General features: G+C 35.5%; 1 protein-coding gene across 1 annotated transcript; it reads left to right on the forward strand.

Annotated features, from left to right (window-relative positions):
• Window positions 1-1,955: 1,955 nt before the first annotated feature.
• LOC129276076 (polyamine-transporting ATPase 13A3-like) lies at window positions 1,956-56,350 on the forward strand. Its single transcript, XM_064109716.1, has 30 exons — window positions 1,956-2,387; window positions 4,841-4,931; window positions 7,613-7,783; window positions 9,157-9,224; window positions 9,748-9,891; window positions 10,528-10,608; window positions 12,837-12,906; window positions 13,281-13,415; window positions 14,180-14,246; window positions 15,675-15,806; window positions 18,333-18,497; window positions 19,509-19,619; window positions 27,417-27,463; window positions 28,027-28,215; window positions 28,619-28,680; window positions 40,900-41,044; window positions 42,198-42,308; window positions 42,656-42,809; window positions 43,365-43,488; window positions 43,859-43,983; window positions 44,284-44,462; window positions 45,162-45,275; window positions 45,671-45,903; window positions 46,980-47,076; window positions 47,554-47,626; window positions 49,561-49,711; window positions 50,695-50,843; window positions 51,281-51,369; window positions 52,188-52,271; window positions 54,832-56,350. The coding sequence occupies exons 2-30, from the start codon at window positions 4,854-4,856 to the stop codon at window positions 54,985-54,987; spliced, it is 3,504 nt and encodes a 1,167-aa protein (XP_063965786.1). The 5' UTR covers window positions 1,956-2,387; window positions 4,841-4,853; the 3' UTR covers window positions 54,988-56,350.
• The last annotated feature ends 1,312 nt before the right edge of the window (window positions 56,351-57,662 follow it).

Genomic DNA, 57,662 nt, shown 5'->3' on the forward strand with positions numbered 1-57,662 from the left:
ACATTGCAAAGAGTAACAAAGCCTTTGCACGCTTGTCCGAGACAATCTATGAAATTGTATTTTTTGTGGCATTAAACATGCTATATTATTTTGTTAACATTTAGAATTCACTTTGCAACTAATATATCAACATTATACAATATATGAAGGTAAAATGGACACTTTACACTGGTACTTCATGACAATGAAAATATTGTGCAAAAACCTTTGGCCAGAAGTTTTTTTCTTTTGCTTTAAAGAAATGTAATACCAAGACATGAGAAGAAATCTTGATAAGAGTGCCTAAACTTAAGTATGTCTCGGCGCTAATTCCCACCCCTCCTTTCTCTAAGAACGACATTTTACCCCGTCAGTGGCCACATATTTTGTAGGGAACAAGCATTTAATAATTTCTTTACACTTGATGTTTGAAAAAAAAAATAAGCAAACACACAACCCCCACCAGAAATAAGCATTAATAGGCCTAATGGCAAAATAACGTGGTATAGTAACAATGGCGTACGCAGGGGTGGTTACAGGGGTTCAAACCCCCTTAATTTTTTTTGATACCCAAAAAGAATTCAACCCCTCTGAACAATTTTTGAAGTCCTTTTTTTATTCTTTTTTTGTCAATTTTTTATGGGAGGGGTAGGAAACGACCTTAAATTGTTGGAGAAGACCTTTTTTTGGTTGTCAACATTTTATCCTTTAAAAAAATCCTGCGCGTGCTACTGTAAAGTAATCATGCAGATACAAAAAGTATATGTGTTCCAGTGTGCTGATCCCCATCAATCGTTCCAATATTGATAAATTTCTTTTTTGAATCCGAGTGTGAATTTGCAATTCAAATGAAAAGTCGATCAAATAATTATATCTTTACTAATTCAAAGAACAATTTTTAGATCATTGTGGTCTAATCAAGGTTCAATCGAAATAAATAACTCTCTTGGAACTTTTTGTGAGAATTTGTGTGTCAGCAAATCACTTTTGACCCGTCTTTCATTAAATTCCAAGTCGACCTATTGAACGACGAAGAGCAAGGGGTCATTAGTTATTTGCTCGCTTTCAGTCTCGGAAATGAATAACAGTTGAAAACATATTTGGATATGTCAACGTGTGATTTGTTTGAGGCAGTTCAAACAAAGACCTGGGTCCCGTAACACAAAGGTTAGCGATCGATCGTACGCTTGATTTTAACGATTGATTGTACATTGTAGTCAATGGAATCAATCGTAGAAAAATGTTTTACAATCATTGCTAAGCTTTGTGTTATGAGCCCCTGTTCACCTCGGAAGTTTGCTAAATCAGTATAAGTCACCATATTCATCGTCAACTTTTATGGACATGCGCTGAGATTTTGTAAATAAGGCCCATCCAATCAGAAGTAATATACGAACAGGAAACCTAAATATTTCGTTTCATTTCATGATAGCGAAGCTTTTGTTTCATGATACATGAAAGAAGTAACTTACACACCCCCACACCCACCCCCACATCCCCTCACACACTCACACACACACACACACACCCTTCCTCACCCTCAAACACCCCACATGAAACTTGCCAAAGCAATTCAGTGCCAAAAAAGAGGTTCGAAGTTTAACAATGAATACATAAACTGCCTATCAGGTTGACCCTTAAGGTGATTGATGACATCTGGGTTTTCGACTTCGTGGACTGGAAAACATCCATAGGGATCGACCCGCATCATCAAAGGCCCATCATTTCTTTTAAACCGGAACGTCTGGTAAATTAGATTACAAATATGAAATGGTAAGGATCGTGTTGGTTGGTAGTTATCATCAAAGATTTCGGGGAAGTTCCATCGATTTATGAAAGACCCAAGATATGACCATTATTATTGTACCACTATTTTTTTTGTAAGCGAGCCCCTTTCAAATAAATAGGCTCGGTCGCTTTCGCCCCTCACTAACATTATTTTGTAACGCGGTATACAGCCCTCCCTGCTCTCACCTACACACGTACCCCTAGGCCAAATATTGCAGAGCGCTTTTTTTCGTCACCCCCTCAATCAGGGGACTCCCTATAATACCCTACTATTCTGTTTCGTCCAGCAAAGTTTACCAAGGAAAATGACAATGTGGTGCCACTAAGATCAAGGATAAGACCTACTGAACGGTTACACAGTACAGCGCTGTCTTCTTGATCAATATTGCACTTGAGCCGATGGTTAGAGCATAGCTCTATGGTTAGAGGGTGGCTGAAACTAATGTCTGGTCAGGTTATGGAACCACAAATCACATTTTCAGCCATTTTATGTGTCCCGTGAGAAGTGAGGAAGACTCCCAACGAATTTATTTTTGTGTTACCATCTCTAGAATATACGCTGAACTTCGGGAGTCGCAGATGAAATTGGAACATACTGGTGTGTGACTTCGGATGTTCAGGTAATATTTCCGTTTATTTTGTTGGTTTAATCCAAAACCTGTTGCTGTATTTTTTATGTGAATCATGTTAAAGATTACCCTGGTTCATTATCATGATGGTGACGGCTTAGCTGATGATGTCAATCATTAAATAACCACCACCACCACCATCATCATCATCATTCTCATCATCATCACCATCATCACCACCACTACCATCATCATCATCATGATCATCATAGTCATCATCATATTCATCACCATCATCACCACAACCATCATCATCATCATTATCACCATCATCATCACCATCATCATCACCATCATCATCATCATCATCAACATCATTTTCACCACCAGCACGTGAGTGAATTACTGGTTAACCGCAGTAAAATGTAACACGTTCAGTTATCGCTTTCCTGATTTATTGGCCTATTTTTGTTAAAGAGTGGATTATTTTAAGCTTACAAACCGAAGCCCAAGAGAACGATTGAGTGGGACTCCCGGCAAAGACAAGGCACGAGCAAATGTGGCAAATCTCACCTATCATGTCAGTTTTCTCTATACCCGCTTTCATTTTTGTTCTTCGCCTTACTACATTGAGTCGTTCTCGCTATGGACTACCTTACAAAGAACTCTATAGACACATATTTCATTATTCAATTGCAATATTGGTGTATATTATCGTTTTTATTGTAAAGAAATATACCAATGCAATGTATATTTATGCCACTAATGAATTTGATATCAATTATTTTTTGTACAGTCCTCTTTTTACCATTTCATGCCTAAAAAATACAATTTAGTCGTTCATAGAGTCATAATTATGCAATCTTATACGAACAGCTTTCTGAATAATAATAAACAATATATTGTAATTATATAGCGCTTAATACATGATGTTCTAAGCGCTTTACAAAACGATTAAGTGACATCCACTGATATAATTGAACATTTAACAAACAAGAAAGGAAATGTACTGTGTAAATTATTATCATATTACAAATTAGGTGAAAACAGCCGACTAAAGTTAAAAATACAAAAATAATGATCATAATAAAAGAAATGACTTTTATTAATTCAACAGCTGGAATACAATAAATTAAACACAATGAATTACCCTTGCATATATGTTCGAATGATAAAGCAGCTCAATTGCTACACATATACAAAAAAATAAAATAAAGGAATATTCGATTGATATTCACAAGAGTAAACATAAACTGAAAGGGAAAAATTGTATAGTTAAGTGAAAATACAATTATCACTGATGTGCGCAGATTATATTTCCGTATTTGAAGTTCCCGTTTTTATAGTTTTATCTATCCCATTTTCCCAATATATCATGTGTCATGCAATGCTATAATATCAGTGCATATAAGAAACATTCATTTTCATGACATGTATCTCGACATAATTTGCCAAATCACTTGATATTTTCTCGTCATGTGTTTACTCTAGTTACCTTTGTACTCAGATAGTTTGCAATTATTCTTGTGTTTCGAAATACTCGTGTTTGGAGTATCTGGGGGTAACCAAAGAGCAAAGTTTATTTCCAGTCAAAAGCAAAGCTTTTCTTCAAGGTTCGCGCTGTGGTCCTGATGTGATCCATTTGTGTATCATACATAAGAAAGATAATTAATAATTACCATTCCAAGAACCAATGTATTTCATTAAATGAAAATATCAAGGGTTTTCTTTTGAGATGTAATAAAAGGACCCAATATAAATAAATGCTGCATCATGAAATAAATATTTTCCATTTACAATTTGAAAAAATCTAACCTTAAGCATTTTATAGGGAGCAAATGCATGGATGTTAAATCACTGCATACTAGAAAAATAACCAGACAACGCCATCATAGTGTTAGTTACATTGCGGAAGACATCTTTATTTGTTAAATTCTTATTTGGATTTTAGCAAAGCAATTGTTAAAATGGAAATATAAAGAATGAAGTATATGACGATTTCAAATTGAATCATACCGAGACTGAATAGCAATATTTATGACCAGGTTCTGTGCAATTCTGTGATATCCTCATACCATTATATTTCCTGAATGGAAAATCATCAGGCACTCTGGTCACTCGTATTTTTTTAAATATCACTTTTATCACATGATTCTTTTTATATTATTATTTTTTTATTCTGGCTATCATCTTAACACTTGTATTTTGTAATAATTCATGTTATTCCATGTATAATCATTGAATAACTAAACTATTTTGAAATCATGTTTTGTATCATTTATCAATAAAGAAGTAAATAGAATATACAAACTTTATAGCTTCGATAGGCCTATACAGCATTCAAAGCCATGCAGCTGACAGCAAATAAAATTATTTCAATTATTGACTAGGATTTCCCCCATTCTCAGGTCCACTCTCTCCCTTCCTTGTTCCTAGCAACCAGCGCTAAATATTTCTATTGGTGATTCTCTCTGTTGTTTTTTTCTCCCAAAACGATTCCATAGTTTATGAAGCAAGATGACGTCACATACAAAGCTCTCGAGCGGGGATTTCCCTCATCATCTAATCGTTGAAGAAGAAAGAGGCGACAAAATTGTACGTATGCATGATCGACAATAAGTGCAGGCATGGCCCCGGAGGGAAATTAGATTCCTTTCATATTTGAAATATGATTATCATCAATACGAAATGATCATGTTTCTAATGCATGATGTAAAATATAGCAAACGAGCGTCGAAGTCAATATCTAAAGTTGAATTGCAATTATTTAACTGAAAAATAACTCATTCATTAAACTACAGTGCGTATCAAAAAAAGTTTACACTTAGAAAAAAATCCTGTAAAATGATACATTTGTAATATCCTGATAATTTTTCCACATTGTAACATTGGTACAGATCCAATTAAGCGAATGACGATATAACTGTCGAAAAATATTTCCGCTTGAGTGAACACCACTTGCTTTTGAAAAGTTAGTGAAAAATGATTTGCGCAGAACTTTGAAATAGTTATGCGAATAAAAGTAGACCTTAATCATGAAGAACACGTGGGATTTAGCTAGTAAAATTGATTTGAAGATATCTTATACCTTTTTTAACTTGTTTCCTTGCCCAAAACACTTCGAAGAGTGAATTGCACCCCACACACCGAGGCCATCGTGAAGACATTTGCTTTACACTGAGCTGTGATTTACATGAAATGGCTTAGGCTTGATTTTCATTTTGTCAATCGTTCTCAAGCTTGGAAAAAGTGTGGAGAAACAAATATTGAATAAAAAATGAAATGTAAACCCACTTTAAATGATAAAAACTTAGTGAAACAAATGCTGGAGATGTCTGATATAAACTTTTGTTCAGATTCAGTTATGTCCTCAGATCCAGCTGCCACAAAACGGGTAAAGGTTGTAATTACCAAGTGTTGAAATTTCAATTTGGGTGGCAAAATTGTTTAAAAATGCTTGAATGTATCCGTTTTATTTCAATTGACTAAAAGCGCGAGGGAAATGTATGAGAAATGTTTCGCAGGGTAAGTTTGATTTTGCCCTTTCCCCTGGACACAGCGTGAAAACGAGCATTTCTGCGCAAACAGATTTCTGCGAGCTTTACAAAAATGGACAGTGCTCACTCAATTGTAACATTCTGTCAAAACTTTTACTTCATTGGATAGATGAGACCCGAACCCAAGATTATATGTGAAAAAATTACCGACATGTTGTATATTTTTTTAATTACCAGAGCTTTTTCAAAGTGTAAACTTTTTTTTTATACGCACTGTATATTTTTAAACCGAAAATTAGTACAGATTTATCATCGTATGGAGCACAATGTCAACAAAACTATTTTTTAAGATTGCATATTCGCCTAAACTGCAAAATGAAGAGCTTGATGGCTTGGTTGGATTAAAAAAAAAAACTGACAACAGTCAGTGAAAAACCTAAGATTGCAGCAGATTTGGTGGGGTACGGGTGATGCTCCTTCCCTATTTTCCTTTTTGCTCCTTTCACTTTTGGTGAAAAATGAGCGCAGAGGAGGAAGGAGTATCTCATACCACCTCTACCAATCCACTTTTCCATTCAAGGTTAAGGTCATGACCTCGACCTAAATTCGCAAAGCATTATCAAGGGTGAGTCAACACCATGAGAACAAGTCAAATGGTCGTTCAGAGTAATACAATGTGCGAGTGCTCATGGTATTTGGCTGGTTATCAAAAAACCTAAGATAATTTGAAAACCATTCCCTTTCAATAAATTCGAAACTCCCTTTGAATACAAGTAAACAAATTGAGTTAGTTTTCAACAAAGCGCTTGAATTCGCCCCTTGTCGTGGAAAAATTGTAATACGCCTTATTTGCCTGGATGATATCAAGTTTGGAACGTGTAAAAGCTAGAGTGGGAGGAATAGAAAGGACACTAATGTTTATTTACTTCTTTAGTGTTTGGTGTTGTTAGCATACATTGCATTGATTAATAATAATAATAATAATAATATATAGTATTTATAAAGCGCCAAATCCACATTGATTATGTGCTCAAGGCGCTGACATATACTTGGTATATTATTACTACCCCGGCTGTAGCTGAGCGGCCATATAGGCGCTAAAGCATTCAAGGAATAAATCCTACCGGGTACCCATTCACCTCATCTGGGTCGAGTGCAGCACAATGTGGATAAATTTCTTGCCGAAGGAAATTACGCCATGGCTGTGATTCGAACCCACGACCCTCTGTTTCAAAGTCCGAAGACCAACCCACTGGGCTACGACGCTCCAGGTTGAAATACACCATCTCACAGTTTCGTACATGTTTAACCACATTTTATGTGTATTCATTAATCACTGATTGAATACACATGAATTAAGTGTGTATCTAAATCATTCAACCCCCCGCACCCCCACCAGGCATCCTCCCACACACACACACACACACACCCACCCTCACACACCCTCACGTACTCACAAATGCACAATTCCCGCACCGCACACACGCCCACAACCCTCCGTAACGAACAACATCATCCACACATCCACATAGAGGATTTTATCCCCCACACACTGACGCAATAGGACACCCCCCCACACACACGCACCAGTCCTCTGAACACGCATCCATCTCACTTTTTACGGATTTCCTCAGCAAGTTCGAGTTCACTCGTCAATCATATTTCGTATTTTATGACTTTTAAGGTGCGAAATATCAATACCACACTCTGAGCTGAATTCAAATGTTTAAATGGTAAACAAATATTGAAAATATACATGCCATTATTTATGTTTTGCAGGAGTGTTGGGGATACAGAAAGAGTACCGTTCGAACTATCGGAGTGTACTGTGCCGGAATCTTGACATGTGGGGCCCTTTTTCTGATTATCTTTTATTGGAAACCCGACTGGGGCCTGCGTCTAACGCACATCAAATGTCCACACGAGTGCGCAGACAGCATAATTGTAAAGGTAACCTCTCGACAATGTAAGGAGTTTTTAGTGTTTCTTTTTTCATTCTTTGTTGAAAATACAAAACCAATCGGTAAAAATAGGCAAAAAAGTAAATTTTAAATAATATGTTACAGGTAATATCGTTCTGTAAATACTGAAAGACCTTTGTTTTTTGTTCTTTTTTTTTCTCCCAAAAATGACTAATCAACAGCTAATTGTTACATAGACGTCAATATTAATATGAATGCTTTAAATGCGTTTTTCTAAAATTGGATCTGCACAAAAGTTAAATTCATATTAAACACAAAAAATGGATATCACTTATTTCATGCATATTAAATATATGGATAAACGATGTTTAATTTTACAATTTCATTTCAAAACGTGACTGTCACCGTGTTACTTTCCTGGAGAATTGAACACATCACGGATAGAAAAGTTTGTTTACAATGATACACAATTTTTATACTAGAAATGAAGTTTACAAATTAGATGATTAACCAATTTTTTTTTTTTATTGATTGGGTTGCAGATGAGATCTAACAAACACATGTTCCTCACTCCTGCATACTAGTATTTTCAAATTTGTCAAATATTAATAAAGATTATATTTCCCTGCTTTTCAACTGCCTAGAAAATATGAAGCTGACATTCATATTACCCATTTTGTAAAGTTGTTAATTAAGTTATTATCTATCATTGACCGCAGCCACCGGATCTCCTACCACTGTAACTTTAGACTTAATGTTCTGTAGTATTTGTCGCTGATATTTTATTAATCCCATTTATAAATATATATTTAGCCTATAGTTCTAGCTTAAGAATGACATCTTATTAAAAAAAATTCGGTCATGATGCTGTGATGTAGCAACAATTTTTCCGCGGGACCATGTGCAAACATTTTCAACCTCTACCCTTTTGCATACCCGAATTATGACATGCGATCACAAGTCAAACAAGTTAATTTTCCGAGTGTGTGGTGTACCGCATTGTCATAGTAACGGCGTATATTAACAATAAATCACTGAAACTCTTAATGCCATTTTATTGTCAAAATTAATGGTAAACCTAATGGGATTGGTCGATATGGTTTTTAAAAAGTACGGACCAACTGATAATAGACCATAATGACTCCCTTGTGTAGTTACAGTATATTATGTATTGGCGTTTTTAAAGCTTTGGATGAGAACAGGTTGATATCATGGAGCTGGTGATATTATAAGTTACCAAATATGTACCGTTAATGTCTTACACATTTCGGTGAATTTACCAAAATGTGCATTTAACAAAATACATTGTAACTTCGTAACGGCATATTTTGCTAAATTACCAAAATGTGTTGCAACAAAAACATCTCACCCTCTCTCTTTCCTCTTCTCACTCTGCCTCAGGATATCTATGCAAGGAACCATAAGTGCATCATTCTTACAGAACGTGTTAACACGGATCCAGACACAAAGTAAATTTCTCCTTTAAAATTTCTAGTTGAAAAGTCACAAAAATGAAATGATAAAAGTGTTTAGCACATCATTCCAACACAAACATGGGTGGAAAGAAAATAATTTGATCAGGGCTACTTAAAACAAACTGCCGTTCCAATTTTGCCAATTTCTGTCATTTTGGCGCAAAGCCACTTTTAATGCTGTAAACAAAAATTGTCAGTGCTTAAGCATGAATTGCGGATCATTATCATAAGATATTTGGATCATCTATCCACAGTATTACATAGAATTTATATATTACCAATAATTCAGTTTTTTTTTCACAACTTTATTTTTGGATACGCTCTTATAGGGACATAAAGCGAAAGTACTCAATATACTTTTTAAGTTCAAAATCGAGTCGTGTTTGATTTGTTTTTATCATGTTATATGTTAATGCGACCCTCTCCTAAATTGTCTTTGTATTAAAGTCATCATGTAAGTAGTGTGCTCTTGTCCTACTGAAATGATCAACATATTTTTTTATTCTTTTACTTCCAGAAATGGGCCTGCTTTGTCCTCATCCATGATAAACACGATATCACAGAAAGACATGAAGTTAGACAATGGTAACATGAGATACTTTAAATTTCAGAAAGCCATTTATATTTGGGATTCTGACGGCCAGCTCTATTTCAAACTCAGGTATATTAATTTTTCGTTGGAAATGGGGGACTAATTGAGGGTATATACTTGGTTACCCATAAAAGACAATACATGCACGTCAACTACAACGTTTTACCTCGTTTGACCGATGCATATTTTTATATAGGTTTAATCAAATTTAGATTGATTTGTCAAACGTAGGGAAATCATATACCCGTATGTATTATTTTGGAAATATCGTTAAATTTCAGAGCCGTTTAATGTTGAGGAATCTTAAAATTTCAACAGTTTGATCGATTATTCTACAAAAAAAAATTAATTGATGTTCAAGGATCTTAAGTAATAACGATGGAAAAGGGGAGACCATTTCTTTAGATAAGGTGTTATACGATAAACATTTTATGTGATGATATTGGATATTTTGAGGGTAAACCACTATTTTTTTTAGTTGAATTTAGATCAAAAGTCAGTTCTTGGATTAAACAAAATGCGAAAACATGCTTACGGACATTTTATTTCATAATTTTCCTTTGGAGGAAGATAATCGTTGCAGAACGTTCAACAAAAAATATTTTGTGCTTAATAATAACTTGTAAGATCTGAAAAATCATTAATGATATGAGGGTTTTTGATCTGGTAAAATCCCTTTTCTTTTATTGTCTTGCATTTTTACAGAGGCCTTGCACACAACGTACCATGTTCCGATTTTTATGACATTTATAGTAAAGGACTCGACAAAGAGGCTATTCAAGAAAGGTAGGAAAATCAATGTATTATGGATTAGGAAAGAAGAGAAGGCTGATTTGAATTGGAGAGAGGAAAGAAGACTGGCTTGAGCCTGCTCCTACACTACAACTCCACTAACCATGCTAACCGTCTCAAGCCCGAACCTCTCTCATCTCACCAACTCAATCTAGTCATCTCCCTAACTACCCGAACCTCTCTCATCTCACCAACTCAATCTAGTCATCTCCCCTACTACTCAAGCCTCTCATCTCACCGAATCATAGTCATCTCACCCAACTACTCAAGCCTCTCATCTCACCAACTCAATCTAGTCATCTCCCCCAACTACTCAAGCCTCCCATCTCACCAACTCATAGTCTTCTCCCCCAACTGCCCAAACCTCTCTCATCTCACCAACTCAATCTAGTCATCTTTCCCAACTACCTAAACATCTCACATCTCACCAACTCAATCTAGTCATCTCCCCAACTACTCAAGCCTCTCATCTCACCAACGCATAGTCATCTCCCCAACTACCTAAACCTCTCACATCTCACCAACTCAATCTAGTCATCTCCCCAACTACTCAAGCCTCTCATCTCACCAACGCATAGTCATCTCCCCAACAACCGAACCTCTCTCATCTCACCAACTCAATCTAGACATTTCCCCAACTACTCAATCCTCTCATCTCACCAACTCATAGTCATCTCCCGAACTACCCGAACCTCTCTCATCTCACCAACTCAATCTAGTCATCTCCCCAACTACCCAAACCTCTCATCTCACCAACTCAATCTAGTCATCTCCCCCAACTACCCAAGCCTCTCATCTCACCAACTCAATCTAGTCATCTCCCCGACTACCCAAACCTCTCTAATCTCACCAACTCAATCTAGTCATCTCCCCAACTACCCAAACCTCTCTCATCTCACCAACTCAATCTAGTCTTCTACCCAACTACTCAAGCCTCTCATCTCACCAACTCATAGTCATCTCTCCAACTACCCAAACCTCTCTCATCTCACCAACTCAATCTAGTCATCTCCCCAACTACCCAAACCTCTCTCATCTCACCAACTCATAGTCATCTCTCCAACTACCCGAACGTCTCTCATCTCACCAACTCAATCTAGTCATCTCCCCAACTACTCAAGCCTCTCATCTCACCAACTCATAGTCATCTCCCCAACTACCCAAACCTCTCTCATCTCACCAACTCAATCTAGTCATCTCCCCCAACTACTCAAGCCTCTCATCTCACCAACTCATAGTCATCACCCCAACTACCCAAACCTCTCTCATCTCACCAACTCAATCTAGTCATCTCCCCCAACTACTCAAGCCTCTCATCTCACCAACTCATAGTCTTCTCCCCCAACTACCCAAACCTCTCTCATCTCACCAACTCATAGTCATCTCTCCAACTACCCGAACGTCTCTCATCTCACCAACTCAATCTAGTCATCTCCCCAACTACTCAAGCCTCTCATCTCACCAACTCATAGTCATCTCCCCAACTACCCAAACCTCTTTCATCTCACCAACTCAATCTAGTCATCTCCCCCAACTACTCAAGCCTCTCATCTCACCAACTCATAGTCATCACCCCAACTACCCAAACCTCTCTCATCTCACCAACTCAATCTAGTCATCTCCCCCAACTACTCAAGCCTCTCATCTCACCAACTCATAGTCTTCTCCCCCAACTGCCCGAACCTCTCTCATCTCACCAACTCAATCTAGTCATTTCCCCTACTTCTCAAGCCTCTCATCTTACCTACTACTCAAGCTTCTCTACAATTTATGGTTTATTGTCCTTTTAAGGACTACATTCATTTATTCATTTTCGAATGATACTCTACTTTTAACTTCAACTTTCTCGCCTCTTCATGAGACTGCTGCCTCTATCCACTTTTCTTAGTTCCGTCTAGGGCTTACAACACGGTGTACCGAATTGTAAGTCATATCACAGTGAGCAGCTGAAATGTCTTTGTCGAAAACAGGTGACAATTCTGAGCTGTCGAGTCACGGACGACACTGCTGTTTTGAACCACCGAATTTCGATAAAGACCTCCTTTGACCATAGGGCTTTGGATTTTCTACTTTCTAAAAAGCGTCTGCATAGCGGTTGCTTAAAATCCATTATAACAACACTTTAACTTCTACTCTTACGATTTATAATAATGATACTAGTCATGCTATAAAAATACCACGTAACTTATTCATTCTTTATCACTTTTGATTTTATTCCTTAGGCAGCAATTGTACGGTCTCAATGAGATTCAAGTACGAGTTAGGCCAATACTAGTACTTCTTTTAAAAGAGGTAGGTAATATTCATGGATGGAGGCAGACCTCGAGACCATATAGTTCATGATTGTATAATCACAATGGAAGAACATGAGAGGCATGGCAGCAAATCATTTTGGTCCCCGTAACACGAACATTTGCGATCAATTGCTGTATTGTAAAGGCAATTGTGATTGGTAACTGACCTGGCTTTAATCAATTATAGAGGTAAAAATGAAATTTATTGACACCGTTGTTCAGAGATCAATGGGGGCTTCCAGATTATGCGATTGTCATATCGCTCTTCTATTTTTAAATAAATTATTTTTTTATTATATTATGTAGCATGTAAATCTATGAAATATCAATGTCTTGTAACTTTCTGTCGTCTTTTCAATCATTGTTGATTAGGTGATGAACCCTTTTTATATATTTCAACTGTTTGTGGTGATCTTTTGGTTTTCAATCAACTACATCTACTACACTCTTTGTATAGTGGTGATGTCTGCAGTGTCAATATCAGTCTCACTCTATACTACAAGAACAGTAAGTTTTGTTTACTCTTATGAATTATTGCACTTGCTCGTTATTAATGACTGGGCACCTGAACTTTCCATCGAAAATAACGACAAGATATTGCATTTTAGTTATGTATTATTTCGGTGTTAACCGGTGTACATAGAGGACCACACCAGTTATTTTTCACCGGTGTTGAATTGGTGGTGTTAGTTTTACACCTATAGGTGTCATTACAACACCTTTGGTTGTTACATTTACACGCTTTGGTGTTATTTTTAATCTCTAGGGTGTAATTGTAACACCTCGGGGTGTGGTCCTCTATTAACACCAACTGGTGTCAGTTTTAACACCGCAGTTTTTACAGTGTATGCATAATTATGTTTACGAGACATTCATGAAGTCGTATGAAAACAACCGAGGAATGAGTGAGGGCGCTGTAAACCAAGATTCTAAGGCCACCACAAAAATAAACTGAAAGAAAATCCCACTCCTTCCATCGATCACTATAATTTATTTCCTGACATATTATCATGTTTGTGAAATAAAAAAATAGTTGTTCTCAATAGTCAACGGTAATAACATTCTTTGATATTATCCGAGTATTTAACCATATATCAGGGAAAATTTATACTCCATATTTGCCGTCATGAACTGTCACCATTATATGTTAACAAATTATGAGAAACATCTTACTATTGCTAGTATAATGGATGGGAACATTTGCTTTACCTCTATAGATTTGGTTGAAGAGAGAGAATAGTGTTATTCTATTTTGTTTGTCTGTTTTTAAGGAGAGCACTAGACTAAGGACGATGGCAGACGTTCACGAAACTGTGGAAATCTTACGCCGAAACGGAGGTAAGTTTAATACACACTTACACCGCTTTAATAAGTGTCTAGGAACTCTCATATACGATTAGATATATCACCATATTGGACATTTTTCTTGTCTTCAATGCTAGTGTATGTAAGTATATTTGAAAAGCAGATCTTCTATTGGTGTATATTCACTGACAATTATACTCGTATCATTCCTAGGTTCCGTCTTGCAAAGAGTTTCGATAGACCTGGTCAACCACGACTATGGGAAGCCAGCAACGTCATCATAAATAGTATTGAAACTAAGTTTAGGGGCTTGCCTTCTATACAAACTTTTGCTTTTCTTGGCCATTTCTTGTTTCTTTTCCTTGATAAAATTAATGCAACAAATTGTAGTTTTGTTTAATTTATATTCAACATTTGTTACGAAATTTTATTGATTTGTCTGTATTATCGATCATATTGAATATGTATTGTTACTTTGATTATATTTTGAAAAAAATTGTTGAATGGAAATAAAATCTAAATCTAAATCATCTAGAATGCATATTTGTTCAATATATATATTTATATAAGATGGTTATATTCATGAATTAATCGTTTTGCTAAAAATTCGGTGCGATTCTTTTTGTTTACAAAAGACATTCTGTAGAAAAAAAGATATAACAGTGATATATTTCCATATAGTTGAAGTTGATATAATAAATCGTAACTCATTGTGAGACAGAGCCCAGGTATAGAAATATGATTTGATTAGATGAAGCATCGGCAATCTGAATTATTCTTTCATGAGCATCTAAAAGACAATGCTGGGTAAGGTACAATACAGTCCATATATGCTTTAGCACTTCATACATCGCATACATCGAGGCGTTGCTTTAAAAAAGATCGACGATATGAACATTATGGAACACAGTATTTATATTATTCAACAATCTTCTGAACATTCATTTGGTGCTATTTTCATTAAATTTCTCATTCATGATTCCTTTTCACAGTTTCTTCTATCATCATAAGATATCGTATTCACGATATTGGTCTCTACTTTTTGTATCAGAACATTTTAACTTATGATTACATGAATTCATGGAGGCTATTCTTAACCGTTATAACTACTTTGGTAAACATGAATAAATTAATTAATAATTGATGATTCAATATTAACGTCTTTAGCATAGGAAAATGGACACTCGTCAATTTTTCACAATTATTTATGTTATGAAGTACACCATTTTATTTTTTAGTGTGGGTTTTTTTTTATTGCAGCCAAAAGGCAGCGATGTACAAGAGTTATGACCACAAAAATAAAAGAAAACTTAAATTGATATGTTCATTAAGAAAATCACTCCCTAAAAAGTGCCCAATAAAGTATACATATTGAAATGAATAAATAAAAAAAATAGAAATAGTGCAGTTGAAATGGATCTAACGAGTGCTTGATACCACACACATCTTCATCTAAATTAGATCGTGAAACACTGACGAGTTTGGAGCTTGTACCTGGTGACGTCATCATAATTCCAACCAATGGCTGCAGTCTAACTTGTGACGCTGTTCTCCTAACCGGGAACTGCATTGTTAACGAGAGCATGCTTACAGGTTAGTGTGTGAAAAACCCACCTGAATATCAACTACTAGTATATCATGTATGTTGTCACCAAAAGATGGAATACAGGCATAGCCAAGTGTAATATTAGCCTATGGTATATCAAATACATAAAAACTCATAACTTTATAACTACATTGTGATTTTAGCCCTCCAATTGAATTTTTGAAATAGGTCCAACATAAATAATCAAACAAAACAAGACATAACACGAATTGTAATAAAAATGAAGGTCCAGCATACATATAACAACTCCAAGGTTTGTTATTAGCCATGCATCAACCATGTGAAATAATCGCATCTCTTTAAGTATACATACATTGTATGCGGGCATGCAAATATCCGATGAGCGGGGTAATAATATATAGGTAAAGCGCTTAGAGACGTCGTTCTGATGTGTTAAGCGCTATATAAATGCGGAATATTATTATTATTATGAAGTACATCCTTACAACAGAAACGTGGTCTTATGGAATCATTTTTTCCCATATCTTCTCAAAAAGAAAGATAAAATATATATGCAAAGCATGAATATAAAAAAGTGGAGCGACTCTGGCAGTCTCGCCTGCATTACGCGATTCAATACAGGGGCAGTGCTGACTTTCAAAACTACTACAAAATAACTATTCACAAAAAACACCATTCATATGATGATATAAACTGCGTTCAATAACCCTACATGACATTTGACCTTGATCATGGGACCTATGGCTTGTCTGGTAAAACTTGATTACCCCTATGTCCACATTTCATAAACTATATCCATAAACTAAAAAGTTATGGTAATTTGAAAAATACCCCCAACATGGCCAAAGTTCATTGACCTTAAATTACCTTTGAACTTAGTCATGTGACCTGAAACTCGCACTAGACGTTCAGTGATACTTGATTACTCTTATGTCCAAGTTGTTTTAAACTAGATTCATAAACTTTAAAGTTATGGTGGTAATTCTACAAATACCCCCAACTTGGCCAAAGTTCATCGACCCTAAATGACCTTTGACCTCGATTATGTGACCTGAAACTCATACAAGATGTTAATTATTACTTGATTAATCTTATGTATCAGTTTTATGAACTAGGTCCAAATGCTTTTTAAGTTATGATGTCATCTCCAAAAACTTAATCTTCGGTTTTAATGTTGACGCCGCTGCCGCCGCCCTCGGAAAAGCGGCGCCTACAATCTCTCTCAGCTATGCAGGCGAGACAAAAAATCGACTAAAACTCTCGGCTTACTATGTGATGAAAATAAGTTTTCTCAACTTGTTTGGAAGTTTATGTGGTACATTTATCTGTCCATTGAACTCGCTCGCAAAACCAAGGTATGAAATCAATCGAGAGAAACTTCATTGACGCATGTATTCTCTGAGGATATTGGCTTGCTTGTGTGGGGGACTCGATTAGATATCTGCGGTCTAGATCTTAATGCGTAGGGGACCTACCATAGACCGCTAAAACGTCAATATGTATTATTTTTGTTTGATTGAGCTCGTTTTGTTTGTATCTAAAAGGGAAATATCGCACGCAACTTTTGACCAAAGAAAAAGATTGAGAAATGGACTAAACACGCGCCAATCTCGTAACAACCCCTAATGAATAAAACAAAAGATGTATTAATACATTTGCTGCAATTTACTCTCAAAGGATGTCCGTATTATTTACTTCTGCTACACTGCCCTCTTCTTTCTATCTTTTGATGCGTCTCCATAATTGCTTTTTATTTCCTATTCGCCCTCTTTTTCTTATCTTATATTCAAGGTTAAAAAAATTGGGGGGGGGGGGGGGGTGACCTGCCTCAATATTTGCTCAATATTTACCTTTAGTACGATTACCTGTCAAAATTATATTCGTGCAATACGATTTCTTTCTTGCCGGTACCCATTTACACTTAGGTGGGAAGCGATATGATTCTCAATCCTGAATATTGCGATTCGCAGTCTGATCCACAATACCTCTGAAATTTCAATTTCAATTTATTCAATTTACACTCTCAATAAAAACATGAACAACATACATAAGGTACATAAGTAAAACATTGTGACAACATACAAAAAACATATTTATGAGAATGAGGGGCCAACAAAAAAGAGCAGATAGCCTTATTGAGCGTTGAACCAACAACTATAAGACAAAATCAATAAATATTACAAAAAAAAGATAACATAAATGAAAACATATATTAACACATACATTCAAAATATATAGCGTAGTTATACAAGCAAATTAAGAATACAAACTTAAAAGATGTAATTTATAATAACGTTTGAAAGAATTGAGGGTTCGGCATGTTTTAATAGAATGTGGTAAATTATTCCAAAGAATAGGTCCTTGAAAATAAATTGAGTTATGAGAAACTGAGGTACGTACTCGTGGTAAATGATAATTAAATAGACTGCGGGTATTGTGTTGATGAATCGAAAAATTAAGGCAAAATTTAGACATAATGGAATCAGGAATAAGTGATTTAGAACAAAGATACATAAATATTGCGATGTTATCTATGATCCTTCCTTTTCCAGGGGAGAGTGTTCCTGTCACAAAGACACCCTTACCAAATCCCCAGGGTGTAAAAATGGAATACTCCATGGACACACACAAAAGGCACACACTCTTTTGTGGAACTAGAGTTATCCAGGTTCGCACACACGGGGATGAGGTTGTGAAATGCGTAGTTACTCAAACAGGTGAGGTAAACGGGTAATAAGTTTATTTATAACTGTGTGTTCATGATCGAAAAGACAGTATGTATCGTCCAAATTTGCGATTTATTTATTAATTTTGTAGCTTTAAAAAAAATCAATAATTGATTATCAACATAAGACCATGAAACAGGAGAGAATGAACAGGTAACTCAACTTTTGCAGACTCAACTAGTTCTGAGGTATTATTATGGGGGTTATTAAATAAAATCATATATATATTTATATATATATATATTTATATATATATATATATATCATCTATACATGTGTGTGAGCCCGTATCAGTGAATCAAGTGAAGGGGCGTCCTTTGTGTATGTATGTGGAAGAGTTTTATTGATGAAGATATTGTTTAAGTGGGTGAGAGTAGGGGTGTGTGTGAAGGTGTGTGCCGGGGTTCGATTCCCGGCCGCGGCACCTATGCCCATGAGCAAGGCATTTAATCTACAATGCTATTTTATCCTGCTTTCAAATAAATGGAAATGCTATATGCATTATTGGTAACTGCGTGTGCAATTGTTAAAAAAAAGTGGGAGGTGCCGTGGCCGAGTGGTCTAAGGCTGGTCTAAGTATAGGGGTGCGTACGCGAGTGTGTGTGAAAAACGTTTGTGTTCGAGAAGGATAATTTATGTGTGCGGTAATTTATCACTTCCATTGACCATATTACAAAAATTATACTGATTGCATGTCGAAAATATCATGACTAAAATGCTGTCATAATATCTAAAACTTTCCTTTAAAAAAAATCCAAAGGAAAACATCCCTTCAGTTATGGTTTCCGACCGGACCGGATAACTATCTACCCCCCCCCAAAAAAAAAAATATATATACATATATATTTATATCAATATTTCACTTACATCTATCTTTAAAAAAATCTCAGCTTGTCTTTCATTTTGTCTTACTTTTGTTTAACAGTAAAAGAGACACACAATTTGGTATGCTAATTAAATTTCTTGAATATTTTCTTTTTCCTTTTTCATGATACATTGAAGGATTTTCAACTGCTAAGGGACAACTAGTGAAGTCTATTCTATACCCAAAGCCCACCGAAATCAAACTGTACAGGGATGCATTGCTCTTCGTAGGAATACTCACAATAATAGGTAATTATTATGTTACTTCATTTACGATCAGAGTTGGTCAAATGCGGCTCAGATAGTGACAAGTGCTAAGTCGTTCGTTCCATTCTTGCATATAGATGGGGATGGGGGCGTTGCTTAAAAAAGGAAAGAAAATGATGAAATATATTATTTTCTAAATCTAAATATATAACTTATTTCGCTCGCTAATGGGTATTCAGAAAGTTTGCCACATACATAATGTTCGGCGCCCTCAATTGGTTCAATTTCGTTACTGGTCTATTCCAGTGACCGTTGTGATTACACCCCCCCACCCAAAAAAAAAAAAAAAAAAAATTGTTACACGAAGACCTATTGTTATGGTCTCGGTCGCATTACATCAGGACAGTCAGGACCGTCTTATAGGCCCGTATTCTGAAGTCGGGTTTAACTTAAACTCAGGTTTAAAGTTGTGGTTTAAGTATGGATAGCCAATTGCTACATAAATCACTAATAGTTGAGATATCATATTTCAGCTCATTTGGCTCTCAAATCATTCATAATTGTCTAGGAAGTATAAATAGATGATTGTCTTCATCATCGATGAATCAGGAAAGAGCACAGTTAACATAAGAAACATACAACTTAATAAAAATTTTGACACGTTTGGATTCCCATAATTTTAGCACAGAGTTAGACCATGGTCTAAGTTAAAATTGACTTAAGAATATGGGCCATAGAGTATTGAAGCGATGGCGTCAGTTGCCATGGTGTCACGGCGGCCTGGTTCTAGACAAATAAACCCGCCGAATGACAGCGTGTGTTTCTCTTGGGAGAAAATGGCTGCTATGGGAAATTGATCGCTTGCAACCTCTTTTTCACATGAGCCCATGTACAGACAATCGTCAGCTGCGACTCTGTTTAGAACCAGCCCGCCATGACACCATGGCAACTGACGTCACACTTCGGTACTCTATACTTGTCACTTGAGAGATACAAACAATTCGTTTAGTATGGGGGTACTTGTATATATTGGGCATTCATTGGCAAAAATTAGATGTGTTTGGGGTAGATGGTGAGAGAAGTGTATGGCAACCTAAGGCAATATGACATAGATTTAAGATTTAAAGCTCTGTTTTTAAGCAAATGAACTAAAATTTCAAATGACTGGGTGCTAAAATGCGAAAGGAGAGAAAGAGAGAGAAGGGACGAGACGAGAGTAAGGGAGAGGGGGAGAGAGAGCATGTTATGAGGTTCGTATGGAGCCCCCGGGGGGGGGGGCACTCGACCAAAAAAGTAGTGGGTATGTGCCGTGGGCGAGACAAAAAACGGGGGCCTTGGAGCGGGCTTCGGAACGACAAATGTTTGTGAAAACGGGGGTCCTTAATTGGAACGGGTCGCCTGCGTGTGATTGCGTATTCATCCCTATGGAACGGGTATACGTGCATGCAGCTATAGCCCGGCGGCACGGGCGCCGGGTGCGCTAGCGCTTTTCACCAAAACTGCGGCTTATTGTACCAGATCAATACGGCCGGAACGGCGTAACGGAAAATATGCGAAGCTTTGGAGCGGATTTCTTTCTTCTTTTTTTCTCGATAAGAAGAAAATGCTATGCTTTGGAGCGGCTTTCTTTGTTCTTTTTCTCAATAAGACAAAAATGCTATGCCTTGGAACGGAAATTTGAGTGTAAAAATGGGGGTCCCCTCCGCGGCACATACACACTATGCATTATATACCAAGTGCCTCCCCCCCCCCTGGGGTATGGAGCTTTGATGTTGATTTAATTTGATTTGATGTTATTTGATGTTATTTTCATGACAGTATTTCTCCCAATGAGGTGAAATGTTGTCTGACAAAGCATCTAGGAGTGACAATTCAACAAGGAGGAAATATAACCTTAGAAAGGATTGTAAAAAGGACATTTCTGAACCTAGGCATACTGCAGCTAGGAATATGGCTACGAAACTGGACATTACTGACCACGCGTCAGATACCATCCCGAGTCGCACGGCGCCGGTCAACGGCCAATCTGATGTCCCGTCAGCTGGTCAGCCAAGCGAGAGGTCAACTACCATGACTACGGAGGACAATGATCTGAAATGTGCCATAAAACAGCAAATAACCGAGGCATTGCGGTGTAATGAGGTAATTAACACTTACACCGAAGCCATTTATGATGTTATTGAGCAACGTTTGGAGAGGAAAATTACTTCTAAATTGTATGAGGCGATTAACATGGATCTAGATCAGAAATGTAGTGAAATAAAGAAGCTTGAGAAAGAGGTGAGAACTCTGAAAACATCAGTAAAAGCAATGGAAAGTGCAAATGATGATGCTGAGCAATACAGTAGAAGGAATTGCCTTATACTACAGGGAGTAAATGAATCACCTAATGAAAACACAGATACGAAAGTTCTTGAAATCATAAATCAAAACTTGGGAATCAACATCGGCCCCGAGGCAACCGACAGATCACACCGGCGTCTGAGCGTCCATGACAACCAAGCGTCCCTGGATCATGAACAAAGACCTACATATACTGACGCTGTGCAACGAAGCAGTCCAAGAGCTATCATTATATTATAAAGTTCATCAGCTACAATGACCGCCAATCCGTTTATAAAGCTCGGACGAAGCCCAGGCACGCTCGAGGTATGAGGGTGTTCATACGGGAGTCATTGACCAACAAACGCGTTCAGTTATACCGGGAAACACTGCAACACTAAGTTAGTCTGGTCACAAGACGGAAAGATCTATGCTCTAACCAAGGAAAACAGACGTGTTCATATCAATTCTAAACACCATATTGAGAAACTGTAAGACTTGTGTGTTAATGGGAACGATATATCTAGAATTATCCCTCCATATGGTTATTGCATATCCAAGTATAATTTGCTGTAAAAACGTATATTACAACGAGAATGCACTTTTGTGTGTCAATTGCACTAAATGGTGTCATCTTACATGCTCCGGAGAGAATATGAATTTGTTTTAAGCGCACATGACTGGATTTGCCCTAAATGTTATTTTAATGAACTACCTGGTAACATTTTTGATGAAGATAAAAACACAGAACCATTGGATAATACATTGTTGAATAATCAAAGAGATGGAAATGATATCGATACAGAAATTGAATCATTTCGTTTTGAAAAGGGGATGAGAATTGCTCATTTGAACTGTATTTCATTAACTAAAAATCTAGATGAAATATCTGACATGGATATATTGACATTAAGTGAGACACACCTAAACGAGAATATATGTGATACTGATATTGGTTTGGATGGTTTCGACATCATAAGGAAAGATAGAAATCGCTCAGGTGGTGGGATAGCTATATACATAAAAAGTTCCATAAACTATTCAGTACGGAATGATATAACTGAATATGATCTGGAAATGATTGTACTGGAAATCAAACAGTTAAAGGTAAAACCATCCTTTGTAGTTGCGTGGTATAGACCCCCTAATTCTAATGTTGATAGATTTAATTTATTTGAAAATGTATTTCTCAAATTAGATAGTTTAAAGCACGATTATGTTATTCTCGGTGACATAAACTGTGACATGTTGGCAACTCGTTGTTCTTGTCAAACTAAACACCTACTCAAACAAATGGATACGATGGGATTGGCCCAAGTCATAAACTCACCGACAAGGGTTACCGCCACAACCTCTACGTTGGTAGATTTGATACTTACTAATAACAAAACTAAAATAAGAAATGTAAAAGGTATACCTATTTCACTGAGTGATCATTATATGATTTGTTGTATTTGGGGTAAACAATGACAACACAAAGATGACGCACATAAATATAAATTGTCGAGGAATATTGGAAAATTTAATATGACGCGTTACGATGAAGACATAAGATCAATTTCTTGGGAATCAGTTTATAACTCTATAATGTTAAAGATGCCTATTATTTGTTTGAAGATGCATTAAAATGTATAATTGATAAGCATGCCCCACTTAAACATACCCGAGTAAAGAAGATTGAATCACCGTGGATTAATGAAGATATAATTCAAACTATTCGTAAACGTAATGAAGTAAAAAATAAAGCAAAGCATACCAAATCAGATCATGATTGGGCATCGTATATATCGGCGATTGAGAAATGACGTCACAGCAAAGATCCGTAAAGCAAAGAAGGATTATATTTCTACCTCACTTACTAGTAGCAATGGTCAATCTACAAATGTATGGAAATCTTTGAAGTATGTTATGCCTCAGAAAAAAATAGATCTAAACTTGTGCATAGGGACTTAAATTTACTTTTTGTGATATGCGCTATAAAAGAATGGTTCATTATTATTGTGGAAATAAAAAACGATGGTATAAAACTTCATAACAAAACATCAATCTCGGAGGGTTTTAACCACTACTTCTCAAGCATAGGAAAATGCATACAAAATGAGATAACTCTAGATAATACTGGAAACGGTGATTTTGAGTCGAATAATGTATTTCCAAACAACGTAAGTCTTTCAGATTTTAAAATAGTTACTGAAGAAGAAATTAAAAAGGTAATTAATAATCTTGATTGTAAGAAGATGGGGGGACTTAATGACATACCAACATCACTAATCAAGCCAATTCTAGCCCACATAGTAAAACCGCTTTATTAAATCATAAATCTATCATTACGAACTGGTGAAATACCTCCCCAATTGAAGATTTCTCGGGTCACACCTATGTTCAAAGGTGGTGACAAAACTGAAATGGGAAACTATAGACCCATCTCTATACTGTCTGTATTCGCTATAAAAATCATCTATAGAGAAGATTGTATTCAGTCAAGTGTATGAATATTTGAATAAGCACTCTCTACTTTGTACACAGCAGTCGGGTTTTCGACCCAAACATTCGACAATGACAGCTTTACTCAATGTCACAGAAAGCGTTCTTGATAGTCTGGAAAAGGAAACCTTGTCGGGCTAGTCGCTTTAGATCTAACAAAAGCGTTTGACACAGTAGACCACCATATATTGTTGAACAAATTAAAAAGAAGGGCATTGATGGACATGTTCTGAAATGGTTCAAAGATTACCTTGTTGGACGTCGTCAATATACAGTTGTTAATGGTGTTAAATCATCCTTTGATGATATCGTTTGAGAATTCCCCAGGGGAGTAATATTGGCCCACTTCTCTTTGTTTTATACATAGGTGTCCCTTTATGCAGATGACACGTGTATATATATATATATATAGAAAATAAAAATGTGAACGTTCTTGTAAACAACCTTAATGATGATCGTATTGCAATTAACAAATAGTTAGCGAATAATAGATTGGCGTTGAATATAAAGAAATGTGAGTTTTTGTTGATTGGGGGTAGACATCGGATAACAAAAATAGAAGTACCCAATGTTTTATAGGACCTAATGTTATCAAAAGAGTCACTCAAATGAAATACTTAGGAATTTTTATTGACCAATACCTTGACTGGAGCAAACAAATAGAAACAAGACGTCAATAAAAATCTGTACCTACTCAAAAGAATCCGACCCGGGATCCGACCATTCATAACCAAACATACAGCACTGATATTTTATAAGAGTTTAATACAAAGCAAATTTGATTACTGTGATATAATTTGGGACAACTTAGGAAAAGTTTTTAGTGATAATTTACAAAGAATTTAAAATAGAACCCTCTGTTGTGTATTAGACGTGGATTGGATGTACCCATCCGAACATATATTTCAAGAATTAGAAATTAAAAGATTGTTAGAAAGAAGAAATGTACGCACCTTACAAACAATGTACAAGATAATGCATGATATGCTACCAGAGAGTATTCGTAAACAATTTATTTTAAGTGATTGTAACTACATGCTAAGATCATCGTCTCTAAAATCAAATTACCATTAGTTAAAAGCAATTATAAGAAAATAAGTTTACAGTACAGGGGCCAGAAGCTGGTGACGCACTACCTAATGACTTAAAAGTAACTAGTTTCAACATATTTAGATTGGACGCCAGAGTGATGTAACCTTGTTTGTTTTTCTTTGTAATATTGATGATATTTTAATTGTATATTTATTTCGTATTATGTATCTTAATTGTATATACATGTAATGTGATTCTAATATGTACGCACGGACGTTTAGAAGAACAGCCATTGGCTGAAGTTCATTTACCGTGTTGAAATAAAATAAATGAAATGAGAGAGAGAGAGAAGGGGGTGAGTCGTAGAATGGTGGAGAAAAAACACACACTTGTGTTTGAAACTTGTCGGTCGGGTCTTTTTATCTTTAGCTTGGTTTTGAAAGTACATTTGAGATATCGAAGGACTAGACACCGCAATCCATCAAGGCATCGATTTCTTACAGTCGTTCTTCTTACAGCTATGTTATTATGGGTTTTCCGGTAATCCCTGAAAAAAAATCAATTCAAATACACATAACTTTTCTCGATGACTTGGTTTAATGTACTGTTCTTCCTGTTTCATTTGCCGCATCGACGCTTTATTTCATTAAAGTTTCAGCCATTTAACAAAACTTTAATTGCCACCGAGGATATGGCTTCGCTGGGGAAAACGCCTCTCAAATTATCAATGCCCGTTTTATATGTTCTTGAAATTCCGTGCAATATGAAATTAAATCCTCTATTATCAAATCAATAATTTATCATGCATAAGTGTTTTGTCGAATTATTGATAATCATAATAGGTCCAGTGGTATTTATCAGCGTGAGATGAAATAATCGCTTAATACCCCTTGGAAAATGATTTTTCGACTATGTACTCATGGTTGTACAAGTTTGAAAGGTTCTGTTTTATTTTAGTTCACCAATTCCATTCGAGAAAAAGAGCTGTTATATTCAATAGACGAATTCATGTGGATAATTGGTTCATTCTTTGATTCGTAATCTGTTTTGCTTTAATCACTTTTTGTGAATTACATAAATTCTTTTTCGGGTTATCTTTTATTTAAATCTGGTATAAACCTGAAGCTATGATTCCCATTTAAAGATCCCTACATTGGAAAAAAACAGCGCACAGTAAGAACATATTATTTACTTGAAATGCCAAATTAACATAGTGACCGTATGAAATTAGAGCATTCTCACGCATAGCCTTGTTCAGACGCGTGTCCCTAGTCGAAGTAAAATTTTATTATGCATAAATTAGAATTCCAAAGATATTTATCTTGTCACGACCCAGATGTAGGTTATTGTGGTCGGAGAAAGGTTGGAAGGAAGGGTCGGAGGATGCCCAGTCGGTGTAAGGTCGGTGGAAAAGTCGGAGTTTAGTGCCCGTCTGAACAGAGTTACATGGTTCATATTGTGTCATGCTGTGTTCATACCAGTAGGAATCTCTAACAAGATATCGTATATCAATGTGGTAACAAATTAAATAGTAAACTATGAAACCGGTCTGTATACGTCTGGTAGACGTCAGGTAAACCATAAGAGCATCCAGGATGTTATTACTATCAATTCACAATAATTCTGTCTGATTAGAATTTACAAAAACTACCCCTTACATGGTGTCGCAATGATCATAATCCAGGATATGTATTATATTTCTAAAGCTTTAAAAGAGGCAAGAGTAATTCATAATGGTTGAGCAAATTAGTAAAGGGATGAATTTAGAACATACATTATTATGTAGGACGACGTAAAAATGTTTTGATGAAGGAAGACAAGGTAAAATAATTTCTTTTCTAAATGCAATATTGGGGTATTGATAGTTCCATCAATCAGTTTTTGTCTTAAACTATCATCTTTATATTCAGGTATTGTCTCGATATCAATTTTCTTATTTTTGAAAAAAAAAGATATCAAGAATATTTATTCTTGAATGATTGTTTTTCTTCAATTTCTAAGCTATCTTTGGATTTATCTACACGGCAATCGTCATGGCACTACAAGGGGTAAGATAGTTCAAGCTTAATTTGCAGTTTAATAAACAATTTAAAGTTATGTTCGTGAACCAAGGAGTTCTCATCCACACAGTGTCATTTCGTTTTTTTCCTAACAAACAATGGTGAACTGTGTTCAGGCGAATCAAATGCAGAAATACAAGTGATTTGAAGAACGGGATTCTATGGAGCTTCAAACAGAATAATGTTTCAAAACGCATACATGTAATGCTATTCGACCTTATGAACTTGAAATCCCCCCCCCAAAAAAAAAAAGTTTATTGCGTAATCACCTTCGAGCGGCGATTTAGACATTGAAATAAAAATAACGCTGTACTCATTTTTTTTTTGGGGGGGTGGTTGGTTATAAAACCACAAGATCTGCTGTAAATAAAGACGATTGAAATGGTATACAGAACAAGAAAAGACGGTCAATATTGAATTAAAAAACCGTGAACTAATTTTTTTTTTTAAAGAATAACTGACACGTCTCTGAAAAAATTGATGAAGCCGTCTAACATATCAGATATAATTTATTTTATGTAGGCGTAATATCTGCATTTCTTTTTTTAAAGGCAAGTGCTTCTAAAACAGCAATCCATGCTATTGACATAATCTCCATCGCTGTACCCCCAGCACTTCCCGCAGTACTGACCATTGGGATGGTGTTCGCGCAATTTCGGCTGAAGAAACAAGGCATTTACTGCATTAGCCCTCAACGAATTAACCTATGTGGGACTGTAGATGTCGTCTGCTTCGACAAGGTATGATTATGTATCAAATTGAGCTTAAAATTTATCAAAAGTGATCTTAATTTTTATATCGATTTCGACTGTTCCTCAACTACCATCGATCACACAATTGAGTTGTTTATGTAAACGACACATTATTGCAATAAGGACATCTCGATTTGAATGGTTGTGATAAAGTTGTTACTTTAATCTCGCTGATAAAGTACTACAATCTGTGTGGTAATGATCAATTATGTCTTACCTCCTTACTGCATTCCATTTATCCTTTCATTCTGTCCCTTTCCCCACTCTCTATGTATTCACTTTCCTTGGCTTAAGCTTTATCCCCTCCGTTAGCCGTCATCATGATCTGTTTCCATGTCAGCGCATAAGATCTTTTAAGATAAGCTCTCCTTCTCTTGTAACCCCTTTTCAGACGGGTACACTAACTGAGGATGGACTCGACTTGCTTGGAGTGCAGCCTGTCACAAAAAGAAGGTAATAAAGCTTCTTTTTTTTTTTTTTTGTAAGGAACTGTGACAATTAATTATAGCGCGTTCTCGGGAATTGTTTTACATTTTTTATTTATGGAAGCAATGTATGCGGCCATATTTTGGCTTGAAACTATCAGACAAGGTAGAAAATTACACTTTCATTTTTAAACTCTCAAAGCCATTATTAGCAGTAGTCAATAATTCGTTATGATACTCGGGTTGTTATTAACTCCCCTTTTCCGGTAATCGCATTTGACTTTTATTATTTTATTAGAACATATTTATCCAGGTACAAAAGATCAGCATAAAACTGTTTTTCATCATTGACCTGATGAAAACATAAAGAACAACATAAATCATCATATCATACATGAAAATAAAGTCAAAATCTAAGTCAAACAATACTTAGTAACATAAATAAACAAATATTGTTACTTAAATGATAATATGAATCAAACTAAAATATTTTAAGTTATCAAAAGGGAACAGTTACTAATTTTAATACTACTAATTGTAGAATTTATTCACTGATAAAAACACTGAACAATGAAATAATTATGGCATAGAAAATCAAGTGAAACAATGGCGATCAGTTATATATGTATGTCTAAAACTATAATATCAAAGGGTTAAGATCATTACAAATAATAGCAACGTGACAACAATGTTAAAGAGGAAAAATGGAATTGTATATTACAACAAATGAAATATAAGTAAGGGTTATTATTGACAAAATCATTGGATTACTAATACTATCTGGAAAGAACTTAAAAGTATAGGAATATCGGTAGTAACCATGGTAACATGAAAAGTAAGGAGAGGTGAAGAATAGAAATGCATTCATATGCTCATAGTGATTGTGACAGCCATTGTGAGTCGAAAATTTAAAAAATTGTATCATAGGAAATACATTTTTTTAAAGGATAATTTGAAAGAATTTAACTGCATTCTTAAGTGAATCTGGTAAATTGTTCCAGACCCGTGCGGCGGAGAACATAAAAGATTTCTTGAAGTATTCAATATTAGGTTTAATTACGTGTTTTAACATGTCTTTCACAAACCATTTAAATATTATTACATAAACGAGATGGGGCCATTTCATGAATACATTTATACATCCAGTTTGCTAAAAAATAGTCCCTTCTTTGTTCAATAGATGTCCATTTAATATCCTAAACAATCTGTTCCCCACTTTAATTTATAAAATCGAAATTACCAGTAACGTATCGGGCAGCTCGTTTGTGAAGTCTTTAAAGTTTTGAGAGAGCATTAGAACCAATTTTATTTCCCCAGACCGATATTGCATAGTCAAAACAGGGTTGTATATTGGATTTATATAATATATTCAATAGGTTTTCATTTAGGATATGTCGTAATTTACCAAGTGAAAAAATCTTATAAGCTAAACTTTTAGACAACATAGCAATATGTGAATTCCATTTCAGATTTTCGTCTATTTCGACCCCAAGATATTTAATAGTTTTAACTTGTTCTACTGGCTTATCATCAATGAATAAGTGAAGTTTATCGGTGGACCTATTTTTAAGCATCATGAATTTTGTCTTATCAACATTAATTGTAAGATGAATGGTGTCATACCACTCTTTTATTTTATCGAAGTTATTTTGCATATCAATATTTATTGTTATGTTTGGACCAATATTATATATGACAACATCATCCGCAAATATGTTACATGTGCCACTTACACTTTCAGATATATCACTAATCATTATTAGAAATAAAATAGGGCCCAGAACACTTCCCTGTGGGATACCAACGGTTACATTTTGGTAGGATGATAATAGACCATGGCAATATACGGTTTGTTTTCTGTTGCGAAGGTAACATTTAAACCATTCCAAAGGGATATTATAAATTCCATATTTCTCCATTTTAAAAAGAAGCCGATTATGGTCAATTGAATCAAAACATTTTGATATATCCAAAAAGTATGCTCCAACAACTTCATGTTCATTAAATGCTTCATACCCGTCGTCGACGACCCTGTGTAAACAAGAAACTGTAGAATGATTTGGTAAGAAAGCAAACTGATCGACGCTTAAAAGGTCATGATCAAGAAAATAATTAATGAGTTGTTTTTTAACAATTTTTTCAATTAATTTTGCAATATGACAGACAACTGATACTGGCCGATAATTTGTCTTGTCCAATTTAGACCCTTTCCCCTTATATATAGGAGTCGTTTTAGAAATCTTCTAATCGTCGGGGACTGACCCAAGAGAAAGACTGAGATTAAATAGTCTTAATAGACTTAATATTCGAAACTACATCAAAGAAGATGCAATGACAGAGACTATCTTATGTATAGATATACCGAATATATCACTATGTAAAAATATTAATATATTGAAATGACACATCCATCATAATTTTTGTGCGGTTGTTTCATAATGAAAGAAGGAAAGAATGTCAGGGAATTGTTTTATTGCTTTAATTAGATATATATTTATATCAGAGGTAGATTCATCTTTTACGGAGTTACTTTTTATGAGTAATTATTCCATATCAAAGTGACAAAATTCAAACTTTCAAAGTAGGTGCTCTTTTACATTAACCAATATTACATGGTAACTTGAGAATCGCCGAGCATAAAATGATTTGATGGATGTGCGTGAATGTATTGAACATGAAATGTGTCTTACGTGTGGCGAATGTTTACGGTTTGATTAGATTCCACGCAAAATGACATGAATCAAGAAAGTTCTCACTATGTTTACATTCTTAGAAAAAAAAATGAAAGAAGCAATGTTCGGAGAACCCACATGACAATTGTAAATAGTACACAAAACTTAAGTAATTCAAGCGTACAAGAGACAAGTTTTGCATTATTTTGTTACTGGTAATATTACGAGCAATAATGATTGAAGAAGAGAGAGAGAGAAAAAAAAAGTCTAGATATACATATATATGTATATATATATATATGTATGTATGTAATCACAAAAGGTTTAGTAAATGCCGTAGAAATAAATTCGTAGATTTTAAAAGGAGCATAGCTCTCAAAAATGAAAGGTAAAGTCACACTCTTCGTCAGTGCCCATGATGTGACAAAAAAGAGAATTCAAAATCCGTTTCTGAAACAGTCGTGAAAAACACGTCTGTTCATGGGCAAACGGATTGTGAAACTCACCTTTCAAAGAAATCAATGCGCTGAAGATGGAGGAGGCGCACTGTAAAAGACGCATCTAAAGACGCGTTACCATGACTGCAAGATGACAATGGCGAATCTCCGGCTCCAAAACAGGAAAATCTGAAAAGGGCCTCACCGCCAACAGTCGAAGTTTAGCAGTAAAAAATACCTGAGTAAAATAGAAATAGTCTGCTTCGGCATAAGGAATAAAATAATCACAAAATTTTTAGTACATGCCGTAGAAATAAAATCGTAGATTTTAAAAGGAGCATAGCTCTAAAAAATGAAAGGTAAAGTCACACTCTTCGTCAGTGCCCATGATGTGACAAAAAAGAGAATTCAAAATCCGTTTCTTAAACAGTCGTGAAAAACACGTCTGTTCATGGGCATGAACAGGCATGTATGTATGTATGTATTTTAAACAATTGTACGTTGCTGATATAGACCACAAATTTATTTTGCCAAAAGTGACAAAATTCAAACTTTCAAAGTAGGTGCTCTTTTACATTAACCAATAGCATGAATAGTACATGGTAACTTGAGAATCGCCGGGCATAAAATGATTTGATGGATGTGCGTGAATGTATTGAACATGAAATGTGTCTTACGTGTGGCGAATGTTTACGGTTTGATTAGATTTCACGCAAAATGACATGAATCAAGAGAGTTCTCACTATGTTCACATTCTTAGAAAAAAAATGAAAGAAGCGATGATTGGAGAACCCACATGACTATTGTAAATAGTACACAAAACTTAAGTAATTCAACCGTACAAGAGACAAGTTTTGCATTATTTTGTTACTGGTAATATTACGAGCAATAATGATTGAAGAAGAGAGAGAGAGAAAAAAAAGTCTAGATATGTATATATATATATATATATATATATATATATATATATATATATATATATATATATATATATATATATGAATATATATATCTATGTACGTATGTGTGTATGTATTTTAAACAATTCTACGTTGCTGATATAGACCACAAATTTATTTCGCCAAGCATTCGGTTTCAAGCCTTCTTTATGCATGTACTGTAAACAGATAAACAAAATAAAACATATAAATAGTACACAAGGAATAACAGATAAATATTTGTACAGTTATAATAGCACGGTCATATACTATACATAAACACATACACACACGCATACACACCCTCCCACACACACAAACACGTGCACCCTCACACACACACAACACACACCCACAAACCCATATATATATATATATATATATATATATATATACAGTGCGTCCCACAAAAAACGAAACCGAGGTTTATCGATGATTTATCATAACTTAATCGCAAATACAATAGACAAATTACCTACCATTTTAAAGCTTAGAATCTCCTCTTTCATCTGAAATAACACCCACAAACCCATATATATATATATATATATATATATATATATATATATATATATATATATATATATATATATATATACAGTGCGTCCCACAAAAAACGAAACCGAGGTTTATCGATGATTTATCATAACTTAATCGCAAATACAATAGACAAATTACCTACCATTTTAAAGCTTAGAATCTCCTCTTTCATCTGAAATAACTTAAATTATTTCTCATTCACGCATGAGCGAGCAAAAACAATTTGAAAAGGGGATACCAAAAAGTCACTTGGCGGGCCGTATCTGGGTTTTAAAAAGAAAACCACATACCTAAAAAGTTCAATATCTGCTCTTTAACTTGATACCTCAATTACAGAAAATGGTCAAGAAATAACAAAGTTCTGGTTATTTGAAATAAGGCTTGAATTTCAATAATTTCATAAAATGAAGAGGTTTTACAGGCTAGCGTTCAAACTCACTCGACACACCGTTTTGTTGACGATCAGCCATGCATTAAGTCTTTTGTTACCGTGCGATAGCTTCTGTGGGAAACCGGTGAAAACACGTTTATTTAATGAAATTATGGAAATACAAGCATTGTTTCGAGGGATCATAACTTTTTTACTACTTGACCATTTTCTGTGATTTAGGTATCAAAGAAAAGAGAAGATATTGAACTTTTTAGCCATGTGATTTTCTTTTTTAAATTCAGATACCCCCCGCCAAATGAGTTTTTGGCATCCTGTCTTCGAATTGTTTTTTCTCAATCATGCGTGAATGAGGAATAATCTAAGTAATACCAGATGAAAGAGGAGATTCTAAGCTTTACATTGGTAGGTAATTTGTCTATTGTATTTATGATTAGGTTATGATAAATCATCGCTAAATCTCGGTTTCGTTTTTTCTGGGACGCACTGTATATGTATATATATATATATATATATGGGTTTGTGGGTGCGTGTTATATATATATATATATATATATATATATATGGGATCAGGACAACTACCCCCCGGAAACTACCCCCGGACAATTACCCCCCGAGGGCAATTACCCCCCCGGACAATTACCCCCCGGACAACTACCCCCGGACAACAACCCCCCGGACAATTACCCCCCGGACAGTTACCCCCCCCGCCGGACGCGAAATTATTTTTCCCACCGAGTTCTGGACCGACATATGAATATTCATGTTTTGCGTCTTCGGATTGAGAGTACGCATGCGTGTGGACTTCACTCGACCAGTGCCGATCGTAAGCATTTACGTTGCTCAGAATAGCATCGTCAAATTACCGGTACCCTTCCATGGTTACATAGGCCTTATAGGCTTAGATCTATATATATACATCCAATTCTTAAACACTTATCAAACTAGCTGCCATTAATGGCAAGACATGTGCTAGGGTAGGGCTAGCTTAGTTTTGCGCATTAAGTTTACCTCAAATCTGGACCTGTCTAATGCCTAATACTAATAGGAATAGCCGACTAATGCCATGGTTAACTTCGAACTGGTTAATTCCGAACTTTACGTTTGATTAGGTTTGGACCAATATTAGCTTATTTACCATGGTTTAATATGTCTAGTTCGTATACAGAACCAGTCCTAGATCTAAAAAAAAATATCTTAGTTATAGTCTAGTCTCTAGATCTAGACTGTGATCTACGCGCTATCAACATGGAACCACAAGTGTACCAAAAGGGGGGGGGGGCAGACTGCCCCCCGAGGAGTCACAACTCATCCAGGGGACGTACCCCCCCCCCCTTGAGAAGCCAAATTAATAATTTCTAATGTCAAAATGCAACGAAAAAAGACGTATGTCCCCTCATTTGAACGTAAAGATCTTTTTTTTTTGCTTGTCAAATTTTTTTCAGCTACGAAATCCTTAATTTTGCGTGAAGACGGGGATCAAGATCACTGACGTTAATTTGTGCCTGACGTTAGAATACGTTCCATGCACGCACTGGTGTACCTAGGATTTTCCAAAAGGGGGCAAATTTTTTAGAGGATATTTCGTCCGCGAAAAAATGTGACAAGCCCCCCCCCCCCAAAAAAAAAAAAAGGGCCTTCACTTCACCCCAAATTATGGATTTCTTAGCTGAAAAAAAAATTGACAAGCAAAAAAAAAAAATCTTCACGTTCAAAAAAAGGGGATATACGTCTTTTTCATTGCATTTTTACATTACAAATTATTAATTTGGCTTCTCAAAGGGGGCACGTCCCCTGAATCAGTTGTGACTCGTCAGAGGGGCAGTCTGCCCCCCCCCCCTCCTTGGTACACTAGTGGTTCCATGCTGATACAGCGTATAGATCAGAGTCTTGATCTAGAGAATAAACTAGAACTAAGATAATTTTTTTTAGATCTAGGACTGGTTTTGTATACGGACTAGACATATCAAACCAGGGCAAATAAGCTAATTTGTCTAAACCTAATTTAACGTGAAGTTCGGAATTAACCAGTTCGAAGTTAACCATGGCATTAGTCGGCTATTCAGTGTTGTAGTCAAGGCTCAAACCTCCAAGGCCAAGGCTTTAATATTCAACGCCAAGGCTTCAATACCAAAGGTCAAGGCCAAGGCATGGAAACCCAAGGCCAAGGCCTGAAAACCTCAAGGCCAAGGCATTTCAAACTTACGATATACAGAACAATGAACTAACAATACTTAGGCGGCAGACATCACACATGATAAATGTATGTGAGCGAGGGGACTGAGCGAGAAAAAAATTAACCTTTGTACATTTAAAACAAAAATAATTTCATTATAGAGAAATATTAAAATAATGATATAGTTACCTGTGTACACATAATCTATAATTTGTCTATAGGCGATTTACATTGCAATAATTATATTACCACGGTCATCTGATCCTGGCATTCTCACCGTATGTTTTTCTCAACTCCTTGGGACAGGGGCAGCAGAAAATTATTATTGGGGGGGGGGGGTCAACGCCAAAAATGCACCCACTTATCAAAATGAGTTTTTTTGTGCAAACAGATGTATTTTCAAAATGAGATTATGAACTGCGTGAAGTAATTGTGTGTTTTGTAGAAATTAAGTTGAGCAAAGGCTTTCTAAAGTGATTTTTAATTATAAGATAGATATTTTGCTTTAGGTTTTACTTTTCAGTGAGAAAGCATAGCGAGCAAGCGGTTTTGAAAAAAAAATCAATTCTGAAGTTGTAAAAATTGATTTATGGTCAATTATGGGGCTATTGCCTTGCGCAATGTTGCCAGCGCGAATCACCAGCTCAAACTTCTTGACATGTCGTGTAATAAGACATGGAAATTATTTTATTCTGAACTGGTTTTGTAATCATGAAAAAGATGTGTATCTAATTAAAAAATTACTTTGCGCTCGCTTATTTTTTTATATACTGACCAGTAAAGGAAGCAGTTAATTAAGCAGTTAATTACTGCATTTTAAATAAGATACATAACTCACCAATAAAAATAGTGCGAGCGCAAAGCGCGAGCTCAAAAATTTGTGACATTCCAACCTGAAAACTTGACATTCTATGCATTTTTTTTTGTGAACGGGAAGAGAACGAGTACAATAATTGATGCGAGTGCAGGAAGCGTTCTATACATTCTATACATTTTTGTAACCATTAGCAGTACTGTGTACTAAACAATAATTGATGTAAGCACGATTCAAAATATGTGATTTTCGAACCTAAAATGTATTATGTTTTATTATTAAAGAGGGTATTTCTTTTTTAAAAAGGGCATATTTCATTTGGAAAAAAAAAAATCCTACAGGGATTTTTTTTGGGGGGAAGGGAGCAAGAAAGCACAGAGCGCAAGTTAAAATTTTCAAATGCTTAAACTGAAAATGAGTCATTTTTAGGACTCTTGTCAGTTTTCATATTTTTTTCTGCTTACAACCACTTTTATTAAACAGTTAATTAATCATTAATTATTAATACTTATTGATAATATTAATTATTTTTTGTTAATTATCATTTCTTGAAACCATATTGACACAAAAACAAATACGTTGTTTATTTTCTTGAGACTGTAGAGAAATGAAATTCAGTGTTGAACGATGTATGATTAAAAAGAAGTAAACATTTTTTCCCCCTTTGTTTTGTCAATCTGACCCAAAACAAATAATAAAATTTAGAAGAGAGATAGAGAGAAGAAGAAGTCCCACCACTAAGAATAAACTTAGACAAGGGGGAGGGGAGGGAAAGGAAAAAATGGAGTAAATGTGATATTATTTTTTAAACAATCTATTGCAAAATTAGCTTTTCTTATAGAAAGAAGGGGACAAATTTTGTTCACTCGCTCGCTTCAATCACTTTCTTCTTCTTTTTTTTACAGAAATTTTGCTCTATATGCCATGCTTGGCCCCTCAAAGTTTCTGGCTCATCATGCCATTGACATAACCCATTTGGATATGACAACATTGGAGACTGTGTTCAAGTTTACCAAATATTTTCAGAATATCATTAAGACTTAAAACATTCTTGTTGGCCAAAGAAAATATTACAAGGAAAATCCTAATGGAATAGAAATCAACCTTTTTATCGTTCTTTAGAGTTAGCTATGTTTAAAGTATGAAAATTGTTGTCAAAATTGCAGTCAGATGTAAAAATTATTCTTGTCATCAAAGCACTATTATCTTGATCATGACCATTATTATTTACTGTCATTATCATCATATGATTACAACACATTACCAACACATATTGATATTTTTCATAACTGATGTATTCTTTGTTTGAATTTCTTGATAATGGTGACAATTACAATTGATGACACTGCTATACACTTACTACTGCTTCTGCTACTGTTAATGGTAATTGGTAGTATTGACCATAAGTGTCACTAAATATATTAAAAAAACAATTGAAACATTTATAGTTACTTATTTAAAACAAATGAAAGTACAAAATACAAAATGCCTTGAAAAAGCCTTGAAAATGCCTTAAAATTTCAAGGCTCAAAATCCTCAAGGCCAAGGCTTTGAAAAAGTAGGCATTAAGGCGCCATAAGGCCAAGGCCGAGCATCAAGGCACTACAACACTGATTAGTACTAGGCATTAGACAGGTCCAGATTTGAGGTAAAGTTAATGCGCTAACCTAAGCTAGCCCTACCCTTGCACATGTCTTGCCATTAATGGCAGCTAGTTTAATAAGTGTTTAAGAATTGGATATATATATATATACATAGATCTAAGCCTATAAGGCCTATGCAACTATGAAAGGGAACCGGTAATTTGATGATGCTAATTCATTCTGAGCAACGTGAATGCTTACGATCGGCACTGGTCGAGTGTAGTCCACGCGCATGCGTACTCTCAATCCGAAGACGCAAGTCATGAATATTCATATGTTGGTCCAGAACTCGGTGGGAAAAATAATTTCGCCCCCCGGACAACTACCCCCCAGACAATTACCCCCCGGACAACTACCCCCCCGGACAACTACCCCCCGGACAATTACCCCCCGGACAATTACCCCCCGGACAACTACCCCCGGACAATTACCCCCGGACAACTACCCCCCGCACAACTACCCCCGGACAATTACCCCCCGGACAATTACCCTCCCAAGAACAATTACCCCCGAGAACAATACCCCCGGACAATTACCCCCCAGGACAATTACCCCCAGGACAATTACCCCCCAAAATCCCCCTTCTCTCCAGCATCAATGTTAGAATTAAGCAGGACCCATTGTAAGTTTTGGTCGGTGGCACAGGTTTTCGAAATATTTTCTACTTTATCTTTATACTTTAATAACTTTTTCTTTCTCTTTTATATTGCTCTTTCTCCTGTTCTCTCACTTTTTTCTTGTTTTTGTTTAGCGGCGCCTTCTGCATCCTGAAAAATGGGGGGGGGGGGGCTTGCACCCGAAACCTCCCGTTTTGGCTATGCATATATAAATCAGAAAATGTGTAAACTGGCCCTCATACTAAGTTTTCATAGAACAATTGAATACGATTAGTCATAATAATCACAAATGATTGAAATGAAACAATGAAAATGATGAAAAATATATTTCATGTCACTATATTAAAATTTTCGCTCGCGCTTCGCGCTCGCATAGCCTGTTCGAGGAGATACATATCTTGCTAAAGCGGCTGATATGTAGCTTAAAGGAGTAATATATTGAATATGAATATGGCCTTATTATATATCAGTGGAAAGGTCATGATGTGGGGATTATCATTTGGTCATTCAAAAATAACGAAAGTAATACATACATGTAAGGTGGAAATCGCCAATTAAAAAGCGCTAAAATGCCTCTCCGAAATACGCCTCCCATCGGTCTCTGAATTGACTCGAATTTGATGACGTGTATGAGTGTACGAGAGACGTGATTGGCTCTCCCACGTCAAGCTCCACTTGCATGCAAAACCTCTTGCGAGGGTACGTTTTCTCCACACTGTCACTGAATACTTCGATCACGAAATGAAAGAAAACCCAGAAGTTTATCTAGATTTTGGATTTTCAAATTGATGATTTTGAAGATGAAGAGAATGATGATGAAGTTTCTAGCTCTAGTGACGTGGATGGAGGTAAATTAGGGGAATTACGTCTATGATGATCGAGTCGGACAATTCAACTTGCATGCCGATTCGCTACCAACTCAAGCAGCTGCTAGTGCTAGCTGCACGTAGGCCTACCGCGGGCCAAAATAAATCCATGAAAATTCCAGCCTGACCATCCATATTTAGAGTCTCTTCCCTCTGTCAAGGCTCTAAAGAAGGAAAATAATGATATAACTGTACTTACAAACAAGTGAATATATCCGAATCTGAAAAAAGATCATCATCATGACCAGACAACATTCCTCTTCCAGTATAACATGACATTTTCATGTTTAATGGATATTTATGCCACATAAACTTTCACAACTGAAAGAATGACCAGGGAAGTGTTCCCTGGAATGACTGATCGTTTTCTTGCAATTTTTTCTTTTACTGACATGCATGACTGTTCACATGAAAATGTCATGTCATACTGGAAGAGGAATATTGTCTTGTCATGTTGACATACAATAATTTGCCTTTAATCAAATATCTATATGGAGTATTTTTATTTTTATAAGTGTCCAAGAACTTTTTTTGCCGAGTGTATATATATATACATGTATATATATATATATATATATATATATATATATATATATATATATATATGTGTGTGTGTGTGTGTGTGTATGTGAGTGTGTGTGTGTGTGGGTGTGTTTGTGTGTGTGTGGGAGTATGTGTGTGTGTATAAGTATGACATAAAGTGATATAAATTGGTGGTAGTCACTTCACCTGGGTCTTCCAGGATGGTGAATGTATTCTGTGTCGTGTATTATGTGGTGTCTTGGGTGATATATTGTGCTGTGTCACGTGACAGAGGCGCCCGTGAGTGTCATGAACATGATGAAGCATGACATTAGTTCAGCTTGACCGGAATCGGATAATGTAGGAGGATTATAGGTCAATAATCTTTCAAACTATACATTGTTATTAATTGTACTTCATGCTATCAGTGTATATATTATAAAACAACCTGTTACTTGCCTCGATTCTCCTACATTATCCGATTCCAGTCAAGTTGAACTTGAGTAAAAAATTAAAATTAAAAAAAGCGAAAAAAGGATGTAGATAGAGAGGTAGAATATATATTATTCTTACAACAAACAGAATGCATAACGAAAGTTTAAGCAAAAATAAATGTCTTCTTTTTTCGATCCAGCTTCATGCCGATGGTGGCCGACGCCAAGTTGCTCTCATCTGATCCCATTTCAGTTGCTATGGCAACGTGCCACGAACTGTTAGAAGTGGAAGAAAAGATAACTGGAGATCCCCTCGATATTAAGATGTTTGAGGCAACTGGATGGGTATGTAACATTGAATTTATTACGTAAGATTTGAATTTCTCATGTCGCAGTCTGCCATCCTGACACGCAGAGCTACTACTATACCACTTTCTTTAAAGTTTCGTAAAAGCCAAACCATGGTGACGTATTCATAATTTGCGAACTATTTAAAACAATTTTGCAAAAAAATGGGACCATTGTTATCACTTTTCATTCACTAATTCCTTGTGAATTTTTTTCTTAAGCAATTTAAATTAAATGCCAGTCTTAACACCTTCCAAGGTAGTCCGTTTGTCAAAAATTGTCAAAAGCAAGAAAAAATAGGGAAGGAAAACAGTTTTTTAGGGTGAAACACCCAAGAATATAGAGTGTTGACCTTTAATTTTTTTGCTTATCAAAGTTTTCGGAGGCGAAATGTCCGACAGTTTTGAGTAATGACCTTTCGGTTTTGACCTTTTCTTTCTTGTCAAAATTCTCAGCTGGACAATTATGTTAAATAACATTTGGATTTGAAATTAAAAAAAAAGCACATAAACAGTCACATACGAGCGTATCTAAAGTTGCATAGGCCGCTACTTTTCTTGGACATGTTGGAGTTTGCAAAAGCAATGATGCGCATTACCAGAATATAATATTAAGAGAAACAAAACCCCAAACACTCTTCTCATCCCACCCTCTTAAGGACACGCCCGTTAAACATTATTTAATACTCGCACGCACACCCCCACACACACGACACCACACCCTCACACACACACGGACACCCACCTACACAACACCCCCACGTGCACACGCTCATGTACAATTAAAAGTACATACACAAATTTGCACACAGGTGCCCAATGCCGAATCTAATATATGCCATGGCATGGTGATTATGAAGAAGACTAATAAATAGGATAATGGCCTATTTCTTCTAAGTGTAAGGAAAGACACATTATTTTTTGCACTAAAAGTACATAACACTCACTTCAACTGCACGCAGAAAGAGGAATTCAATAATAATTTAATAATAATTTGATGATGAGGGCGAGCTGAATAATAGATTGGCGTCCGATACAGATAGCGCCCTCTAAATGTTTTTACATCATTGAGTTTGTCCAAATTTAGTTCAATTCAATGTAATTGAAAACATTATAAGAGTGTCTAATAATGCATCGTATTCATCCTTCAGACTCTAGATCTTGGTGAGAGTGTTTCTACCAGGGTACCAGGTTCAATAGCAGTTGCAAAAGCCATGTCAGCCGACCAACTCAAAGGAGACAAAATTCTCGAAAAAGATCAGGTTAGATAAAAATTTCTTCAAATATTTTTTAATTATTGTGTATACGGAAATGGAAATAAAGTCAGACCTTCACAGAAATTCCCTTTAAATATTATATTCATCAAAATAAATGTTTAAATCATATTCAGAGACTTCATGAAAAATTTTGTCTAATAAAGGAGAGGAGAGACGACCTTCTCTCATACGATGCTTTATAGAAATTTAAATCGGGATAGCCGTCATCGTTTATTTAGAAAATTACTGCTTAGAATATATGATCACTATGCTTATACCAACATCTTGCTAATACATGGATGTAAAAATGATCCAGTCTATTACATTTGAAATTAATTGATTTTCTTAAACAGGGATTATGTGAAATTGCGACTTTAAAGATATTTCCTTTCGCGTCCGCTCTTCAGACCATGTGCGTTGTTGCCATGGATACTGTGACCCGGAAGACGTATGCCCTTGCCAAGGGATCACCGGAAAAGATATCAAAGATTTCACGAAGCAATACAGGTAAACCATATGATAATTACAACACCTTACATTTTTTTGGAGGGGGGGGGGGGCCGGGGGTGGCGATGGGCAAACGTAAGAATATTCAAAACACATTTTTCTTCCAACAATGGTCAAGACATTTGGAGAGACAAAATTAGTAAAGCGGTCTTTGTAGACCCTAAGAATGATGCGGTCTCAATTTCCTACTTTTTGGTTACATAACGCATTTTTTGACGAACATTTCTTTAAAGATATATTATGTTATACTTATTTCTACCCAGCAACCGTACTTTTGAAATGATCCACAAGTCTACAAAACTGCAATTAACATAATCTAAACCCGGTTGTTGGGGAATGGATTTTGCTCATCCTTACAAATTGTTTGTGTGTGTGGGGGTGAGGGTGTGTGTGTTGGAAGGGAAGGGGGTTGACTGGTAAAGACGAAATGTTCTGTTCAGTTTGTCACCTCATCGTCATTACATGTATGTGATTCTGTAAAAATAAATTTTATCTAAAGTGTATAAATGGGAATCTTCAACAAATGATGTGCTTCCATGTTTTTTTTCTGAAAAGTGCCCGTCGACTTCCAAGATGTTTTGGATGGGTACACTAAGCAGGGATTAAGATTGATTGCGTTGGCATGGAAACCAATCAATATCAACGTAGACGATCCCAATGAACTTTCTACGATACAAAGGTTAGTAAAATTGCTGCAGAAACGTCTTCTTTTGATGCCAAGGATAATGTTGATGATGATGACGGTGACGAATACGACAATGATTGTGATGGTGATGGAGCTGATGGTCGTGGAGATGATGATAGTGGTAATAATTATGGTAATGCTCTTGCTCATTATACATGTTATAATGATGTTGATTGGTGGTGATGAGGATGATGTTGATGATTATCAAATTGGTAATAATGATGAAGACGACAGAATTTAATGATAATGTCACAAAGTGATTACGAGTTTTAAAAAAGAGCACTAACAACTACTCCAAACAGCCAGGCAGCGGTCAGTTCCAACTTAGCAATTTCATGCCCCTTCTTGAATTTATCATCAACAGAAACCTTATTGAGTGTGATCTCGAGTTCATTGGGCTCATCATCTTGCAAAATAAACTGAAGCCTGCTACAACCCCAGCCATCGCTGAACTCAATGAAGCAAATATAAGAACAATAATGGTAACAGGTAATGAACCCCCTTTACCGTTCATCATAACAAGTTGATATGAACGAAAAGAAAAAAACTAAACAAGGTCAAATGATGATGTTTTAATGTATATTGAATGTAAAGTTGGGAATTCGCATAACACATAATATGCAAAAATTAAGGAACAACACACTCACTGTTTATTATACGCTCTGTGTTCTACTAAATTAGAAAATATGATCTGACATCCCCTTGAATATGTTAAACGTGAGAAATTCCCATTGTTATGAATGATAAAACTCCGCCGATCTTTTAAAACATAATATTTTGGTTTGGTAGGTGACAACATCTTCACAGCGATCAGTGTGGGACGGGAGTGTGGAATGGTTCGGTGCGGCGCCACAATCATGCGCGTAGAGGCGGGGCTTCCGTGCGACCACGCCAAAGCCAAACTTGTTATCACCCCCTTGATCGATGACATAGTGAATGATGAGGAGATTGATTACCATAACCACAAGGTAGTTATTATTCACATCACTTCGTTTTTCTTTTCTTGATGCATTTCCCATCATTCTCTCTTTTTGTTTATATCTCTGTCTTATTTGTTGATTTACATTAAATGCATGGTTAACATTGATCACCTGCGACTGTTGTAAAATGAAGCCATGAAAAAGATTGCACCCCAAAGTTGTTATCAAGAGCTTCAAGAAAAAGAAGGAAAAGCAAAGTGACTAGAAACGCCACCAAACTTTCATTCTACATACTGACATGTGTGACTGTAAATCTCCCGAGGAGTTTGTTTGTATACATTGCACGAATTTCATTGTAATGTTTCCTGGGTGGTTTTTTTTATCCATATGAACAATGTTAAATGCAACACAATTCAAAATTCAGGATTTTCTTTTTAACACGACCTAAGTAATACTAACTAGTCTTTCATTTGTGTTTATGTAAAGAAATATTTTGTAAACAAAAGAAAAATATGATAAAAGTCTATAATGTGTTCTCTACGTTTATTTATTTTTTAAATGTATATTTTATATCAAGTGAGAAAAATAATTATAGCTTTCCGTTCATTTCAGCAAGATAACATTTTTAGGAAAGAGAAGGAACGTTGGACATTTCAGAAGGTTTGGCCCTATCCGTAACATTTGATAAAAAGATTAGAAAACCACAATCTCAAATGACACAGTATCTTTTCTTTTTATTTGTTGCAGAAGATTAGAGAAAATGAAAGTCTCGTGGTGAAGGAAGAAGAAAGACAGTTAATAGCATGTGACGGCACAACGTTCGGTATCATCCGAGGTCATTACCCACAAATGATACCAAAGGTAATGAAAAACACACCACTTTAAACATCATCTTTGATATATAGGATACCACTTTTATTTATTCATCCGTTCTCCCTCCATTTATCCTCTTCTGATTCCATCCAATCCTTGATACTCACACTACTCATTTTTATCATTTTCTTCTTTGTCTTCCTCTTCTCCTCAGATCTTAATATTCTAAAAACGTCACTTATCATAACTTTATATACACCTTTTGATGCAAATACAAATATCAATTAATGCTTAAAAAATTAGATGACATTTGTTTTTGAAGTAAATTCTTTAATAAATGTACTTTTACTTCGTCTAAAATCTTTGGAAAACTCTCGAACGATGAATATCTTCATGGATGAAGGACATTATTAATGATTTTATTTGCCAAATTGTTTTTGCAGATCGCAGCACAGGGCGTAATATTCGCACGAATGTCGCCCGACCAAAAGTCACAGCTCGTTGAATCGCTTCAGTCACTTGGCCTGTCCGTTGGTATGTGCGGAGATGGTGCAAATGATTGCGGCGCTCTTAAACAAGCTCACGTTGGAATAGCTCTCTCAGAAGCCGAAGCATCTGTGGCAGCCCCGTTCACCTCTAAAACGGCAACCATTAGCTGTATCCCGACAGTCATAAAGTATTTATTATGTTCTAACTTTACTCCAGTTTCAAGTTCTGTTGAATGACATTTAGACGAATGTTCAATGGATATTTCAAATTTGAATCTTTAATCTTAAATCAAAAGACTTCAGAGCAGTGTTCCTGCGACTGTATGGCCACCCCCAATTGTAAGGGTGGGCTTTTATGCACTTTTCAAATGATTTGTTTTTGTTAGTAAAACGTTCACATGTATATACATGACTGTACAGTGCGTCCCAGAAAAAAACGAAACCGGGATTAAGCGATGATTTATCATAACTTAACCATAAATACAATAGACAAATGACCTACCCAAGTAAAGCTTAGAATCTCCTCTTTCATCTGATATAACTTAGACTATTCCTCATTCACGCATGAGTGAGCAAAAACAATTTGAAGTAAGGATACCAAAAACTAATTTGGCGGGGGGTATCTGAATTTCAAAAAGAAAATCACATGCATAACAAGTTCAATATCTGCTCTTTTATTTGATACCTTAATTTAAAAAAAAAAAGGGTCAAGAAGTAAAAAAGTTATGTTCCCTCGAAACAATGCTTGTATTTCCATAATTTAATCAAATAAACGTGTTTTCCCGGTTCCCCACAGAAGCTATCGCACGGTTAACAAAAGACGTAATGCATGGCTGATCGTCAACAAAACGGAGTGTCGAGTGAGTTTGAACGCTAGACTGTAAAACCTCTTCATTTTATGAAATTATTGAAATTCAAGCCTTATTTAAAATAATCAGAACTTTGTTATTTCTTGACCATTTTCTTTAATTAAGGTATCAAATTAAAGAGCAGATATTTAACTTTTCAAAAATATGGTTTTCTTTTTGAAACCCAGATACAGCCCGCCAAATGACTTTTTGGTATCCCCTCTTCAAATTGTTTTTGCTCACTCATGCGTGAATGAAAAATAATCTAAGTAATTTGAGATGAAAGAGGACATTCTAAGCTTTACAATAGTAGGTCATTTGTCTATTGTATTTGTGATTAACTTATGATAAATCATCGATAAATCTCGGTTTCGTTTTTTGTGGGACGCACTGTATATATACATTTCTTTCCCCAGGGAGGGTCGTTGTGCTATGGTGACGTCATTCGGATTATTTAAGTTCATGGCTGTGTACAGTCTCATCATGTTTTCTACCGTTACTGTATTGACTTCGGTATGTATCATTTGTGTGAAAGCGAGAACCTAAGGTTATATGCATATCTTGCCTCGGTAGCGATATTTGAATTATTTCATCATACCCCGTCTGAAGCAACACTTATCAACCATGACTATGGAGATGGTATTTAGGTGACAAAGAGCTATAACTGCCTCGTTTCTGCCTAACGTTTCGCAAATAGTCAAGCGAGAATTAAAATCATGATTAAGTGATAACTCGTACATTAAATGTAACTCGTTTTTCCAAACATATAATGATAAGAAATACAAAATGTGAAAGTAAGCGTTAAAGATTAAAGATTTTTGTAAGTGAATGGGTAATACTGGTCACTATAATTCTGTATATCAGTGTTCTTGTAAACCGAGTAATTCATTAAGTACATAAAACTTTTCTTTTTGTCCATTTACCTTATCATTAATAACAATAGTTTAATGTACATTATAAATGAATATGTATTTGTACCCCCATATATAGGTTCAATACTACGTTGGCGATATGCAGTTTTTCATTATTGACATTGTTCTCTGTACATCATTCGTATTGACAGGTGGGTCACGACTATTCTCACGGTTTGGAAAATGTCCTATTCTTGTTAAACATGGACTCGTATATGTTTTTAGACATTAATTTTTTTATAGGAATTTCACCCCCTCTCTGCTTCTTTCATGTCTATTCTCCGATCCTTACTCACTTAACGTACTGGGTGAATTTTTACCATTTTTGGAGTGAAAGTGTGCATCTTTTCTTACACTTTCACTCCAAAGAAGGAAAAAAAATCGCACTTGAAAGATTGAATTCTCATTTCTTAAGGACTGGTCCATTCCCCTCTCTTTCTCTCTCTCTTTCTCTCTCTCTTTCTCTCTCTCAAAGGATAGTGATTAGGGACCAGATAAACTCATTTGCATTTAGATTGTACTCACTTTCGTTCATCCCTCTTATAGAGAATATATATATATATACAGTGCGTCCCGCAAAAAACGAAACCGAGATTTAGCGATGATTTATCATAACTTAATCATAAATACAATAGACAAATGACCTATCAATGTAAAGCCTAGAATCTCCTCTTTCATCTGATATTATTTAGATTTTTCCTCATTCACACATGAGTGAGCTAAAACAATTTGAAGAAAGGATACCAAAAACCCATTTGGCGGGGGTATCTGAATCTAAAAAAGAAAACCACATGCCTAAAAAGTTCAATATCTGCTCTTTTATTTAAAACCTTAATCACAAAAAATGGTCAAGAAGTAAAAAAGTTATAATCCCTCGAAACAATGCTTGTATTTCCATAATTTCATTAAATAAACGTGTTTTCACCGGTTTCCCACAGAAGCTATCGCACGGTTAACAAAAGACTTAAAGGGATGGTCCGGGCTGAAAATATTTATATCTTAATACATAGAGTAGAATTCACTGAGCAAAATGCCAAAAATTTCATCAAAATCCGATAAGAAATAATAAAGTTATTGAAGTTTTAAATTTAGCAATATTTTGTGAAAACAGTTGTCATGAATATTCATTAGGTGGGCTGATGATGTCACATCTCCACTTTCCGTTTTCTTATGTTATTACATAAAATCATATTTTTTTCATTATTTCATACTTGTGTGAATAATATGTCTCCCTTATAATGAAATAAGTTGCAGCAATGAATATCTATTGCACTAAATCAGTTGTCAATCCAATTTTTCTAGTTCTTGGAGGAAAAAATTTGAATAAACCTAATTTCATATAATGAAATACAAAAGAACAAGTGGGGATGTGACATCATCAGCCCACCTAATGAATATTCATGACGACTGTTTTCACAAAATATTGCTAAAATTTAAAATTCAATAACTTTGTTATTTGTTATCCGATTTTGATGAAATTTTCGGCATTTTGCTCAGTGAATACTACTCTATTTATTAAGCTATAAATACTTTCGGCCCGGACCATCCCTTTAATGCATGGCTGATCGTCAACAAAACGGAGAGTCGAGTGAGTGTGAACGCTAGCCTGTAAAACCTCTTCATTTTATGAAATTATTGAAATTCAAGCCTTATTTCAAATAACCAGAACTTTGTTATTTCTTGATCATTTTCTGTAATTGAGGTATCAAATTAAAGAGCAAATATTGAACTTTTTAAAAATGTGGTTTTCTTTTTGAAACCCCGATACAGCCCGCCAAATGACTTTTTGGTATCCCCTCTTCAAATTGTTTTTGCTCACTCATGCGTGAATGAGAAATAATCTAAGTAATTTCAGATGAAAGAGGATATTCTAAGCTTTACAATGGTAGGTCATTTGTCTTTTGTATTTGTGATTAAGGTCTGATAAATCATCGATAAATCTCGGTTTCGTTTTTTGTGGGACGCACTGTATATTATTAATCTACTACTTAGTACAATAACAATATATTTCGTTATAACGTCACGACTTCTAGCTGTCACTTTTTTTACTGCTATCTCTCGCATTATTTACTTGATTTCCTTTTAGTCGGCGCCAACAAAGCTTATCACCAGATATCAATCACACGTCCCATCACGAAGCTGGTCACACCTCCCATCATATTCTCACTCATCGTGCAAACACTCATCTTACTTGGATTCCAAGTCCTCATGTTGATCCTGGTCATGCGTCAACCATGGTAAGTCGTCATCCATGCGCAATCTCCTGCAAAAGCGATCTAACGACGTACCACAAGGATTTTTCCTGTCACCACTCTCTTTCCCGCGAACAATAGGCTGTGTGATTGATACGCAGTCATACCAGATACCAAAGGACACTCAGTGGGATGTATGAAAAGTTGGATGAAAACTTAGAATGAGCTTGGAGATGATATCACCTTGATATCACGCACGGAGTAACACATTTGTCAAAATCGAAAGCAATTCTGTCTAAATGTCATGAGCATTGCGAGTATATTGAATCTATTATCCGTCTTTAAAGGTCAAGTCCACCCCAGAAAAATGTTGATTTGAATAAATAGAGAAAAACCAAACTAGCAAAACGCTGAAAATTTCATAAAAATCGGATGTAAAATAAGAAAGTTATGACAATTTAAAGTTTTGCTTATTTTTCACAAAACAGTGATATGCACAACTCAAATGAGACATTCGATGATGTTCCTCACTCACTATTCCTTTTGTTTTTTATTGTTTGAATTATACAATATTTCATTTTTTATAGATTTGACAATAAAGACCGACTTGACTGAATCATATAGCATGAAGCAATGCTCATTCCACATGTTCAGGGAGGAATTAATCGTTGTCTCGCTTGACAATGAGGAGAAAAATAGAATATTCCCTATTTCATATAATAAAATACAAAAGAAATAGTGAGTGGATGACGTCATCACTCTCCTCATTTGCATACCCATCAGGATGTGCATATAACTGTTTTGTGAAATTAAGCAAAACTTTAAAATGTCATAACTTTCTTGTTTTATATCCGAATTTGATGAAATTTTCAGTGTTATGCTTGTTGGATTTTTCTCCTTTTATTCACATCAAATTTTTGTTGGGGTGGACTTGTCCTTTAACATTGCACCTAAATACATGACAAGCACATTCTCATAAAAAAATACGTCTGCTTATAGTTCATGTTCCTGTCTTTAATTCAATGTAGGTATGAGCCTTCTGAGATCGACAGTCACCATAGGAACGTGGTGTCCTATGAGAACATGGCAGTGTGGCTACTTGCCAATTTCCAGTACCTCACAATCGCTTTTGTGAATACGCCGGGTCCTCCGTACAGCAACCGGTTCTACAAAAACAGTGAGTATCATATCAGTCTTAAATACCATATAAATCAAGACAGAAAAGGGAGACCAAACTGTATCTAATTTACCATGTGAACAAAAATCGAATGATGTAATTTTAAAATATAACAGACATTGAAATATTAATAAGTGCCATGTCAGTTTCACACCTTTGCCATGACATTTAAAGATCTTTCAATCTCACGATTAATTTTTATGTACAGTTTCATGTCTCGATCATACTTGCGAATGAACAGTTACTTTTTACTGTAAGATTGATATATTGACCATGATGACAAATGGCAAAAAAAAGGAAGCATCCAATATTTGATGGCTTCATGATCATATCTGATTAAAGAAAAATAAATATATTACTTTTTAGATGCACAACTCGACATTAATTTCATATTTTATTCTCTTTATTTTATTTTATTTTTTTAATACAAATTTCAGTTCCTCTGTTGATCGTCTTCATCGTCGACTTTCTTATCTGTCTTGGGTTTCTGTTCTATCCGCCTGAGAGGATCATCAAAGCGTTTGAGGTAAAGATTAAACCCCACTAGAGTGTCCTAGGCCTAACATGCTTAGTGCCAATCTTAAATATAAAATCGTAATTAAAAAACAGACGGCGATTGCATGCACCATTCCATATATTCGATTAATCTATATGTGAACATTAGTCGTTATTTGTTTGGAATACCCTACACTCACACATCGCATATTGTATACACACCAATACATGGGCGGATCCAGGATTTTCCAAAGGGGGGGGGTGCACATTTCGTCCCCGAAAAAAATTGCCAAGCAAAAGGTTTTGACTTTCAAAAGGGGGGCACACTTCTGTTTTAACGCCATTTTTACATTACAAATTTTAATTTTGCTTCTCAAAAGGGGGAGGGGCACGGGCCGGCTGTGCCCCCCCCCCCCACTGATCCACGCAGTGCACCAATACATCAGTCCTCTCTCTTTCCACCTGCTCCTGCTAACTCGAAACTTATTTTCTTCATTTTTCATTCTCCCTTTTCCATTTTCTTCCAACTGTTTCCTTTTTTCACCGCAGTAACTGACAAATCGTATAAGCAGTGTGATCCTCTTCCCCTCTCTTTATCAAATCGCCTCTCATTCTACATGGGAAAATAAAACACCTCTTGGAACAACAACACACACACGCAAAGCTAAAAATTAGAAATAAAACACTTAAATTGGCAATTAGCACTGATTCGTTGTGTTGGTCAGGTTAATATAATGGGCAAACTTGCTAAAATAATGCAAGCATTTAAGGACAAAATCTACTTGTGATTTCATGATAATGTCTCACTGTGGACAAAATCCTTCTCTACTCTTTTCATGTTTTATACAGCTTAAAGACATTCCATCATATACTTTTAAGGGGCTTATCCTGTTTCTAGCAGCCATCCATTTCGTCATCGCCTTATTTGTGGAGGTACGTATGCACTTAAAAAGTCAGATTTATTTATTTATTTATTTCACATCTTTATACAGGTAACCAATTCAGCTATACACGATGGAAACATTAACAAAGATAAAAAGCTGGTTTGCAATCGGGCCCTGTTAATCAAAATACATACAAATTATACAGTACATAATGTGCAAAATAGACAAGAAATAAATCTTTACAAATCCCAACCCTCTGTGCCGTCATCAGATTCATCAGAAACACACAAACCCACGGAAGTACCCAAATGCACACACCCACACACACACTCCCTCACATACTATGGCACATTCTGCAGACTCGTTACTTACTTGTAACATATAATAATTAATTTAACATTATGATTACATATTGACATGAGCGAAAACAAACTATACAATTAAGATATGCGAATATTTTTAGGAATTCAGAAGTCGTTTTAATAGTACTAATGATTGAGCAGATCGAGTGTCTTGAGATAAACAGTTCCATTCACTTATGCCTACCGGTATAAATGTGTTTTTGTAATACTGCGTTTTAAATTTCGGGGCTCGTAGCATTAATCTATTAGTTCTTCGTGTTATACGCACTGATACATCATCATTAAAAATAAATTTGGTACTTATTTAACTTTCTTAATAAATGTGGAGCTAATCCATTTACACACTTGTATACCATACATAATGTAGATTTCCTGTACGATTCTTTTAAAGAAGACCAGGATAGGATTTGAAAAACACGCTCTGATGGGAATTCCCATGTATAACCGCTCACGGTGTATGCTGCACGTTTATGGAGTTTTTGCACCGTATTATAATTAGATTCAGATCTGTACGACCACACATTTGAACAATACATTGCATGAGGGAGAACAAACCCTATGTATAATCGTTTAAGTTGTTCCACATTAAATATATGTTTGTTTCTTCTAATTAACCCAAGCTTTTATTTCATTACTTTTACGATTGAATCAACATGGATTTTGAATGTCAAAGTATCATCAATTATCACGCCCAAACATTTGTGCTGTGATACACGCTCTAAAATAGTGTTATTGATTATTACAGATAGTGATTTGGTCTGCAAGGTTGATAACCGCTGTCGAGAACCGAGAAGCATTACTTTGTTTTTTATCATTTAATATCAATCTGTTTTTACATGTCGACTCATATACTCCTTTCATTGCAGCGTTAAGCTGATTTTCTACAGATTATATGGTACTACCACTAACATACAGAGTTGCATCATCAGCAAACATAACAATCTTCCCTGATTTGATACAAGAAGCCAGATCATTAATATAAATTGTAAATAGTAGGGGCCATAAAACTGAGCCTTGTGGGACCCCAGAAGAGGTTGATTTTTATACTCGATTTGATCCCTCCTATTTCTGTGTATTGTTTCCTTAAACAAAACAAAAAAGATTTAAACCATGCAATAGCATTATCAGAACATCCTATTGCAACCAGTTTTTTAGTAAAACATCATAATTTACAGAATCAAAAGCCTTGCGCATATCAATTAAAGCAATTCCACAAAACTTACTCTTGTCAACGTCAGTTGCCCAATCGTCGACCATACACAATAAAGCACTTTCACACGAATGCATTGGTCTAAAGCCAAATTGTTTATCACAAAAAAAATGTATATCTAATAAATGTGCCTGCAAATGCTTTTGTACCCACTTCTCCAAAATCTTGGAAACAATTAACAAGGATATTGGACGATAGTTTTCTACACATGATCGATCTCCAGTATTATGGATCGGACGAATTTTGGCAAGACACCAGGCTTCAGGGTAGTACCCTTTAGATAATGAAAGATTAAAGACATAAATAAGACTATCTATTACAGATGTGGAACATTTCATCATTTTCAAAATTTTAACCGAAATTTCATCAGGCCCTGTGGCTTTTTTTTACAGAAGAACCATCGATTTCTTTTGAAACAAAATCGTATGATATAAGAGGAATGTCAAAAGTTTCGTTCTGATTATCAGAATTTAGTTCTGATAATGGATTGTCAGTTACTATATTTGTATATGTGGGCACAAAGTCACTTTCGTTCACGTCACCCAGCAATTTCGAAACACTACCAATAAAATAATCATTAAGTTTTTCAGCTACTATTTCAGGCTGAGTGACTTCATTGTCATTAATAAGCAATTTTATAGCAAATTGTTCAGAACTAGAGGACGGTTGTTTTAAGATTGACCATAATGCACCTGGGTCTCGAGACTTCTCTATCAATAAATCTTGTACAATGCAGGCCAATTGACACAGAATGCTAGGTCAATATGGTCAATGTCCAAGTTGTTCAAATTGATATATAGTTATTCGTGCATTCGTCGTATAAGCAATGCTCCGAGATTCATAATTTTATCGTCATTATACAGCAATCAAATCCTGGGGGTACTCGGGAATAAAAGACGCGAAAGAAAAAAAGACATATTTGTATATTGAGTTGGTAACTTTATATATCATTATGATTATGTTAAGCGTTATTTTGTGCTTAATCTACGAAGATAGTAATGACATGATGTTATAATACATTTTGTTTGTCATTTCAGAATGTTCTGGCGCCCTCTAAGAAACTAATGAACCTTGTCACGTGTGCATGCTGCCGCAAGAAAAAGATACCAAAATATCACGGAGTCGAACTCAACGTTCTCAAGAAACCTTTCATGGATCTTCTCTCTGAGTCGGAAACTATCTATTGCGAGTAAATATACCGTATGTATTGACGTCATGGCGCCGCCATGATCTTAGAGGTCAGTGTGTCGCATCTCTGACAACCTCGTTCACGCGTATTCCTACATCCTCTGAAGGAGGGCGCTATGAGATTATGACGTCACATGTATTAAATGTCTATTCCAAGATGACTTGCGTTAGGTTGAGCTGGAAAATGTGTTTTTGGATGACCGCATGAATGGGATTAACATTGGACAACGGGTATCGCTAAGAAACGATAAGGATATTAAAATGACGTTTGAAATTTATATTTGCTTTAAGCATATGTCAAGTAAAGAAGATGGAATCATTTTATTAGAGTGTCTGTCTAGCATATCTAGTAGGCTTAACGGTATAAGGATAGCACAACAAATTTTTTGACTCAATCAAATTCTAAAATACTTTTGACTTTACCTAAAAGTGTGTATGAAATACATATAGACATTGTGATCGCGCTTTGAAATTATATTGGACATATTGGAATAGCGTTTTGATATAAAATTTATTATATAAGTGGCCAAGAAAGAACCCTTCTCTTGGAATTCATATTACTGAATATATTTAGTAGGCTGACATAATTGAATATCACTAATTTTGCACTTGGTCAAAATTTGAAGTATTTTTTAAAATTATGAAGCAGAACGAGTGCGTATGCAAATCACGTAAATATGCTTCCATCCTACACAACCTTCCAGCCATGCACTTTTGGTGGCTCACTGCTGATGCATGATACTACTACCCCTCGGACGTAACGCATCTGAAATTCGGGCTCTCTGAGTCGGCTATGACAAATATTTCGATGCACTTACCAAAGCGCGTATTCTTTTGTTTCAGAATAGGCCACCCCCCCCCCCAAAAAAGAAAAAAAAAGAGGGACGATTCAACCAAGCTTATGGCACTTTTTGTACCTTCCCCTGGACAGGACTTGTGTAGTGACCCGAGAAGAAGAAGCTTTTCGCATTTCTTATTTGAATGACATTTTGCGAATTTCGACATGAAGAATGTGGGTTTCGAAATTTGTTGATAGGCAATAACGATCAACTATACACGCATATTATAATGGTAGAATCAATACAAAACAAACAAACAAAGAATCATGAAAGCCATTGCATGTTAATGCCGCTATAAAGTAATCGAAAAATGATTTGTACAGTGAGGCGTTTTAGATTTTCATAAAAATCTGGTCATTTTTATTTGTGTGTGTCTTTAAGATTTAGGAGAGAACGTAGAACTTTGAAGTGATGATCAGTGTATGTTTTCTGATATACTGTGATCAATTACGATACTTGATTTAATAGTCGCGGATCCATTGTATTGAATAAATAAATGAAGACCTTTTCACACTTTTCAATGCAGTAATCCAATGAGTATTTCGTGTGAGTTATTACGTGTTCATAGACACAGCTATGAATTCGATGAGCAGTCAGAAGTTAGTGACTGGTAAGGAGGATGCATTACGAAATAACAATGATACACGTCCATCATGATCTTGTATAACAAAAGATACACATGGGCCATTCCATGCTAGAATGCTAGAAAAATATGTAATTTTCTGAACATTTTCAACCTGCTTTCCAAACAAACGACGAACTTCCATTTGTTTTGTGGTAATAATAAAGTACTATTGGGTAGTCATGTAAAAAAAGAAACGACCAAAAAAAAATGCCGTCCATGTTGAATTAGAGGTGGAAATGTTGCGTGTCGTATACGGGACAGTTCTGAATCCCGTACGACATTCAACATTTTCACCTTTAATTCACCCATAATCAAGCATTTTTCGTTGGTTATCAGTGGCACATGACTACCGATTATATCATTGACTAAAACGAAAAATTATGGCTCAAGCATTCAGCTAAGAGACTAGAAATTGTCAAAATGTCCCGTAAGACACGTATGGAATTGCCCACATAAAAATGTTGCTCGTAGTGTAGTCATCCACATGTACTTTTCTGATTTGTTTGTTCCAAAAAAAAATTCATACCCAACTCGACAAGTACACAATTTCCACATTTCCCCAGTTTGTATCATTCTTTCTCTCAAAACATAGTCCTACACAGGGCCTATCTTTTGGAACAATGACACTCACATAATTCAATCGCCCTCTTTTTTATCTTTTAAAGGTCAAGTCCACCCCAGAAAAAGTAGAATACATGTATTTCATCAAAATCGGATGTAAAATAAGAAAGTTTTGACATTTTAAAGTTTTGCTTATTTTTCACAAAACAGTGATATGCACAACTCAAATGAGACAGTCGATAATGTCATTCACTCACTATTTCTTTTTTTTTAATGTTTGAAATGTAGAATATTTAATTTTTTATAGATTTGACAATAAGGACCATCTTGACTGAATCATATAGTATTAAACAATGCTCATTCCACATGTTCAGGGAGGAATTAATCGTTGTTTCACTTGACAATGAGGAGAAAAATAGAATATTCCCTATTTCATATAACAAAATACAAAATAAATAGTGAGTGGATGACGTCATCAGTCTCCTCATTTGCATACCCACCTGGATGTGCATATAACTGTTTTGTAAAATTAACAAAAACTTTAAAATGTCATAATTTTCTTATTTTACATCCGATTTTGATGAAATGTTATGCCTGTTGGATTTTTCTCTTTTTAGTCAAATAAACTTTTTGTTGGGGTGGACTTGTCCTTTAA

Source organism: Lytechinus pictus, chromosome 14 (assembly GCF_037042905.1).
Source record: "Lytechinus pictus isolate F3 Inbred chromosome 14, Lp3.0, whole genome shotgun sequence".
Taxonomy (NCBI): domain Eukaryota; kingdom Metazoa; phylum Echinodermata; class Echinoidea; order Temnopleuroida; family Toxopneustidae; genus Lytechinus; species Lytechinus pictus.

Coding starts and splice junctions, on each gene's coding strand:
- LOC129276076 (XM_064109716.1), top strand. CDS start 4,854: ATGACGTCACATACAAAGCTCTCGAGCGGGGATTTCCCTCATCATCTA. Junction 27,464..28,026: donor TCGTCATGGCACTACAAGGG/GTAAGATAGTTC, acceptor CTTTTTTTAAAG/GCAAGTGCTTCTAAAACAGC. Junction 28,216..28,618: donor ATGTCGTCTGCTTCGACAAG/GTATGATTATGT, acceptor ACCCCTTTTCAG/ACGGGTACACTAACTGAGGA.